At 33.9% G+C, this 72,089-nt stretch overlaps 1 protein-coding gene across 1 annotated transcript; it reads left to right on the forward strand.

The window, feature by feature from the left end:
• The first annotated feature begins 6,898 nt into the window (after positions 1–6,898).
• LOC132723733 (monocarboxylate transporter 2-like) lies at positions 6,899–21,227 on the forward strand. Its single transcript, XM_060708498.1, has 5 exons — positions 6,899–6,963; positions 7,703–7,872; positions 11,127–11,270; positions 19,169–19,981; positions 20,813–21,227. The coding sequence occupies exons 1-5, from the start codon at positions 6,944–6,946 to the stop codon at positions 21,013–21,015; spliced, it is 1,350 nt and encodes a 449-aa protein (XP_060564481.1). The 5' UTR covers positions 6,899–6,943; the 3' UTR covers positions 21,016–21,227.
• Positions 21,228–72,089: the final 50,862 nt, after the last annotated feature.

The raw sequence follows: 72,089 nt of genomic DNA on the forward strand, positions 1-72,089 counted from the left end.
ATAACTCTTGCACAATCCTCTAATAATTCAATTATTCAAAAATATATTTTGGTTTCAATTACATTGCATAAAAGAAAATAAATGACTGACAAGTCTGGCTCGTAATTACACAATTATTTTGTGATGGAAGTTCATCTAACAGCTTCAGTACTATAATATACTCTATGTATCTGAATGAAAGTTTTTGTGCTTGCAGATTCCCTTAAAATGTCCATGTGGTGTATATGATTTTTAAGTTAATGTGACAATATTAGGCAAAATACATAAAAGAAGATAAATATCAGTATCTAATTTGGTAGTTACAAAATAAAGTCAGATTGAAAAAAAAGCCTCACTATATTATACCCATCAAATATTACCATAATACAAAAAAAGAACTAGACATGGAGATATCATACTTAGTTGATCTGATTTACGGTAAGCACATGTCTTTTGTAAAAATCAGTTTCTGCCTGGTTCGAACCCCAATACGTCTATCTCGACATTTTGTTTTCTCGAAATGGACGGTCTCGGTGACTTCGAGATAGCGAGAGTCGACTTAACATGAGAAAGCGTGTGTTTGCATATCATGAATAAAGCATATATGCGCATGCACATCGTGTTTAAAATAACGGCATGATTATTAATTTCGTGTGTCGAATGATACAGTTAACACGTGCATGTTTCATCCTACCGTGACCTAAATTTGGGCGTTCTACTAAAATTCGGCAATGTTTTGGTTTTCCTTAAAGTAAAGTTACATGCATTAAGCTCACTTTAAGTACTGATAAATGCGCATTTGCATGCTACACTTTAATCATAAAATATCTCATAATGTACATGTATCATTGCAGTAGAGGAATCCACTGATTCGTTATCATTGCTAGCATTTTCAAGTGTTGACAATCGAGTACTGCTCGAACAGGTGCTATGAGGGATGTTGCACTTTTTAATTTTCCCACATGTACAACTTAATACAACCAACTCTGCAACTTTCATGTAATTTTGTTGTGATTTATGCTTGCCAGGAATCTTTTTTTCCAGATCTTTTTACATATATTTACTGTATTGGTATTACTGTTATAATTTCTAAGATATAAATGGTATTGTACCCTGATAGGTTCTTAAGTTCTCAATCTCCTTTCTTCTATTTGCAATCGTCAATTGATAAAATCTATCAAGCTACGAGAAATCTAATGTACTTGAACAGATGAATGAATTTTTTAACTACCTCACAGAATAGTACCGACGTTTTGTTTATTTTGTACAATGTGTGTATTTATTTCTTTTTATCATTTCTTTTTATCCATTTTTTCACATTAAATAAAAAAATGAAGCTTTAAGGCACTGTTTAAATGCAAAATAGTTTTTTTTTGACATACTTGACACTTGATTTGCAAAATCATTACTTTTTGTTGCACACTGATATGTAAATTGGTTTGTTTTACTTAACAAACCAATTTACATATCAGTGTGCAACAAAAAGTAATGCGAAGAATAATCGTTTTGTGTGATAGTTGATCACGAAAAACACGGTGCAGCATTCGCAGTGAATATTTGCCAAAGATTATTGTAAATACAAACATGTATTCGTCTGCACTGCATAAAAATACCACACACACATATAACAGACAATAAGATAAAATAGATAAATACAGAATCCCTAAAGAAAGCCAAACACGGCAAAATTGAAAATGTTGCAGGCTCGGTTTGATTGAGCCTGTTCATGGACGGTACTGGAAAGTGCAAGTTACCGTCCACGCCCCCTAGCACCGGCTTAAGCAGAATTCAACATTTAAGACATTTAAGACCTTTGTCATATCTATCAGTTTTTTTCTTCAATTTTAATTTTGTTCCTGTTTTTACCATGTTATTTACTGAATACTGAAATAAATCTATCTATCTATCTTAAGTGATTTTGATTGATCTCTACCCTGACATTTTGTTTGAATAACAACAGATTTGACCACAAACATTGACATGTGTTCTTCTGTAAACACATACTGTGTTCAAAATTCTTATTTTGATTCCGAACAAGACATATTATGGTCATATATGGATTTATGTATTGACTAAAAATATACCATAAATATTTCTTTATTTCGTTACAACAGTTCGGGAAAATCTAATTTCATTTGAGAAATAATAAATATTTATACCATCATGTAATCGTGTTGTAAAATTACGGTACTCTGTTCCAAATCTTATAGTTAATAATACACCTGAGATGCATGAAAGTTGAATATTATTTTAATTAATCATATCATCTTTATTAATTGTAAAAATATGTAGCGGAAAAATGCAAAACATACTAAAAATTGCTATAGTAACTTGTGTTCGCCAATAGGTTTTACACTGTCTGTCATTACTTTTGATCTATATAGTTTATTGAAATTTACATCGGTTGAAATTTACTCTATATAATGTTTTTGTATCCGGTTACAGTATTTAAAGTTAAATTGATTTTATGATGCATGAAGATAACAAAATGTAATATGCATGGGAGGTAACTGTAACCATTTGAATTCAGTTACTCTGTTCACAGTTACAGTTTCTAGTTATCATTGATTTATTGTAAAATATTTTGTTGGTTTTTGTTGTTTATTCAATCAAATATGCATGTATATAAAATGTTTGCAAAATATTTGCAGACAGATCTACAATCGAATATATAAATAAGTATAAAATGAAGTGCATCATGTTTACTAATATGTTAAAATAGACTATGTTAACATAGTGTTGCTTTGTTTTAAATCGTCTTAGGCATAGTAGTTTTTTGACGAAATTTCAATTTTGTAGACTGCATTTCATTTTTCTTAAATCTATGCAAAAATATTTCAAATATATTGTGTAAATGTATGATTTAAAATAAATTAACATTTTCATATTATATTCCATTATGTGTACTTGAAAGAGTGATTGGCTTTCATGTGGATGTACGCGCGTGCATATTTTAAATGAAAGCCCATCTGCATAAAAAATGGCAATTACCGGTAACTTATACAGGAAAACCGATTTGGTGGGTTGTCCGCAAAGATATAACCAAAACAAGTGATATTAAACATTATGCATGCAGTAATTGTATCTTAAATATTAAAACGTTTGGATTTTGAATAAGTTGTATGTGTGATTTTTGAAAAGGTATAGTTAGAAAACAAGAAGATGTAAGATAACTCTTGCGCAATCCTCTGAAAATTCAATTATTCAAAAATATATTTTGGTTTCAGTTACATTGCATAAAAGAAAATAAATGACTGGCAAGTCTGGCTCGTAATTACACAATTATTTTGTGATGGAAGTTCATCTAACAGCTTTAGTACTATAATATACTCTATGTACCTGAATGAAAGATTTTGTGCTTGCACATTCCCTTAAAATGTCCATGTGGTGTATATGATTTTTAAGTTAATGTGACAATATAAGGGAAAATACATAAAAGAAGATACATATCAGTATCTAATTTGGTAGTTACAAAATAAAGTCAGTTTGATAAAAAACCTCACTAAATCATTTCAATCAAATATTATCATAACACACAAAAAAGAACTAGACATGGGGATAGCATACTTGATTTACGGTAAGCATAATGTCTTTTGTAAAAATCATTTTCTGCCTGGTTCGATTCCTATTACGTCTATCTCGACATTTTGTTTTCTCGAAATGGACGCTCTCGGTGACTTCGAGATAGCGAGAATCGACTTAACATGAGAAAGCGTGTGTTTGCATATCATGAATAAAGCATATATGCGCATGCATATCGTGTTTAAAATAACAGCATGATTATCAATTTCGTGTGTCGAATGATACAGTTAACACTTGTATATTTTATCAAACCATGTTTTGGGTTTCCTTATTCTGCTGAAGGTGTACGGAAGCGTAAAAGGGACACCATATTAAAAAAATCTCATTTGATAAACGTGATCCAAAAAAGGCTCATATCAAACCGGCTATGACCAGACATACATTGAAAATGCATTTAATGAAGTAAAACTGACACACAGTGTCTATTCAAAGAGAGTCAAGCCTTCCGGTGTTCCTAAATTAGCTCTGAAGGACAGAGTGTATGGTATTGTTTATGGCTATAATGCAAAGCCAGGTCGAACCCAGCTGTTTTTAAAATAGCAAGAATCTGTATTTGCAAGTCAACCAAATACAATGGCTGAAATTAGGTATTTCCGAACAGAGACTATAAATCTGACATCTGACTATACTGTAAATTTGAGACTCAGATACAGGGAACACCCACTAAATTTGCGTTTGCTTTACAAGTTCATAAATAGGTTTCTGAACTGTAAGTTAAAACAAACAAAACGTCTTGAAGCAGCTAGAGCTAGAAGTGCTACGAGACAAGACATCAGCATTAACTTCAATGAACTAAATAAAAGTTTAGTAGAAAATAACATTTCTTTAGGGATTCTTACTTTCTCTTTCTTAAAAGATGTAAGGCCATATATAATATGAATAAAAATTTATTTTCACCTCCTAAAATTGTGACTGCTGTAGTATACAAAGCTCATGTTGTAACTTCTTGTTAATCCCAAACTGCAACTGTGATAGGCGGTGGTATAAATTCTATGAATAATCAGGTGCCACCATTTGTCATATTTCCAGGCAAGAGAATGCTACCTTAATATCTTTAAGGTGCCTCTGCAGGGGTATTTTGAGTTGTACGAGAAGCAGGACGCTGCTACACTAATTTACTATTCTTCCAGTACATGAAATATACACTGCACAGCCCCAGTTCTTGTACTGTATGATGTACATAAAAGTCATACCTCATTTACTCTTTTTGATTAGACAAAAGAAAATCATATCATCCTTTTTGTTTTACAACCACACTGTACTCATTTGCTACAGTCTTGAGACATCAGTTGTTAAGGACCCTTTGATGTTTCATGGAACTCTACATGTTACAGCTTCATGTGGGAATCTGAGGAGCGATAAGAACATTATGATGTTTGTATACTTGCATTCAAAGTATACACAAGCACGCTGACACCAGCAAATATCCAGGCAGCTGTCGAGAAGAGAGATGCACCCTTTAAATCAAGATGAGTTGGATGATTCTGATTTTGAGCCTTCTTTGAGTTTCCCTCCCAGAACAAATGAAAAGCAAAATATATCTTCTCCACCAGTAAAGAATTCTTGCACTTCTGTGAAACACCTGAATGCAGAGGTGGTGTGATTTTGAAAAAATGTTAAAGTTGTTGGTGGCAAAACTAGTACAAATGAAGATATTATTGAAAAATAATAAAAAAACAACATCACATTGAAATATAGTAAAACAGAATCCGTAAAGAAAGCCCAACAAGACAAAATTGAAAATGTTGTAGGCTCGGTTTGATTGAGCCTGTTCATGGACGGTAATGAAAAATGCAAGTTACCGTCCACGCCCCCTAGCACCGGCTTAAGCAGAAGTCAACATTTAACACGAAAACGGTGAAATTTTGAATTTAGAAACATCCACAGATGTGTTCATACGGCGGTTATCATGGAACCTTCTATGTGACACAGTAGTGCCATTCCATGAAAAAGCGGCGTATGGTCCCGATGTTAAAGAAATCAATGCTTTTGCCCTAAACGAGAAAACAATGGGCGGAACTTAATAAAATGGAATTATGAAAGGGGATCTGAGGTTATGAAGCCTGCATATCACAGATAAGACGTCAAAAGACAAATACATCCTCAAAAAAATGTGAACGCGAATTCCAAACTGGCAAGAAAGTATTGAACTTTGTCATTTTAAACTGTTAACATATTTTACAGATTTCTGAAATTGCTTTTTTAAACTTATGAGAGGCTACAGGTTGGACAGACAAAATGTATCCATGCCGCAAAATTATGATGTTATTTGTTAGGTAGCATTTTTCGTAATCTTTCATGTGATTTTCAACTAATTGACATGTAATTTTGTATAATCATATCGCATGGTACAAATTATATGCTTTGTGTACTAACCTTTCTTTTTACTCTGTCAAAGCAGTCAAACCCTATAATCAAAACAAAAAACTGTATTACTTTTCAAAAATAGGTCACTGTGCATTAGAGATTTACATGGTTGCATTCCAGGGTGAAGTGGGATCAATAAGTGTATTTGTTTTGTTTGGACTTAAACCATACCGAGGCCGTGAAGGTGGAGCAAGACCCTAGGTGCTCGTGTATTATAGTACGGCAATATCTAATAACATTTTCCTTTTGGTGTGAAGTTGGAAATAATTTTAAAAGCACAAATTATACAAACTATTCGACAATATTTAGTTAAAAGGTGTTTCTTCATCGTGTATGTTCGGTAACGCAGAACTATGGAAATAATGCAGAAAGTGTGCAAACGTAACGCCAAATCTGTGAAATGTATGGTGAGTAAACCAGGTCGATATATTTTATTGTAAGAAGTTATATTTAAACCTGCTAGGAAAGTTTTACATTTCAAGATCATTCGTCAGAATGGCAACATAGTTCTCAGAGAGTGACTGCTTTAAAGGCTGTCCCTTGTTGTCTGATGAGATGCATATTATGTTTAACCATGGCAGTAAACTAGGGCTTCTTATATTCTTTATCGTAATTGTCAATGTAGATAAAAAAAGACATTATTCTCTTTTTCTTAGTAATATAATATTATGTAAAATGATTTACGACAAATGGTTTGGATAAGAGGTAAAAAAACTGCCTAAAATGTAAAAAGACTTCCCCACTCTTCTTATTAAGTAAACTTTAACGATAGCGTACGAAGGATATTTATAGATATTTAACTTATGAATAGAAAGCGATCATGACAAAATTAAGATACGAGTTTATACAAGCACTGTTTAACATGGATAGGAATAATGTCACAAAAAATAACAAGAACTCCGACCAGGCATGACACATAATATTCAAAGTATGCGTAGACAGGACTAACCTGTTCGTCATCAAGCAACATTCAAGTTTGTTTGATGTGGAATGCATTTGGCTGTTTGGAAATCCAATGGATGAAAGGAATATGAAGTTAGTATGTATGTTTTGGTTTGTTGACATATCTAATGATGTGTTATACAAACAAATCATAAAGTATCATGGGGAATATTTATCTAAATACATTTAATTTATGCGTTATATTCACACAAATCGTCAGGGCTAGGGCCTGAATACAGTCAAAAGGCCTCTGCAGATGTTAATGCACGAAAAAAGGTGAATCAGCAATATTCTTGTATAAAAGTACATGCCTGACTGAGTCATTGCTCGTTTCGTTGTTTGTGTTTCGTATTAGTCGTACTGTCCGAGTGCTGGTTATTTCAACATCGCGTGCTTGCATGGTTCCGAGCCTGCAACATTTTCAATTTTGTTGTGTTGGACTTTCTTTGGGGATTCTGTTTGTCTCTATTTTATTCGTTAATGCAGGTTTTTTCTTTATAAGTATATACTTGTGTGTGTTCAGTTTTCGTTGAACGCCGCCTTTCCTTGTTGATCTTTTTTATCATATTTTATGCAAGAATTATCGTTGATTATTCTGAAAGATTTCAATTTCATTTCATTAATTATGTCCAGACGTAATATTTCGTTCTTGATTATTATATTTTTGTAATATGTTAGCATGTTATTATCCATATGTATGTCTTTAAGTTTTTCTTTTCTTCTAAATAAAGAATCATTGCAGATAGAAATAGTTCACACACTGCTCAATAATCATTGACCTATGTATGGATAATTATTTCACTTATAGTCAATTGTAAATATGTTATTGAAGTTCCAGCAAGTGGATATGCCTAGTATTGGCATGCATGGTATCAGGACTACAGTTCAGCTCTATATTTTCTTTTGGTGCAGTATTTGTTGAAATGATGAATACCTATCAGGCAGACAGATCAACAGCCGCTACTGTACAATCATTGCTAATAGGAGTTAGCTTAAGTTTCGGTAAGAAGAATTTATGTCATGTATGTTGATAAAGATTTAGCCTCAGAAATGTTTTTGACCAACAACATTGGAGAGTTATTAGACAAAAAGAAACTTGGAAATGTCATTTAAAATGTCTGATGGATACAACTTTGATTGCATAGTCTTCCATAAAAAGTGTACATGCAGGTATACATTAGCGGTAAGGAAAGCATGCATTGACTGATAAAATCATGCGGACATGCGCCATTGTTGTGTTCCTGCGTGCAATAATAGGTGGTTGCAATGAATGGAAATTTCATTGCCAAAACAAAGCTGCCAAATGACATAGCGCGAGGAATTTCACTTTATGCAGGAAAAGCGCAAATACCTTTTCTTTATGCATTTTCATCTGTATAAGCTTTTGAAGTGCATTGCGGAATCGGGCTTTATATACGTCCTCCTACTTCTGCACATATGTTAATGCATGTAACTGATGTATTCATCCTCTATCATAGGTCCACGAATCTGACAGCATTTGAAGTGCATTCATATTGTTCTTACATTTGGTTACCCGAAATTAAGGGAAAGTAAGGGTTGAATTGTTTTTCTCTGAAATTCAAGTACATGTATGTATATATGAGATTGATGAAATGTAAGTGCAGTCCGTTTTTGTACGTGCATATACATATGTAAATTGAGAACATGCATAAATATGTGTTTGGGATAAGTAAGAGTGCAAGCCATGTTTATACATATTTATCAATCTTGCGTATAATTATATGCGTACTGATAATATCTGTCAATCTGGGTTACATAAAAATCTACCTTCAAAAATGGTTCGCACTTTTAATGCATTCTTCATTTAATAAACTTAATAATCTTTCCGGTGTGGTGTGTATTTTAGTATTAACTGAAATTGTTGGCTTTAATAGCGGGGTGAAATTGACATAGGCACTGATGCAGTTCAAGCAAGAGAAGTCATTGTACACGACAAAAACGCTCGACTTATTTATTTTTTCTAAAATAGAGAAAGCAAGAATCCCTAAAGAAAACCCAACACGGCATAATTGAAAATGTTGCAGGCTCAGTTTGATTGAGCCTGTTCATGGACGGTACTGTTAAGTGCAAACTACCGTCCACGCCCCCTAGCATCGGCTTAAGCAGAATTCAACATTTAACTGGTACAATTTTTTAATTTTGAAACATCCTCAGATGTGTTCATATGGCGGTTATCATGGAACTTTCAATGTGACAAGTAAGTGCCATTCCATGAAAGGCATATGGTCCCCAAGTAAAAAAGATGCGTGTGCCCTAAACGAGAAAACAATGGGCGAACACATAAATTGTTAAAACCTTGCCGGTCATTTGAAGTTCAAGGCCAAGGCCAGTTCAACCTGAAAGTCTTGCTTAAAAAATGTTGTTTTGTCCAAATATGAACATAATCCATTGATTGATTACCAATTTACAGTCAATTATAGCAAAAAATAATTTAACGTTCCAGGTCAATGTAATAAATGAACCAAAGAAATCAATATCCTAAAAAGGTGTTACCTTAAAATAGTTTTTCGTCATATGAAGTCAATCCTTTCATTAATAACTAAGTAATAGTCAGTTACTACAACAACAACATATATTTTTTTCTTCAAAACTTTGACCTTTAAGGTCAAGCTCATTTACGAGAGAAGGTCAATCTCTTTCTGGTTTACTTAAAGATCAATTCTAGAAAATTGTTGAGACAATTCATTGAATAACAAAGGTTTAGTCTCTAATAGAAAAAACAAGCAAAATTGAGACATTTGACCCTTAAAGTCAATGTCAATTATGAATGAAGGTCATGTTTAGTCTGGTCTTCTGAAAGGTCTTGTCGGAAGAGTTTTTCCTTAGGCCAAGTATGAAGACAATACACTAAGAACTTAAAAAAGGCGCCGACATGACTGTTACAATATTTGCGCCTCTATTTTTCTTTTTTAATTGATAACAGCAAAATCAGAAGTTTGAACGAATTCAATATCTATTGTAAAAATAATTTCGAGAAATAAATTGCCCATTAAAATGTCATAAAATAAAACGAAGATCATATATATTTTCATAAAAAATAAAGATGTCGTTCAATTTGAACTATTGCAATATTCTAAATTCAACAAAATAAGTGTCCCAGTAATAAGCTTGTTTGCGTACAAACTGTCGTAATATTATAAAAAGAAGCTTGTAAGACAAAATATTCCATTCCATATGAATGGACTTTAAGGTCATCTAAATTTGCCATTTTACTCGTAATCTTGATGAGTGTGATCAATATTATATTATTTATAACTTGACATCCATCTTGGAAGCCGTCTTAAATCTTTAATTTTCCCAGCGGTGCAGGATAGTACCCCAAGAGTTCTTTTCAATGCAAATATTTTCGAATAGGGAACATCCAGATTTATTTTATATGTCGTCAGCAGATCCTATGGTATAAAGATCTAGATATGAGATTGAAATATGTGTGTCACGAAACCGCGAACATTATCGGCGCACAAAGTTTTTTCTTGGGAAAAGCTAAGATAATATGTTATCTGATGTATTATTACACTTAATACACATCAAACATATGTGTAATCCAATTTAAGGCCTTTATTCTATGAGACACATTGAATTAGTTACAAGAAATATTCTGTTACAAATTGCAAGTCTTAGATATAACAAATTGAAATAAACTATCCTCTAATATTGATCCGACATAATACAATTCGCCTACTTCGTTCCTTATTTAAGTTTACCATTGACATTAATTTAAAAATAGAACTTTAAAATATCAATAATTAATTTTAATTTGTTTAATTTGTTTGACCCTAAATTAAGGTTGTTTGTCTGATGTTAAGGCACTTTTGAAGTAAAAATTTGACTCACAATGGGGCTAGACCAAAAAAATGCGTTTGACCCAAAATACAGTGTTACAGGGCACCCAACAATATGTTTTTGATGAAAAGAATGTTTTGTAACACCATATAGAGGAGACAGCACGATATGGACATGATTTTGACATAACTATGGTTTTGCTATATGAAGATCGTCAGCCAAAGGAATCACTTACTATAGGCATTGTCAGTATGAATCCGAATATTATGTCTTGCGCTATATTTTAGCTGGTTTGCCACTAAAACCATCGTAGAATAAAATATCAAAATGTTTTATTGGATTACAACCAATTAATTTTTTATAAAAGGATAATTTAAACTCATTTGCTAAGTTGTTAGGAAAAATAGTATTTCTGCCATTTAGATATTTACATGTTTTTGTTTTGCTTTTAGGAATTGTAAGCGGTCTTTTAATCAATAAATTTGGTTTATCAAAGACGACATTTGTTTCAAGTTTGTTGGTTCCTCTTGGATTTACAGTGTCATTCTTTGTATCAGATATCTTCTACCTTTACATAACTATCGGCATTATAGCAGGTACAATTAATTAGTGTGACGCTTCTGTTTTAAAGCAAGATGCGATCAAATATTTGTTTACTCCAGTTTTTACGGCACCAGATTCAACACATAAAACACTGGCCACCCCTCAATCGTGACGAATGCCTATAATACAGAGCTTAAATATTAATGTAAAATAATTGTAAAATGGACATAGCCACAATGAAAGCCAATCTAATTCTTCAGAGAATACACAGCATATTATTCTCTTAAATAAATCCAAATTGATGCTTTTTGTGGAATATGCTATATCATAAAAAAGTTCTTTTGAAGAGTGAATCTTACAGACAATAAATCATTTACGGACTGTGAAATCATACAATCCTCAAGAAGACACAAATTGGGCTTACAGTTAATTTTCAATACATACAAACCTACCCACATGGAAAGGCACTGAGCATTAGTCAACTATTGTCGACCGGAAATTAAAGAGTAGCGGTCGTCCCCCCAACCCACATAAAATCAAAAAAAACCAAATTTATGTACAGTGTCCATCCAAACTATCCCGGCCCAACAACCCTACACGAAGAAGAACTGATATATGAATTCACGGCGGTCTTGACAAGAGAATAAGATGGTGACATTCGAATAGATGGGTTTAATATCGTAGTAAGTTTATAAAAACGGCTTGTCCCAATTTGCCTTTCCCATTCAGATGATTCTTACCGAAAGATTATATTATAAGCGGTCTAAAATCACAGCACGGACAATAAGTCAGAATTTTTGAAAATTTAAATGATTGTTTGCATATCAAAAGCATCCTACCTTTTTCATCTTCTCGCTAATTCCTACATGGCTTGAGCGAACATTCCAATATCAACGTTACACACCTATATTATGTAATTTTAGAATCATGAAATTCGAAAAAAGAAGTTATCTATCACCATTATATAATGGTCAGATTTTTATCATTTAATGATTATAAACCAACAGAACAGCGACGTCAAGAAATTCAACAAATTTCATCAGTGGCATATTGCTAGTGCAATATGATATGACATCTGCATATAATCATAGGGCTTTTGACAATCCTCAGCGCAAGTAAAATTGATGACAATATCTGGTTAACCTCAAAATACTAAGATGATAAAATTCCATCTTTTCAAACACAGCCGCATACTTTGCAACCTCCTGTCTTTAAAAAACACCCGTCCGTATAATATGGATAAAATACAATTCGCTCGTGTGTACCTTTAATTGCGTAAGAATCTCTTCGTCTTCTTTCGCAGTATTCAGCGTGAATTATGTTTGGCCCACACTCTCTCCTATAATTCTTATGACCAAAGGATTAATATTTATTTCGGGAAATTTATATCCAAAGGTGGAACATCCTCAATCGTCATTTCCGACCGCCGCGATAATTCTGAATAATTTTTAAGTTTTCTAAATCATCTAACCGTTTTGAAAACACCCAACCGACTTCAGTCTACATGGTCTCTAGCATTCCTTTTCGATTTGTTAACAAAAACTTCAGTATAACTTCGCTGTATGGACAATATAAAATATTTTAGCTGGAATTTTCCCATTACGATGAATTCTAGTGACATCATTGAGAGTTATTAGCTTTTTTTACGACGAAAATTAGCGCCAATGGTTCACCAGCTTGTCCGCATATAAACTTTCTACACGGTGAAAGTGCGAAAGCACCTAAACCTAAACGTACCCTGGTGATGTATGGTATCTAGCATTTTGAAAGATATGATTCTTCTGCAGACCACTATACTATAGAACCATACATTCTAATTTTAAGATCGGGATAAGACTTCTGTAATATTTCCAGTAAATGTGGAAGAATCTTAAATCCAATTTGTACTTTGATAAAAACACCTTAAATAAATTTAAAGCTTTATAGGCCATTTTTAGTTTTATTTCCCCCCCAAAAATGTTTTAATATGATGGTCATTAATAAACCCGGAAAGTATTATTTTTATTTAAAAATTTATTTTTTTTCCACACTATAATCAACCCTAGAAACCTAGCTTCATCAAACCTACACTCAAACTCTTTTTAGGAAGACGGAAACAGAATATAGATGAAAAAATCTCTCTTTTAGTTTCTGTGTCCAAAGCAATTTATGAATGAATTTTACGCATTTCTGGTCTAGATTCCAATGATTATTATAACAAATTGAAGATTTACTTCTTGTAAAATTTCAAAAACCATTTTTAAATCATTTTTGCTCTCACACAACTTCTATGAAATTGTTTATTCTAATAAAAATTAAGCTGATTGGGATATGAAAAGAAATTAGACGGGTGTTCAATTGGGTTGGTTACAGTACTATTTTCGTTAAATCTTAAAACTTTCAAACCAGATAGCACAGATAGAAAAATCAGTACTAACAATATAGAAGAAAGTCATATTTGATTCCGGGCTGAGATGGGTATAATGATTATCGCAATATATGCCCACATCACTTGTTTCTCTTATTTTATGAGTTTGCCAAATGAGAGGAGACCTTTATAAAATTCTTATAGAATAATTGTATAGCAAAAATATTCCTATGAGGAACAACATATGTATACTTGTTGGTACTGTCAAAATACAAAGGTCTTAGAGAATAAGAGGTTTGAAAGCCAGAGGGCGTCACCCTGTTAAACGTGAAAGTCTTCTACTAATCGCCTATTAGGATTTTCATATCAAGAAAATGAAAAACGCATGTGTAAGTTCTGCTTATTAGTCTTTAGACATCCTTCCAGCCCTCCTCTTCATAGAAATGTCTCACCACATTCAGCAGGAGTAGTAGTTCTCTCTCGCTTTCTATGAGGAAAGGTTTGTTAAGCCGGAGAAATTTTGGTGGTGAAGGAAATGTTGGTGGACTGTGTGGGTGAATTGTGTCCCCGAGAGAGGGAACGCCAAGAGCTTGGGGGGAGTGAAGGGTCGGTGGAGGGAGAGAGGGGGTGGGGCGGAGAGGAGGAGGGGAAGGAGAGGAAGCGCGGGTTGAGTGGTGTTGGTCCCTGGATTTGTTCCGCGGTTTAGAGAGAGAGACCTTGGGGAGAGAGAGGAGGGGAAATTCGAAAGGGGAAAGAGAGTGGGGACGGCGCGGGTTACCGGCGCGAGAAAGGTTGAGTGCGTTTCCCAAGTTTTTGCAGGTGAGGCAGAAAGAAGAAAAGGGTGTGTGTTTGTGCCCGTGTGTCGTGGTTGCCTCAGGAAGGAAAGAAAACAATTCGGAGGAGGAGGAGGAGATGGGAAAAAAGAATTATCCGGGTTGTGAAGTTGGTGATTTGCTAGGAAGGAAGATGAAGGAATGGGGGGGAGCAGTGAATTTTGTGACTGATATTTTTTGTGTGCGGGGTTGTTGTGTGTGTTTTGGTTGTCGTTTGTCAGGTTTTTGCGCGGTTAAGGAGGACCAGAGGCGGGAAGAGTTTGCTGGGTAGAAAACCAAGAGGGAAAGGCGAGTTCAGTGTGGTTTTTGTTTTGTTTTTATGTTCCTGTGTAAAGACGGAGCTTGGGAGAGACTTTATGTGTAAGAGGAGGGCTTTGGTAGGAAATAAGAAAAAAAGGCAAGAAAGAGAAAAAGGGAGCCGGTGATTTCCAGCTATTTTTTTTCCGTTGTTGAATCTGTTGAGGGGGAGGGGGCGTGTACGCGGGGGGACCCGAGGAAGAGGTAGGAAACCGTGGTGTTGGGGGGGTACAGGGAAGGCTTAGCCTGCCACTTCTAGAAGTCTGACGGAGATCCGATGTTCGTTGGTTCATGTGCGCAAGCCAGTCTGTAGGCGAACGCTAGGGGGACGCTACCTCTCGCCCGATGAGAGAAGAGTTGTAGGGGTATGTTTCCAAGAAGGAGAAGATTTTTGGAAGAGGGTGGCGTTGGGGGAGAAAGAGCTGTAGAGAGTGGGGGCGGGAAAAGACTGTGGGCCCGGTGTGTTCTCTTCTCTTAGATTTCAAAGATATATATTCAATCCTACGGTGTTGTTTATTTACAAAGATCTTCTTAATAAAAGTCCTCAAGTTCGTACAGATGATCGTTTTGAATTACTTCGCTGTTTACGAAAACCTGACTGAAAATTAGTGGATAATTTCCATTATTTTCTAGATACCAAACTAACCGATAATTTATCATATCTCTCTCGAATGTTTTTGCAGAAGGCAACTTGTAAGTGAAATTGGACGATAATTGGTAGGGTTCAGTTGAATCTTTTTCCAAGGTTTAGGGATAGGGAATAATCAACGCTTTCTTCCAAGTGTTGGAATTCACCAGATACCCCAAATTTTGTTAAAAATTTCAAGAAGCAAGTCTAAGGATTGGGGTGGTAAATGTTTAAGAAAACTGGTAGTAAATTTCGTCCGGCCTGCAGCACTATCTTTTGCAGTTTTGATTGAATAAATTAAGTCATCAATAGAGAAAAGGGAATTATAATCTTCGTCCTTTTGTTGAAGTAAAATTAATATTACTCTTTCTCAGCCTTTACATTTATGTTGTTGAATGTATTTGAATAATTGCTTGAAGAAGAGTTCTTTCAAAAAGTTTTAGCCAAAGTTTCTGCAATATCTGTTTTTGTTTTTGGCATATTGGCCATTACCAGTTTTTAAGTGAACAGTTGGACTCTTTTTATACTTACCACTTATTTTTCGTACTGCATCCCAGACTTTTCCTAATAGGAGTATTTTGACATTAATATTTGAAACATAAGATTGCCATGATTGGCGTTTAGATTGAGACGTTTACTGATCTTCTAGCTTTGGCTCTAAAATATTCTATAATTTTCAAGTTTTCTGTTGTAGGGGCTACTGTTCAAACTTTTTGAGTGAAGCTTTAACGTATTCGAACGGCTTTTTTTACATTCATTCGTTAAACCATGGTTTTTTTGATTTTGTACTTGTATTATTTTTCTTTAATGGAATAACTTTGCAAGCAATCGTATGTAATGCTGAAGAGAAAGTTTCAGCTATATCATCAGAGTAAAATCAAATTCATTTTTTGTTTAGATCAATAAAACAGAGCCTAGTAAATGTTTCCCAATCTGCTTTTTTTAAATTTAAAAATTTGACGTCCATTTCATCTGGTATAGAGTCATTTGATGTAAGTAACAATGAGATAATGATCACGCCGTTACTGCAGTCATCTAAAACTTTCCAATCGAAGTCCAAGTATATAGCAGAGTGGACAATTCGAGAGGTCGATATGCAAGAAAACGTACCTGTAGCTGGATGTAAATATTGTAGGTGACCGATTGTTTAATAAGCAAAGCTGAAAGTTATCTATCAATTTTTCAGTTATGTTTACCCTTATTATTGTAGATGTACTGCCCCACATAGGATTGTGAGCATTAAAGTCGCCTAACAAAAGGAAAGGTGATGGTAATTGCCGAACAATACTTTCAAGTTCATCACTTGTTACCGTTAAATTTGGAGGAAGGTAATAAAGAACAAATTGTTAGTGGTCGATGTAAGGTCACCTGCACAGCTAAAGCTTGTAATCTGTGTTTAGTTTCAATTTCTTTTTGAGGAAAACGCAATTTGCGATAGGCAATGCTTGTACCACCTGATGTTCTGGCGTTTTACAAGTGGCATATTTAATTATAAAGTGTATAATCTTTTATAGAGATATTATCTTTAGGAGATAACATAGTCTCCTGAAGACATAATACATTTGGAGAGAATTTTGATAATAGTAAAAGTAGATCATTATAAATTTTGACTTAAGACTCGGCAATTTCCATTGTAAGATAGAGTGACTTCTATTATCCATTTTAAAGAATATTTATATCATTTAGGAACTTTATTGGACTTCTGCTATTCGGAGTTGGAGGAGGGGAGAGGTAAAGATCCTCATTCCTCCATCAATTGGGTGTCGTGAAGTGGATCGAACCGATTTTCTGTGATTTGATCGGGTTCCGCATTGCTTTTTTCAAACCGATCTATGATGACAATTCGCTCTTTAGGCGATTGTTTTTTGAATAACTTTCTCAGAAGATGCTATATTTGAATGTTTGCGGTTTGCTTCTTTGGGAGAAGAACTTTAATGGTGACTGAGTCTGCACAGAGGTAGACTGCTTATTTGTGAAGCTGTATGCTTTGTAGGTAATGGTAACTTAATTGGGGGGGCATTGACATAAGTTGACCTGTACTGCAGAGTCAACCATCTTAACAGACTTTGTAACTGCAGCTGAATACGACAGTTGTTTTGGTCCTTGTGACTTTCACAACAGCTTTCGTGCATCTTGAAAGGAAAATATTTTGCGTATACTTTCTGACGAAGAATTTCTTTTTCCTTTAACCACAAGGGGCATGACCGGAGGTGGCGTAATGCTCTCCTCCACAATTTGCACATTTAACAGGAACGTTACAAGTCTCATTTTTGTCATGGTTTGAGCTACATCTGCGGCAAATAGTCTGCCCTCACGCAATTTGATTCATGGTGACCAAATTTGAAGCATTTGTAACATTGCATTGGGTTTGGAATGTAAACCGCAACGCGAACGTTAAGGTAACCTACTCGTATCGATGATGGGAGAATGGGGTGTGGAGAATGTTAGAATAAGGCTATTCGTTGGCAGTCGTTTACCATCTCTTGTAGACTGAATGCGCTTTGACATTTGACACCTGCTGTGATTTTAACTCTTCAGCAATATCTGCTTCTAGCATTCCAGCAAGGTCAGAACATCTGATGACGCCCTTGCTGGAGTTTAGAGACTGGTGTGGTGTGGCAGTTGTTTCAATGTTAAAAAAGCTGGTACATTTTCAAAATAATGTCTGATTGTTGTTTCCGCTCTACCTCTATCAAGAGTCCTCCATTGCGGAGTTTCTTTGACAGATTTAGGTGTTCCAATTAAAGCCGAAAGTTGTTTTTTCTATAATGAAGGGCTAAGTTCAGTAAGTGATTTTGAGCCGTTTGATTTGCAATTATCAGAAAACGGGGAAAACTTCCATCAAATGAAATGTTACACTTGAATCATCTTCTTGCGATTTTCGTTTTTTTGTTTGTATATCCATGATTAAAGATATTAAAATTCGTCTCCCGGGTTCCCCAGCCAACCTCGGACTCCAACATGGGGATGTGCGATGGAAACGGATATCCAGTCTCCGCACATCAAGGATACCAGAGAGATATACTTCGCATAAATTGCAAATATTTACAACCTACACAATTAGCCCATTAGCCACCGCCTTCTTGGATATGTTATACTGTATTTATAATGCATATATGAAATATTGTTTTAACATAACGGCACCCATCATAGCAGTTTCAGTAGGAATTAAAGGTATACTAGAAACACAAGTAGGAATAAAAATTTTAAACACAGATTTTTTTTTATTTTAAATAATTTGTGTGCATTGAATTGTATTCATTTCGGGACCGTGTAAGTTCAATGAAATTTTTCAAGTATTTAAGAAATATATATCCAAGGGCAAGGCAATGACCAGCCGATTGACCAAAGCCGGGCTCACTTGGTCACCCGTCTACCTAAAGCAGAGGCCAAAGCAGTGTGTTAGGAGTACTTGAGATTCCTGGGTATCCTTCAACTACCAGGACCCCCTTTTCTAGGTTACGGGACGCTGCCCACGGCAAACAGGCAGTCTGGGTGTTGGCCATATGTCCGTCATACAGGCGCACAGCAGCGCACCTCCACAACGGACATATGTTACTCCTCCTCACCACGTAGAGGTACCCAAAAGAGGAGGCAGATCAAATGATTTTTAGTGGTTTTCAACATGATATTATAAAGCAGATGGTGATGCTTTTATGATCAAACTGAACTATTTTGTTTCCTTATTCTACAGATCTTTACTTAAGTTATCATTGATAAATGTTCTAATTTGACTTTTGAAATAGAAATAATATTCTATTGCATATTCAAACATTGATTTGGTCAAACAATAACTTATCAGATATCATAATAAAACTTACTTATGTATTAACCTTTATATTCAAGGTGTTGGTATATCATTATCTCACGTCTGTGCCGTAACTTCTGTAAACAGAATATTTGCCGATGATGAGAAACAACTTGTGTTATGTGTTGCCATTCATACCGCATCGACAACATCCGCTGGGATCATTTACCCTTACATTCTGAACTGGTTAGTTAACTCTTACGGACTAAGTGGAACTTTTCTCATATTGGGTGGCCTTTATTGCAACTCATTTGTCCTTTTTGTTTTCATATGGCAGCAGGAAATGTCAGGAAATTTAAGTGTTATCTACAGATCCGAAAAAGAAGGAGATTCTGAAAATTTAACTCTTATAGAAAGGCCTTGTATGGTATATCATTACGTATTAAAAACATTTCAGCAGATCTCTTCAATTCCATTTGTATCCCTGCTTGTTGGAAATGGATTAGCTATTGCCAGTATGAACGGATATTTTGAACTTGCGTTCGATATTGCAGATTGGAAAGGGTTTAACGAATCGCAAACAAAGGAACTGTTTGTTATATTAAATTGTTTTAATGTGCTAGCAACATTAGCACCGGGTCTTGTTAAATGGAAGTTTAAAACGCATTCATTTATTTTTGTAACACTGTCATCTCTTGCTGGGTTTGTTGGATACATGTTGATGTATGCTTCGACAAACTATTTGACATATGCAGTGGCATCTGCCTGTGTTGGCCTCGTTTCTGGTGGAATAATATCGGGGTCCATTAGTTTCGTTATGGAAACAATGCACAAGGAACAAATCAGTGTTGCTATTGGATTAATGTTAACTGTTAACGGCATTTTATCTGCAGTTTCAGGACCATTATTTGGTATGTATTTAGTCGTGTTCTATTGCGTTCATTACACAAAATTATTTTAGACAAATGTCTAAGCTTGTAAGAGAGCAGTTATAATCAATAGAAGCAGGATTCTGGATGTATAACTATTCAGGTTATTTATATTGCCCAATACCAATGAATATCAAAAGGCCATTCCTTTCTTGTGGTTGAAGTCTTGCCTTTAAGGATTGATGAGGCATCTACCGTTTATCCCTGCGTGATCATAGGAGATTAAATTTGTTAAAATTATTGGAGTCTATGCATCTCTTCCCTCCAGCGAGTTGAGGTGGATGTTGACCGCTGGTGTTGCTTTAAGTTTGTAACACATGAGGTTTTCCAAAATCGTCTTTCCTGTGACAAATTGTGTAAGTGCGCCGTAAAACCAAACAAAATGCAACATATCCATCCACTAAAATAGCGTCCATCTTTACTCAAATAGCGTCCATCAATACTCAAATAGCGTCCATCTATACTCAAATAGCAAAGTATTGATGCAATGTAATGTTATGTACTGTGAATTTGTTTTATTTAGTCTCTTTATATTGAAAAACGCAATACAAATAATTTGCAGCTTATAGTCAAATGTCAATGCAAAATGTACAATTTATAGCAAATTAAAAAATTCAAAATGAATTTTTAGTCATATTTTAGCACTTTTAACATTTTTACAAAACGTTTATTATTTCTACAATAGGTTTAATAAACTGGTTCGTGCGTTAATAGATATATATAAGTATTGCCAATTCAATAATGCAAACATATAAGTGAATACCTGCTTACAAGCTAACATGTGTCTCAATGTCAATTGCATTTATTTTTCAGGCAGCATCCGAGATGCTACTAGTTCCTATGACATTGTTTTAATAATGATATCTACGATTCTAGCTGTTTCTTCGATACTCTATCCTTCATCTTTATGTTGCCAGCGTTATTATAAGAAAAGTTATAAAACAGATATACTGGCGGAGGAATGCCTCGGGTGCCCTTCCTTGCGTTATTTCAGGCACGAACGGGCACCTCAGTAGAACCACCGACGTTTCGAAAGCTTGCTGGATATTGTTCTCACATGAAATAATCCAAAGTCCCTCATGTATTTTTAAATTAATAGATCATACACCTTGGCATCGTCTTTTGTTAAAAAAGATATGATTAAATAAATATGTTTTTATTAATTTGGTAGTAATATTTCATGTAATTTTAGAAGTATATCAATATTAAAAAGTTTTCAAAACATGCACCTGTTGTTCTTGCTTTTTAATTTTCCAAAATCCTTATATCTCCTGGTTGAACTTATTTATCTATTTTAACACGTTTTATCAAATACGATTCTACAGGCAACTAAATTATCAAAAGTTTTCTAAGTTTTCGCCCAAGCTCACCATAAATTGCAGAATTACATGCGCTCTGTTGTACTCCTAGTATAATTTTACAAAACTTAATATGAATTCTCTCAAGGTCTTTAGATTTAGAGAAACCCCATATTGGACATGCGTAATTCAAAATAGATCCAACAAAAGAATCAAATAGTTGAAGCGAAATAATTGGATTAACATCATATTTATAAATATTATTTACTAAAACTTGCATAGCTTTTAACGATTTGCCTGCAATACATTGATTATTTAAAACAAATGAACCTGTATAATTAAAAACAACTCCTAAATAATTAAAATCATTTACAACCTCTAAGGGCTCATTGCCATAATTCCATTTCTCCCACATTTTTATCGGTCCCCTTTTCCGAAAAACAACAATTTTTGTTTTAATGGTATTTACCTCGAGACCCCAATAACAACAATATTCGTGTAAAGAATTAAGACTATTTTGGAGATCTTCTCGGGTTTTACCAATTAAAACCATGTCATCGGCAAATAAAAGGATAATTATACTTAAATCGTACAAAGTTATTCCACTATCTATCTCACCTTGTAAGAATAATTCAAGGTCTTCTAAAAATAAAGCAAAAAATGCCGGAGAATTATTTTGTCCCTGCCTTAGACCAATCGAAATTTCAAAAAAGTCAGACAGATTATTACAATGTTTGACACATGATTTAACAACAGAGTACATAGATTTAAACGATTTGAGAATTTTGCCATCTAGACCCATGTGAAAAAGTTTATACCATAATGCGTTTCTATACACCGAATCAAAGGCTTTCTTAAGACCTACAAAGGTACAGTATAATCTTAAATTACGAGACAATTTATCCAAAGACTGAGCCGCAGAAATAAAGTCCGCAGAAATAAAAACATGCCAACATTTAGAAAATCCGCAGAAATTGGAGCCCACAGAAAAAAAAATACGGTAAAGTCATTTTGCTATCTGACTGTGAATTCTATATTTAGGGCATTTAAGGAATAAATTATGGATTCTTCTTTCATTTATTATATCAAAATTACCAGCGATAATAAGGCCAAAACCCAAAGTACATAATTGTGAACTTTTGCAACGAAAAGTGCTGAAGTACTTGGTCATCGTTGGAATGTCACTAAAGACACACTAAAAAACATATAAGAAAAAAAAAGTCAAACGAACCGACAAAACACGTTCTCGTTTAGGGCACACGCTTTTTATTACTTGGGGACCATACGCCGATTTTCATGGAATGGCACGGAAGTGTCACATTGAAGGTTCCATGATAACCGCCGTATGAACACATCTGCGGATGTTTCTAAATTCAAAATTTTACTATTTCACGTTTGAATGTTGAATTCTGCTTATGCCGGTGCTAGGGGGCGTGGACGGTAACTTGCACTTTCCAGTACCGTCCATGAACAGGCTCAATCAAACCGAGCCTGCAACATTTTCAATTTTGCCGCGTTGGGCTTTCTTTAGGGATTCTGTATTTATCTCTTTTGAAAACAATTTCGTCCGTTTTTAACAGTTTTGCTTACTATTACCAGCACTTTTACGAGGAAAATGTTTATTCAGTCATTATGGCAGAAAAAACATCGACTTGGATGAATGACGATTTAATGATGTAAGATAAAGAAATGGTCGTCTGTATTGATAGATTTTCGCTTCAAATTCAAAGTCCACATGAAATTCTACTGAGCATATATTGTTATGTTTCTGTAATGCTTTGGAAAATCAAACACGGCAGTGATAAATTTGCATGTTTCAGATGCAAACCAAACGATGTAAATGTAGAAATTGCAAAAGCAAGACTATTAAAAAAAAAACTTTTCCCAGTTTACAGCTTTTGGCAGTTATAATCTGCCTTCGGTGCTAAACATTTGTTAGGGAACAATTAAAAGTGACTGTTGAAAAACAATATTTATTGACAGGTGCGAAATTTGTGGAACAGTGGGTTATGTTGGAAAAGAAGTTGCCTTTATTTGTAAAATCGATGAAATCAAAAGGCACTTTGGTGTTAGCATGACATACGTACAAGATAAAGAAAATCCAGCAGATGTTGCATCACGAGGGATCACACCTGAAGCATTAGCATCCGATTCTAATTGGTTGTCTTCCTAAGTGGTTTTTGAAACCAACTTCTGATTGGCCAACTGATTAACAGAACAACGCTGATAGTTCACAAATGTTTAAGAGTAAGAACAAACAAAACAAAATGGGGACATATAAATGCAAGCTAAAAAACTGAGGAAGAACATAGAAACAATTATTAATTTGACAATGACAGCAACAGATTTTCTTTTCTTACAAAAATTGATAAGAGTAACAGATTTGGAGTTCCGTTTCTTTCAGACACTGGAAAAAGTTGAAAGTAAGCGTGGTCCTTTAGAAAGTAGATACTTATAAGAAGCTAAAACATGTAGATTCAGCATGTTTGAAAACATCCTTCATTTTCAAAGTGACATCAAATCTTTTTTTTTCGTGCTACAAACGATTGAAATATATATTTAAGGAGAATGAAAACGCACGGTCGGAATAATTGCATTTTAACAAGTAAAATATATTTCTCTTAAGTATTTTTTCACAGTTTCATAAAACCGAATGCATTCCGGTCATTTAGATACCAAAGTAATAAAAAATGATTGCATTTTAATGAAGTTATTGAATGATAAAGACAGTACCCGAAAAATCAAAAGTAACACTTTTGGCTAATTGTGATAAGTTCACAACAGAAAACAGATTTAATCAATTCGTGGTTACTTTATGAAATGAAATTATTTATGTTTTTAAACTGTTAATTATAACCTTGTTTTTCACACCTTTCTAGAAATGTTAGACACAAATGAGCAATTAGATTTTTTATGAAAATAAATATTAAACTATGCCAATAGTCAGTTTTAGAAATCGTAAAAGCTCACATTGAAATTGCATATACACACTTTTCTTCTATAAAAGGTGCTTTATTTCAAACACTACTGAAGACTTGCTAGCAAATTGTATGCAATGATTCTACAAAGAATTAACCGCTGGGTAGATTTAGGACTGATTCAGTCTGGTCTATCTTACAATCAAATTTTGTATTATCAAAGCGCCAAGCGTTTTGGTGTCCATCGGTCAACAATTTCTTGGCTTCACCAGCGTTTTCGCACTTCACTACGGGCTGAATGGCATCAGATTCCACAGGCGACTATCCGCACCATAAGGTCTATGAGGCGACGATGTCAACTGTAAGAGACGCTGATGGAGGATATTGTCGTTTCTAAAGATCCCGACGGTGACATTACGAATAGACATTTATTATGAGTGACTTTGTTTTGGGATTTTCATTTTGGTTTTTGCCTTTGTTAAGTTTGCATTACTGTGACGAAAATGTGTGATTTAGGGATTTTCACCTAAGGTTCTTCGGTTTACTGTTGTACATTTGATTTTAAACATTTTGAATTATTTTTAGTTGTTAAGTTTGCGTTTTTGTATTAAAGTTATGATATATATCTAATGGAGTTAGAGTTTTGTTTTCATGTAATAAAATGCATATAGTGCGGGCGTGCGTTTTCATTGTCCTTAAGTATACAACAGCAATAACGCCTTTTTTGAACAAGGGTTACTGCAGTGCACAGGAAGGCTTAAAATGCAAGTTTAAGTGAAGGCGTAAGGCAACCAATACTTCTACAATGGAACGATCTTTTTATGCATAGAGAACTGACAAAGTGTTACATAGACACTTGTAAAAACGAGGCAATGATTCTGACTTTTACATGGTCGTGCAACAGTGAAATATATGTTAAATAAGCCGTCGTTTGTGACTTAACCACAATGGAATTTCTTTTAGCTTACCATCGGTTTAAAGCTCAAAGAGGTACTCCATTACATGTAATTAGTGATACTGCACTACAGTGTTAAGCCGCTAGTTTAATTACAGATAGGATTTTGGCATATTATTTTACGTAGTAACGAAGTAAAAGCTACTTTGCAAATGCAAACTTCAAATGGAAGTTTATTATAGAGCTTGCCCCCTGGATGGGCGGATTTTATGAGAGGTTATTCGGTCTTGTGAAAAGATCCTTCAGAAAAACTGTTGGACGAAAACTCTTACCTATCATGACTCAAATGCTTATCAAAGAAATTGAAGATTAGATTTACTGTGATATAACGACGTACAAAATGACTGAGTCAACTATGTATCTTTCCCTTTGCCCCTAGTTGTTGATTCTTTTATTTACCCCCTCTTCCCCTTCCCCGGGTCTCCTGTCCCCTGTGCCATTGACTTTATGGGCCTATAAATCAATAATTTATTTGCTTTCTTTGAGTTCCTTATCAGTTACTAATTATTTCCTCTTATGTATGATTTTAGAAATTGGCCTGCCCATGTTCTTCCTTGTGCCCTGTCCTGTTTTTGTTTGTGGTCCTCCTGGGCTCCTTGTCACTTAATCTTGTTGCTGGATCGTGTGGGGCTGCGTCCATTGAACGCTGCCTTTCCTTGTTGATCTTGTTTATCATGTTTTAGACAGTATCGATTTGAATATGTTGATCAATTGAACGACAAGAACTGCAACAATAATGTAAGTTGCGTGTATTACGTCATTAGAAATAACGTAAGTGATGTAGAAGTAAATGATTGTTAGGTGGTTCGTGCGAATGTTGAGGCTTCAGTGGAAACACACAATGGTGATGGTGAATGTCTGAATGATATTCATGATCCCACCAAAAAACTCACATGATTCAAAAAATAATCAAGGAAATAAAAGTAGTAAAACTGAAAAAGTTTGAGAGTAAAAGGAGTTAAAAATTTTCCTGTCCAAAGATATCGGGATAATGAAATGTCCCACAAGCACATACATGTATTATTTATATATTTATATAGTTGTGGAAACCGAACATACAAAATATAAACCTGTTGACATTAAGTCAATCATATATCATATTGTCAATCATAATGGCACTAAAACATACTTTATTTTCCTTGGGAAGCCAAGTATATACATGTACATTACATTAGTTTGCATTAACGAATATTACACTATATGTTTCTGTTTACATCTGAAACCACGTGGTAGAACTACTTTCAATCCGTATTAACTCTGAGGTTATTAAAGAAAATAGCCGATGACGTTCCGATTGACACAACCTTTGCAAAAACATTGTTGATTGATTGTGGGATTTTTACGGCACGTCATCACCTAACTGGACATATGGTGCCTAATGTCATTATAGGCTTAAAATGTTATGTCAAACTTTGTAAATGACAATAAAAATGAGCCAATTAGATCCTAGAATACAAGTTTATCTCTTTCAAATAATCAATGATGTTTTGTGATTGAATTGTATTAAAGAGTTCTTCGAGTGAATTTACACAATAAAATCTATTACGGGCCTGTGAAAAATCATGAAATTCAAGAAGAAAATGCTTGAGAGTAGAGTTATCATTACAAGCTACACAAAAAGGGGCATTGTCATTCGTGAGGAGATAAGAGTGGGTAATTTTAGTGTAGACAAGGTTAAATTTACCCAAGTTCACTTTTTATAATAAATACGGTAGTAATTTCCCTTAAAGTCCAAACCAAATCTATTGTGGCGTTATTTGTTCATGTTTGTCTTTGTTCCATTTGTTATGGGTGATTAAACTGGCTTTGCAAGTTGCGTGCTGATGATCGTTTTTGTCTGAAAGTTATTTTTAGTTGATTTGGTTCTGGAATGTAATATTTTCTTGGTAACTGACCCATCCTTGTCTCGCTTTCGAAGTGAAAACAACTTTAAAATTAGTTCACAATCAGTTATTTCTTTATAGAATACTTGTTTTTTTATTTATATTAATTATTAAATTAGAATCTCTTCTACCAAGCCTGGTTTTATTCTTTATAGAATAAATCATATAAACATATCAAAGTGTTTATTGTAAACCAAACCCCACCACTACATAAGTGTGTCCAATTCGGCATCGAAGAAGAACTGTTTGATCATGGCGGTTTGACAGAGATAGAGATGATGACACATTAAGAGATGGGTTTATATCATGAAGTTTTATCAAAAAAGGCATTGTCCCAATTTGCTTTCCATCAGATGATACTAGTTTATCTATAACCGGTCTAAAATCACAAGCAGGTAACAGTAAGTCAATTTTTTGAAAATTTAATGATTTTTTAGCTAAAGCATCTACTTTTTATTTCCTCGTATACCTACATGACTTGAAATCCAATATAATTTAACAGATTTTGTTTTAAGTATATCATGAAATCGTAAAAGTAGTTTCCTTATTATGATATTGTCAGATTTTTTTAATGGATATTAAAACAGAAAGCGAGTCAGCATGATTGATCCAGCTATTCTCCCTGTAAGTTATCGGGCTTTTCATCATTTTATTTCATTTAAAGTCATAATTTGTTAAATACAATATTTTTTATAAATAATGAAAAATTGATGATGTTTGCGCATGCTCGAAGAAGGCGGACATATTTTTTTCAAAATGTTGTACGAAAAACTGAGTGATAAGTATTAATAGGGGTATATAAAATGTTTTTAAAATAGATTATAACTATACTGGCATATTAATTCATCTGTTTTACATAATTATAATGCGGGCTTATATTGGTTTCTAATGACAAGAATACGTAAAATGGACAATATTTCTCCATTGAACGATAAAAAAGATTCAAAGAGAAATATAGTGGCAATCACTCAACAAAACGTTTAATCTCTGAATCTTCAACAAGCAGCTTCTCCAGCGCAGGTTGGTCAACATGGTATCGGTCAGTCTTTTATGCGGCCGCCTCTGTGTCATCCATCATCCCCTTTTGTGGCAAATCAAACATCACCTATATTATCTCAGCAAAATGTTAACAATTTAGATACCGACATTTTACAGAAAATATTACAACGTTTGGACAGTATGTACGCTAAACTAGGCCATTTGAATAAAATTCAATCCACTAGAACGCTTAAAAAGCCTAAATCAAAAGTTCAACGAGAATGAACGTAGTCACGCTTTTATAAGCGAACAATGTGCTAGTATAACGACATGTTCTATCAAAATAAAGGCGATATTTTCCAAGAGTGCCTTAAACATGTCAGCATACGATTATGATCAGGTCCAAGATATCCCTTCAATCGAGTGATTATATTTCAAACGAACGATAGTTTCTCCTTTTACATAAAAAATATCGTTCAATGTGAGCCTTTTTTCCGCATCATGTCCTCAAGAATCAGATTCACCACAGGTAGTTTTAATACCATCACCACAAATGGGGGGGGGGGGGGTCAGTCAGTCGGTCTGTCCGTCTCCATTATCGTGTCTGCTCTATAAATCGTCTACCAATTGAAGGGTTCTTTTCAAACTTGGCTCAATTGTTCCACTCAACAATGGGGATGTGCAGAACCCATGTTGCCCATGTGTCAGCTCAATGTTAAGGTCTCAATTGAAGGTCAAGTATCAAACAATCAAATATTAGACAGTTTGTCGTGTCCGCTCTGTGAGTCCTACACTAAGTGAAAGATTTTTTTCAATCTTGGCTCAAATCTTCACCTCGACAAGGTAATATGCAGAACCCATGTTACCTTTAGGGCTACACTGCACAAAATTATGGTCGTCTGCGTGTATAATAGCCCACCTACCAGTCTGAAAACATTCTTACGCCATTTTGACAAAGTACTTTCATCTCTCCATGTTTACAATGGTCCAACAATATTGGCTGGTGACTTCAATGTGAACAACAGGCAACAAAATGCCAACTTCAGACAATTACAAAGATTGACAATGTACTATGGGTCCCAGTATGTAACATCATCAACACACAGAAATGGAAATACACTTGACTACATTTATGTTAATCGCAATGTGGAAGATGCAGTTGTGTGCGTCACTCCTGTGCATTACTCAGATCGTTTCCACGTCCAGATTACAATCCCCTTGCAACAGTTATTCTAGCAACTTTAATAATAAATAGGTACAAACATTTTATTTTTCTTCTCTAGCCTTGAGATATTATAAAGTTTTTCCATCTCAGTACAAAATTTATGTTATTATCAATAATTACTATATATTGTTTAATATATGGTCATCTTATTCATGATAATGTATTCAGATCATAATTTATCACAATATCTATACTGTTATAGAACTAACCTAAAGTCTTTATAATGGACGCCATTTTGCAACAGTTTTATCTACCCCAAAGAAGCTGAAACAACAAGTATTTTTTAAGAAAGAGGCAAATGTACCCAAAAAAGTATGGTGTAGCAAAAGGAACAACATACTGATAAAAATGAAATAAATATATTCGTTTGTTTTATAAATAGATTTTAAATATTTTTATTTAAAAAACTACATACTTATATCATCAGTGTGTTTTCATGTTATTATTGTTGTAAAAATACCAAATAACTAAATGTATATAAATATTTGAAGATACTTATAATATTTCAAACTTTACAGCTATGCAGTCTTCACGTAACCGCAGTCTTGATAACCGCCGTATGAACACATCTGAGGATGTTTCTAAATTCTAAATTTTACTATTTCACGTTTAAATGCTGAATTCTGCTTAAGCCGGTGCTAGGGTGCGTGGACGGTAACTTGCACTTTCCAATACCGTCCATGAACAGGCTCAATCAAATCGAGCCTGCAACATTTTCAATTTTGCCGTGTTGGGCTTTCTTTAGGGATTCTGTATTTATCTATTTTATTCACAGACATGTACTGGGGTAAAAAGGAAGATGTGCAAATGTACGTTGCATGATACACTTGTGGAGGAGCACGAAAATCCTCAAATATTTAATTTGGAAACTGGGAAAACAGTTAAAATGTCCACTAAACAATTGCTAATCCGTGAAAAAGCAATTGGCCCCAAATGCAAATATGTTTGCCAAAAATGTGTAAACCATTTTGAAAATCATTTCTCTGAGAACACAGGGGGTCCACACAGTGTTTGGATGGTATATACTGCTTGATAGTGACCTTAAAATGAGATTTTAGTCATAACCTTATAATATGTACATAAATATAGACAAGGGGCATTACTCGCTGAATAGAGAATTTTCGATCACCCTCAAATTCATGCGAGATTTTCCACTAATTAAATAAAAAAATTCCAAAAACTATACTGCGTTGCATAGCTTATATAATCCACAATTGATAAACACTAACTCTATTCTGATTCCCTTAGCCCATTTTAAGAAATTTATTCAAAACCGTTCACTTCTGTCACAAAATTGCTTAGTCGTACGAGATGTCGCAACACCAAATTCCACGGGTAAAATATCAATTTTAAAAGGGGTAGGTACAAATAAACGCATGCAAACAATAACACAACATAGTTTCTATTACCTACCTGCGCAAATAGTCGTGAAGCGCTCTATATTCGTCTGTTTCGAACGAAATCTTCAAATCAGTGCAGAAATCTGCTTCGGCGAATACATGTTGGAAATTCTGGTCATGGTGTATGGAAACCTTTCATTGGTTGTCGTTATAAACAAAGTTCCTACCGAACCAATGAAAGGTCTCGATACACCGGCTGGTCACGTGACCGGGGTTTCCCCAAGATGTCTACGTCGAAGCAGATTTCTGCTCTGATTTGAAGATTTCGTTCGAAACAGACGAATATCAACGTTCTGCTTAAATACAATATATATTTTGCACTTAACTTTGCTTTTACCTTTTAAATATTAAAAATAATAAAAAAGCTAAATGTGCAATTTGTCAATAATAAAGTGAACTGTAATGGAAGGTATGTTATAGAATGAATAGTTATGTTGATAGTATTAGACAATGCATATTCTAGGACATTTGCCCCCGGACAGTTGCCCCCAACGGACGATTGTCCCTTTTTTGTTGTTGTCACTTGTCATCTCGTGTATATATTTTGTGTTTGCCAATGGAAACGTTATAGTTCATTTATATATAGATGCTTTTTTGAATTTCACAAATTTGCGAGAAAGTTTTTTGTGTTTTAAGCACAATGAAATTTCAACAATAGGCTATGAATTTTGGTACATGTAGCAAACAATTAAACAATAAAATATTTTAACATTTTTAAAACAAGGAGGTGGGGGGCAGATGTCTGTCCCTTCCAAAGACATGAGTAGGCAAATGACCGCCACTGCAATAAGCGGGCAAACTTCCTAGGGGGCAACTGTCCGAAGGGCAATGTCCGGATACCGAGCAGACCACGAAAGACTTGCATATATATTTTGTTGGCAGTTGTGAGATACATGAACCGAAACTACATGTATATTTTATATAGCAGATTATATAGTGGTCTAGAATAAAATATGATCGTTCATCATAAAATACTAAAACACTTATAACTTTATTAACATTTTAAAATCGTAATAAATATGATGTGATTACTGCTATATAGTTTCATAGATATGAACTTGAAGCGTCCATTTTGTTATATTTGTGAACTTAATGACAGAAGAACATGCACTTAGATTACTATTTCTTTGAAAAAATGAGGCGATTAAATAAATGTTAGATATGTCCTAACTTTGATATGCTATCCATTATTTTTAGTCAAAGATTTGATATAGGGATGCTGGAATAATTGCTTAGTGCATCCACCGATTTTGTAAGACAGGAATATTATGACAATCATTTACAATTTATTTAATTTGATAATGTTTTATTGCATTTCAAGTTTTCTTTATCTGCGCAATTGCAGGTCTATTTTTTCACGTGTATTTCATGACCGGGTCTGTCTGACTAGAACAGACCTGTGCACGTGCAAAAGATAGACCTCATAACGGACTTTCTTTTGTTTAAACAGGTCTATCAGAAAAATATAGACCTGTCACAAACAATAGAGGAGGTGTGTAAGTCAAAATACCAATGATTATAAATTTCTGATACTCTTGAAAATTTATATTCATTTACTGACAATAACTTTATTGGCCCATTATTATTTTCTAAAAACCTCATAAGTTAATATAATACTGGAAGCAGAACAGTAGTCGACCTAAATAATAAACTTTCTCCATCAGGTTCTTATCATACAATATCGTGTTTTCTACAGGAAACCTGCAATGACAAAATAAATATTCCAAACGTAGATGGCGTTTTATTTTTTGATAACAATCAAATATTAACTAAAAGATGGAATATTGTTTATGACTTTAAAGCTTCTGTGAGTGCAGCTTCTACCCTTTTATTTATTGTACCACCTGCAGACAGCAATATTCAGCAAAATCCATTGTTTTGTCCATAACTGAATTTGAACTGGTTAACTATGAAGGTGATGAAAAAATTATGGATGATGCTTTTAAAAGTGAAAGAAATTGTTTCATAGCAGCAGTCATGGAAGAAGTGTTACAAGAACAATTGATAGAAAATGGTAATGCAACAGATCAAGTGGACACTATTAAAGCCGGAGAATTTATTACTGAAAACAAAAGTAAATATAAGGTAGCAACCTGTACACTTGAAGGTGGAGTTTCTTTTTAAACCTTTATATGATAATCCTTATTCAGACGTTGATTCAAAAATTGAAGGAAAGTCAGAGAGTTATTTAATGGACCCTAATTTTCTAAATCCATGTTCTTTCCAAGCAGTGTCAGAGGTTTTTGATGAAATTATTGAAAGGTAAAAGGGAATGGATAGCTATGGGGTGCGGTGGAATACCGTATATACTTGGGTCAAAGTTAGTTGAAAACAAATATATATGTTCATCTTGTAACATGGAATTTAAATCTAAGAAAGAGTTTAAAAAATCATATACCAATCCATGATATTGACATAAATATAAATGATTGTAAAAAGTACGGAACAATTTTACTCATTCCAGGCATGGGACAATACGAAATAAACTACACAAAAGATATCTTTAAGTAAATGTGGACTGCATGTTTATTAACACTAGCAAAGTTAATGGGCTTCAGATCTCCAAAAGCGTTACAAAGTTGTGAAAAAGCTCTAAATCATCATAAATCTTGGCAGCTTTTGAATATTCTTTTGCATGGAAATGCAAAAGAGCCAGTTCTCCCCTATGTCAGACATTGTATCAGGAAAAAAGAATCTCCAAATGTTAAATCTTTTTATGAATATATCCAACCATGTGGTGCAAATTATAAATTTTTGTTTAAAAAAACTTGAACAAAATAATTAATTATTGCAATACATAAATTAATTTATTAATTTTTAAAAATATTTAACGGCAGGGATAAGTTAAATGATATTTCTTCAAAAACAAAGAAGGAAATTGCTGAAAGAATTGAACAATGGTTACTTAATGTCAAAGATTTCGAGTATTCAGATGTAGCTGATAATTTAACTCAAAGTTGGAAGGATATCAAAAAGGGAAAAAAGTGAATACATTGAATTCTACAAGGACATAAGCCAAATTCTCGATGAAGTCAAAGACATTGATGAAGAAACTGAGTATGGTATTTAAAACTTAACAAAGATATGATTTTATAATAAAATGGTTCTATGTTTCCTTAATAAATGCATATTCACTATTGCTTAACCTTTTCTGCAAAATAAATAGGTTTATGGAAAGGGCAATACCAGTCGACGCTTTCAAATGTTTTTCAAGTAGATCTTATAAATCCGATGCACGTTACATGGCACCAGTAGTTACATTCTCCACTACTGCAACCAAGCCACATAGTTACCCTTCTCTCCTTCTCCACATAATCGGCACAAGTGTTCATCAACACTGATGCTATTGTTGCTGTTATCTTGGATGTTTTCGTTATCATTTCTATCTAAAGAGTGAAGACGTATACAATTTAATTAATTTCTAGTACTTTAAATAGATAAAAAATAATACACTAGTACACTTGATCTTTCTGGTAAACTTAAAAGACGGTCAATGATAAAATAAATAGAATTATATACAGTCTATACTCTGTTATATTTTCTGGTCAATGTGTTGTCCTTTATTTGTGATTTTCTTACTAATTTTCCCTTTTTTTGATATGAAGCTGAAATGTTGGTGACAGAGGAGCCAATGGTTCTTGAGGAGGAATGTCTTCAGCAGGAGGATTTGATTTTGTGAGATCATCATAAGGCTGATTTAAAGAATTACATGTAGATTGATTGGTTGAGGTAACAGTATATAAATAACACATGGGTTTGTGGGTAACAGTAAAAATATCATCCCGAAGAAAATACTGTTACCCGAGGCGTAGCGGAGGGGAACAATATTTTTACGAGGGATGATATTTTTACTGTTACTCACAAACCAATGTGTTATTTATTTTTATTACCCCGAACAAAAACACTGTGATGATCTGAAATTGTCAACTAAATCTAATTTTTACAAAAATAAACTAAGAGTAACAATAACTAAACTGTCCTTACCTTGTAGTTCCGCCCATTGTTTTCTCGTTTAGGGCACACGCTCTTTATTACTTGGGGACCATACGCCGCTTTTCATGGAATGGCACGGAAGTGTCACATTGAAGGTTCCATGATAACCGCCGTATGAACACATCTGCGGATGTTTCTAAATTCAAAATGTTACTATTTCACGTTTAAATGTTGAATTCTGCTTAAGCCGGTGCTAGGGGGCGTGGACGGTAACTTGCACTTTCCAGTACCGTCCATGAACAGGCTCAATCAAACCGAGCCTGCAACATTTTCAATTTTGCCGTGTTGGGCTTTCTTTAGGGATTCTGTATTTATCTATCTTAAGTGTACTTTAGGCCTACTTGAGAAGTTTTCTTTTTCTTTTATTCTTTAAGCAAGTGATGATATCTACAAATCATAAACATACAATAAGCTAGGTTTTATTTAGAAAACAAAACACTTACCCATTTTCACGGTGATGATCTGTGAAATTTGATCCTTCTGTTTCCAGAATATTCTGAGCATGGTTTTTGACCAAATAACGATGATATCATATGTCTGTCCACCATATATGTAACGTTTCACTGATTAAAATTGAAAATAATCCTTTGTTGCATGCTTAAATCGTCTGCATGTTCCAGTTTGACACATAATTATTTACATTGCAATTACTTCCGTTGAAAACGGATGTTCACTTTTTGACTATTCAACAAAAAGATATTTTATACGCGAAAAGCACACCAGGTTGCAAACAACTAAATTTTATTAGTGTCATAGTTACTCCAGAGAAGAAATTGATGTCCTATCGGGGTTTAACGTTGAAAATAAGAATGAATCGAGAAAAAAATGGCGGCCATTTTATTTAGAATATAGACCACGTGACCAGATTTAATACTGTTAAAAAATACTTTTACCTATGTAGCAGTACAAAATTCTAAAATATGATAAACAAAGATCAACAAGGAAAGGCGGCGTTCAATCAAGTCACGTGGTACACTTGCATTAACAGTAAAAATAACTCCCGGAGGCCTATGGGAAATTTGTATTACGAAAAAAGTCAGGGGTAATATTAGATGCGCTTTTTTCTTAGATTTCGTTGCTGCTTCTTTTTTTCTGTTTAAAATTAAAATATCTTAATGTTAAATAACTGTAAAATATAAATATATAAAATTTAAATTACAATGACAATTATATCTGTACCCAGTTTTATCATTTTCATATATCACTTGTTTAAATATGCAGTATATATCAGTATTGAAGTTAATGTAAATACATGTAGTTATGTTAGAATTAAGGTTAAAATTCATATGTGAAATACACTTTGATTAATTATACAAAGATTATTTCGAAATTACAAATATATGGCATAAACATTGAACAATTCGAACTCTTTAAATAGTAAAAGTAACATGTTTAACTTCATTGTTAAGGTATTAACATACATTAAATTATATTCTTTGTGATATTTAATTATGCATAATAATTACAAAGTTATAAGATTGCAGTGTATTTTGTTATTTTATTTTATTGTCAACCTTTGAACTCCAGCTGAAAATGGTGCCTTTCCACTCTATTCTGATGTCAATCTCTGCCCCACAGACAGCTGCTTGTGCCATTGACTGAACAAATAATTACAAATTAAATTAATCACATTAAACATTATAAAATAAATAAAAAAGGTTTTAGCATTTAATTATCTTTATTTATTACCTTAAAATTTTTTTTATAAAATGATAATAATATGAAAAAAGTAATATGTAATTAATATATTACTTATTTATCAATATTCATAAGCATTTATTCATAATTATAATGCATGTTAAAAAAATATTAAATTCTGGATACAAAGTGATCCTCGGAAGCATCAATCACAACAAAATAACATAAGAATTGCAGACTCGGTTTGATTGAGTCTGTACATGAGGGATAATGAATAAGTGCAACATCCCTCACGCCCCCTAGCACCGGCTTGAGCGGTACTAAACCAATAGAAGTTTTAATTTGAATACTTTTTTAAAAACTGTGTTTTTCTCGATTTGAAAATACTTGTGTCCTTTTCTTTGCATCCTCTTCGTAACTTTGAGTGTTGATAGGCCTTACATGATGATTTAGTAGGGCCTTTTCTTGTTTTACTTGTTTATGGCATGTTTTCTTTTTTTTTCAATTTAATAAAATCAACCACCTGAAATGTTAAATAAAACAAAAAACACATGCTGCAATATATGATATAACCATTAAAAATCAAAGAACCCATTAAATACATTTACTTTATTGCAGCATTTTCCCCTTTAAAAACATACACATTCCTATAATAAATCTAAATATCAAATTAAAATTATGGCTATTATTGAACACGATAATTTATTAAAGATTCTGATACTTTATGCTGTAGTCGTGTGTTTAACAATTTTCCCGGCATGCAACTTGGAAAAAATGGACGCCTAAAGTAGGAAGCAACATGTCGTGGTGAATCAAATGCTGAAAAAATGCTTATTTCATGGGTCAATCAAACCGAGCCTGCAACATTTACCATTTTGTCGTGTTGGGCTTTCTTTAGGGATTCTGTATTTCTCTATTTAAGCAATATTTCCCTTCTTTCAGGAAGAAAAATATGCATTACTTTGTTATACTGTAATATTTTGGTAAAAAATATTTTTAATAAACATTTACCTGTGGTGTGTTTGTCTCTTCGGATGACATGATGCGGAAATGCACGATGTCAACAAAAATTGACGGGGTTACATGTAATGAACCCGATATATTCCGATCGAAAGATATAAAGGAGAGATTATCTTTCGTTTAAAAGATAATCTCTCGATTGAAGGGATATCTTGGACCTGCTTAAAATTCTGGAAACAAAGTGATCCCTCGGAAGCATTAATCACAACAAAATAACAGAAGAATTGCAGACTCGGTTTGATTGAGTCTGTGCATGAGGGATAATGAATAAGTGCAACATCCCTCACGCCCACTAGCACCGGCTTGAGCGGTACGCAATTCTCAAAATAGATAATTACAGAATCCCTAAAGAAAGCCCAACACGGCAAAAATGAAAATGTTGCAGGCTCGGTTTGATTGAGCCTGTTCATGGACGGTACTGGAAAGTGCAAGTTACCGTCCAGGCCCCCTAGCACCGGCTTAAGCAGAATTCAACATTTAAACATGAAATAGTAAAATTTTGAATTTAGAAACATCCGCAGATGTGTTCATACGGCGGTTATCATGGAACCTTCAATGTGACACTTCCGTGCCGTTCCATGAAAAGCGGCGTATGGTCCCCAAGTAATAAAAAGCGTGTGCCCTAAACGAGAAAACAATGGGCGGAACTAAATAAAATGGAATTTTAAAAGGGGATCAGAGGTTATGAAGCCTGCGTATCACAGATAAGACGTCAAAAGACAAATTTAAAAAGCAGGCAACATATCCTAAGGGTGATTCAACATTATTCAAGTAGGAATATTGGAACCACCCAACTAGAAAATGCCGAAAAGTTGAAACTAAAAATACCACAAGCACATTTATTATTGTCGTGCTGAACGATCTTCAAGGATCGAAAATATAACATCATTGATTAAATGTACGGGGAGACTTTTTACAGCCGCCACACGGCACAAATAACACGATTTGATCATAAAATAGATAAATACAGAATCCCTAAAGAAAGCCCATCACGGCAAAAATGAAAATGTTGCAGGCTCGGTTTGATTGCAGGCTCGGTTTGATTGAGCCTGTTCATGGACGGTACTGGAAAGTGCAAGTTACCGTCCACTTTATAGTGTTGGCATCAATGATCCCGAAGGACCAGAAAATATAACAACACTGAAGTGAAGTACGGGGCAACTTTTTACGGCTGCCACACGGCACTTGACACCTGCTGTTGTGAAGTACAAAATTCTGGAAACAAAGTGATCCCTCGGAAGCATTAATCACAACAAAATAACATAAGAATTGCAGACTCGGTTTTCATTAAACGTTTTATTAAAAGAGGTTATGACCCTACTATTTTAAGACATACTGCATGTTTAGTGTTCAACCCTTTTACAGTTGGACACTACGCTTTCCTCTTTTGATTGCATCTGACGTTCCAAGTGGGAGACTCTATGATGGATAGTTCGTAAAGCCCTTTGGGACTGAATTGTCTTAATGTTCGTCTTCTTTATCATTTAATGATTAACGTGTCGTTGCCCTGTCCTTTTTCTGTTTGGGGTCCGCCTGGGCTCCTTGCCGTTGGTTCTTGTTGCTGGGTCATATGGGGGTTGCGTTCATTGAACGCCGCCTTTCCTTGTTGATCTTGTTTTTCATATTTTCTGCCTTGCTTCGTCGGGCCTTTGTAGGTGATTTTCTTGTTGCTCTGTTTTCCTTTATGACATCGAGTACTTTTGTTATGGTCATTGGGTTTACTTTTGTATGTTTCTACATGATCATTTTAGTGTTTTACTAATGTTATTTTGTTGTGATTAATGCTTCCGAGGGATCACTTTGTTTCCAGAATTACTTATTTAACCTTTTGTAACCACGACAACTGTTAGAATTTCACTTGGCGGGGATTCATTTTATTTACACTGTCTCGTTTATAGGAACATAGTGGGGCTAAGAGCGAGGTTTGGTGCACCATTAACCGGTTTAAACTCCCCAGCAGTCATTATTATGCTGCTGACCATTCCAAGGCGGTGCCCCTCTGTGTTCCTCAGATGTATGTCTATGTCGTTTCTTACTGTTTTGGTGACACTTTTGCTTGTGTCCCTTGTTGTTTTCTCGTCCCGGGTAAGTATTTTCCCCATTGCCTCTAGTTTTTTTTTTCTTTGATTAACGCGCCCCCCTTTCCCCGGTCTCCTGTCCCCATCCCCTTTGTGGGCATATTATTCTTATCTTTTAATTCCTAATCAGTTACAAATTATTTATCATTCAATGATTAACCCGTCCGTGCTCTGTATTTGCCCTGTCCTGTTTTTGTTGCCACTGGTTTTTGTTGCTGGGTCATATGGGGGATGCGTTCATTGAACGCCGCCTTTCCTTGTTGATCTTCTTTATCAAAAGAAGGTATCTGGAATAAAATATGATAAACAAGATCAACATAGGAATTCCTATGATCTGTTTAAATAGGGTATTACCAAACCTGACATAAATGTTGTCTAAAAGAAAAGAGAGTGGTCTACAAACTTCGTCACAGGTCCACATAGTATAATGTTTAACTATACCGTTAGTAAAAAAAGCTTTTTTAGAATTACATGCTAGAAAGGTAACTTTTTCCCGTGCAAAAGTTTTCTGAATTAGGGAAATTAGTTTATCATTGATTAATTTATGTGGCAAAGTTGTATAAAATGTAGAAAAATCGTTTGTACTGAACCCAATGACCATAACAAAAGTACTCAATGTCCTAAAGGAAGACAGAGCAACAAGAAAATCACCTACAAGGGCCCGACGAAGCAAGGCAGAAAATATGAAAAACAAGATCAACAAGGAAAGGCGGCGTTCAAAGAACGCAACCCCCATATGACCCAGCAACAAGAACCAATGGCAAGGAGCCCAGGCGGACCCCAAACATAAAAAGGACAGGGCAACGACACGTTAATCAATAAATGATAAATAATTTGTAACTGATTAGGAATTCAAAGAAAATAATAATAGGCCCACAAAGGGGAAGGGGACAGGAGACCGGGGAAGGGGGGGGGGGTTAATCAAAGAAATAAAAACTAGAGGCAATGGGGAAGATACTTACCGTAGACGAGAAAACAACAAGGGACACAAGCAAAAGTGTCACCAAAACAGTATGAAACAACATAGACATACATCTGAGGAACAAAGTGGGGCGCCGCCTTGGAACGGTGAGCAGCATAATGACTGCTTGGGAGTTTAAACCGGTTAATGGTGCACCAAACCTCGCTCTTACCCCCACCATGTTCCTATAAACGAGACAGTGTAAATAAAATGAATCCCCGCCAAGTGAACTTCTAACATTTGTCATGGTTACAAAAGGTTGAATAAGTAAAACACTAAAATGATCATGTAGAAACATATAAAAGTAAACCCAATGACCATAACAAAAGTACTCAATGTCCTAAAGGAAGACAGAGCAACAAGAAAATCACCTACAAGGGCCCGACGAAGCAAGGCAGAAGACGGACATTAAGACAATTCAGTCCCAAAGGGCTATACGAACTATCCATCATAGAGTCTCCCACTTGGTCCGTCAGATGCAATCAAAAGAGGAAAGCGTAGTGTCCAACTGTAAAAGGGTTGAACACTAAACATGCAGTATGTCTTAAGATAGTAGGGTCATAACCTCTTTTAATAAAACGTTTAATAATTTTAGTAAAAACAGCAGAAAAATTACCATGACCCAAAATCTTACGAAGTTTGTAAACCACATCGCCATAAAATCCAGGCTGGCTAATCCCTTGTCGCAGAAGAGTTTTTAAATCACTATTGAATTTAGAAATTAAATCAAAGTTGCGATTGTAAAATTAAGTAAAATATTTCCGTAATTTATGATAGCGGTAGCCCTGTTTTAGAAGCTTGCTGATAATAAAAATATTCCGCTCGTTGAAATCCTTTACGTTGTTACAAGCTCTAGCGAATCTAATTAACTGAGAAACATAAACCCCGTAGGATGTTGCATGGGGTACGTCTCCATCCAAATGTGGATAATTAACTATACAAAAGTCAAAGTCATCTCTTTCATCATAAATTTTCGTGTGAATAGAATTATTGTTGATAGTAATATGAAGATCCAAAAATGATGTACTAAAATTTCAAGAGTTCGTTTTATTAAGTTGTAGTTCATGCGGATAAATGTCAGACACCATTTGACACCAGAAGACGAACATTAAGACAATTCAGTCCCAAAGGGCTTCATGAACTATCCGAGTCTGTAATTTTTATGTTATTTGTTGAGATTTATGCTTCCAAAGGAACAATTTGTTTGCAGATTTTTATAAATTACATCTAAGTGTAAAATTCTGGAAACAAAGTGATCCCTCGGAAGCATTAATCACAACAAAATAACGTAAGAATTGCAGACTCGGTTTGATTGAGTCTGTTCATGAGGGATAATGAGTAAGTGCAACATCCCTCACGCCCCCTAGCACCGGCTTGAGCGGTACTCAATTCTCATCGATGATAAACTAATTTCCCTAATTCAGAAAATAGATAAATACAGAATCCCTAAAGAAAGCCCAACACGGCAAAATTGAAAATGTTGCAGGCTCGGATTGATTGTGCCTGTTCATGGACGGTAATGGAAAGTCCAAGTAACCGTCCAGGCCCCTAGGACCGGCTTAAGCATTATTCAACATTTAACATGAACTGGATAATTTAGATTTTTTAAACATCCGCAGATGTGTTCATATGGCGGTCATCATGGGACCTTCAATGTGACACGTCAGTGCCATTCCAAGAAAAGCGGCATATGGTCCCCAAGAAAAAATGCGTGTGCCCTAAACGAGAAAACAATGGGCGGAACTAAATAAAATGGAATTTTGAAAGAGGATTAGAGTTATGAAGCCTGCATATCACAGATAATACGTCGAAAGACAAATTTAAAAAGCAGACCACATATCCTAAGGGTGATTCAACAACATTATTCAAGTAGGAATATTGGAACCACCCAACTAGAAAATGCCGAAAAGTTGAAACTAAAAATACCACAAGCACAACAATAATGTCGTGCTGAACGATCTTCAAGGATCGAAAATATAACATCATTGATTAAATGTACGGGGAGACTTTTTACAGCCGCCACACGGCACAAATAACACGGATGTGATCATAAAATAGATAAATACAGAATCCCTAAAGAAAGCCCAACACGGCAAAATTGAAAATGTTGCAGGCTCGGTTTAATTGAGCCTGTTCATGGACGGTACTGGAAAGTGCAAGTTACCGTCCACGCCCCCTAGCACCGGCTTAAGCAGCTTTTGCACGGGAAAAAGTTACCTTTCTAGCATGTAATTCTAACAAAGCTTTTTTTTACTAACGGTATTGTTAAACATTATACTATGTGGACCTGTGACGAAGTTTGTAGACCACTCTCTTTTCTTTTAGACAACATTTATGTCAGGTTTGGTAATACCCTATTTAAACAGATCATAGGAATTCCTATGGGTACTAATTGTGTACCCCTGGTCGCCGATTTGTTTTTGTACTGCTATGAAAGAGACTTTATTCAAACCGAGTCTGCAATTCTTATGTTATTTTGTTGTGATTAATGCTTCCGAGGGATCACTTTGTTTCCAGAATTTTATGTTGAGTCTCTCTGAAGATAAACAACAAGATGTTATAGTCGCATTTAATAATACTGGGTCATATGGGGGTTGCGTTCATTGAACGCCGCCTTTCCTTGTTGATCTTGTTTATCATATTTTATTCCAGATACCTTTTTTGCCCTGTCCTGTTTTTGTTTGGGGTCCGCCTGGGCTCCTTGCCATTGGTTCTTGTTGCTGGGTCATATGGGGGTTGCGTTCATTGAACGCCGCCTTTCCTTGTTGATCTTGTTTATCATATTTGATGATATTTTTAATTTAGATAATCCTTATTTTGATCAAATGGTGTCCGAAATTTATCCGCATGAACTACAACTTAATAAAACGAACTCTTGAAATTTAAGTACATCATTTTTGGATCTTCATATTACTATCAACAACTATTCTATTCACACGAAAATCTATGATAAAAGAGATGACTTTGACTTTTGTGTAGTTAATTATCCACATTTAGATGGAGACGTACCCCATGCAACATCTTACTTTTCATGGAATGGCACGGAAGTGTCACCTTGAAGGTTCCATGATAACCGCCGTATGAACACATCTGCGGATGTTTCTAAATTCAAAATTTTACCATTTCATGTTTAAATGTTGAATTCTGCTTAAGCCGGTGCTAGGGGGCGTGGACGGTAACTTGCACTTTCCAGTACCGTTCATGAACAGGCTCAATCATACCGAGCCTGCAACATTATCAATTTAACCGTGTTGGGCTCTCTTTAGGGATTTTGTATTTATCTATTTTATGTTTCTCAGTTAATTAGATTCGCTAACGTAAAGGATTTCAACGAGCGGAATAATTTTATTACCACCAAGCTTCTAAAACAGGGCTACCGCTATCATAAAGTACGGAAATATTTCACTAAATTTTACAATCGTAACTTTGATTTAATTTCTAAATTCAATAGTGATTTAAAAACTCTTCTGCGACAAGGGATTAGCCAGCATGGTTAGTAGGGTCATAACCTCTTTTAATGAATCGTTTAATGATTTTAGTTAAAAAAGCAGAAAAATTACCATGACCCAAAATCTTACGAAGTTTGTAAATCACATCGCCATAAAAACCAGGCTGGCTAATCCCTTGTCGCAGAAGAGTTTTTAAATCACTATTGAATTTAGAAATTAAATCAAAGTTACGATTGTAAAATTTAGTAAAATATTTTCGTAATTTATGATAGCGGTAGTTTTAGAAGCTTGCTGGTAATAAAAATATTCCGCTCGTTGAAATCCTTTACGTTGCTACAAGCTCTAGCGAATCTAATTAACTGATAAACATAAACCCCGTAAGATGTTGCATGGGGTACGTCTCCATCTAAATGTGGATAATTAACTATGTGAAAGTCAAAGTCATCTCTTTTATCATAGATTTTCGTGTGAATAGAATTGTTGTTGATAGTAATATAAAGATCCAAAAGTGATGTATTAAAATTTCAAGAGTTCGTTTTATTAAGTTGTAGTTCATGCGGATAAATGTCAGACACCATTTGATCAAAATATGGATTATCTAAATTAAAAATATCATCAAGGTATCTGGAAGTATTATTAAATGCGACTATAACATCTATGTCGTTTCTTACTGTTTTGGTGACACTTTTGCTTGTGTCCCTTGTTGTTTTCTCGTCCCGGGTAAGTATTTTCCCCATTGCCTCTAGTTTTTATTTCTTTGATTAACGCGCCCCCCTTCCCCCGGTCTCCTGTCCCTATCCCCTTTGTGGGCATATTATTCTTTTCTTTTAATTCCTAATCAGTTACAAATTATTTATCATTTAATGATTAACCCGTCCGTGCTCTGTCTTTGCCCTGTCCTGTTTTTGTTTGGGGTCCGCCTGGGCTCCTTGCCACTGGTTCTTGTTGCTGGGTCATATGGGGGTTGCGTTCATTGAACGCCGCCTTTCCTTGTTGATCTTCTTTATCATATTTGATTGAGTCTGTACATGAGGGATAATGAATAAGTGCAACATCCCTCACGCCCCGTAGCACCGGTTCATATAGGGGTGCCAGAGGGGATGTGCTCCCTTCTGTTTTAGGGTATGAAGGGGGCATAGCCCCCCTCATTGTCAAGACAATTTAGAGAAATGGCATCAGGTCGATCTTAAGGTAACATGTAACCAACGCTGAAAAGCCTATTACTCTACCTCAAAATATGATAAACAAGATCGACAAGGAAAGGCGGCATTCAATGAACGCAGCCCCCATCCATTGAGAAGTTGCGCCTCCGTGGTCGAGGGGTTAGAGTCGATGACTTCTAATCCAGTTACCTCTCTGGCGAGGGTTCGACCCCCTGGAGATGCTTTGGTAGTTAAGCGCGGAAGAAGGTAGCTTAGTACTGGTGTATTTCTCCATGAACGATGGTTAGGAAACTACCCGCCTATATGACTGAAATACTGTTGGAAAAAGGCGTAAAATGATACAAGCAAACAAACAAAAGAAGTTACAGCACTTTGAAATCACGTTAAGTTTGCAATTCTTATAAAATTTTGTTGTGATTAATGCTTCCGAGGGATCACTTTTTTTCCAGATTAATGGAAAAAAACAAAACAATTCAAGAAAGTGATTTTTGGCATTTTGAGACGTTCCCCTGTAGCCATAGTAACAGGTTCCAGGAGTGTTCTGTATGAAGAGAAGTCCCCGATGTGACCACACCAGTAGACCAGCAGAGACGCTGATAAATTTTGGACATATAATTATTCAGGCGAAACAAAATTAAATACACACACGCTTCTTTATACTCCAATTTATTGCACAAACACCTGTCAGCATACTTTCATTTAGTTTTCAGAGAAAACATCAGAGTATAATGTTCAGTGTCAAAGAATTTTCAAAATATATGTGCTAGAAACAGAATATTAAATCCAAATATATAGCAAAAAGATACTGGCACAACAATGTTAAGCAAAATGAAGTTGTTGGACATATTTTTGTTAAGAATTTTACATTGCAACATATTATTATAGGACTTCAAAAATTATGTGTTATATTATAAACAAGAAAAAGGGGAAATATTGTCTCAAAACGTGAAAAGGGTGAAGTTATTCTCATAAAAGTGACAGTAATCAAACATTTTTATTTCTGTTGATGTCATACATGTATATGTTGCTCAATAAACAAACAAAGGTTAAAAAGAAATATCTTAATTATGTTTTTAGAAATATGATTTTCTATGTTATAAGCAAGATCGGGCATTTTTACTAGCCTGTTAATATGCCTTCATTTCAAGAAAGAAAACCTGAAACAAAGCCAATATGTTTTAGAAAATGACACATATAAACACACACTCATAAAAGTCTCTGTACGTGTGTACTGTATAGTTTACAGTACACACGCATAACTGTTTAACTGAAAATAATGAATAAATCAGTAGTTACTAAAAATATGCCAAACATACATAAATACTTTCAATTAAATATTATCACAGTTATATTTCAATTATTTCAACACAGACAGGAATTACAGCATAAATATTCAAACGTGAATTAGCATTTGCTTCTGAAACACTGACCTAGCCATTGCAATGATTGATCAATGGTTCCGGTTGCTCTGATATATTTCACGGAATAAGTTAATTTGATAAATATGTCACATTGCAATTAATATTAAGGGATGAATTTGACCTTAGTATATGTTTCGACCCAAGTAAGGTTGACTCAGTCTTGCCTAAATGTAGTGATAACTTAACATCCACCAGCCATTGGCTTACAAGATGCAAATCTTGTTCCAGGGCATATTTAACATCATCCTTACATTAACCTGACACCAAAATAACTGAGTTATCTGCATATAATAACAACTTAGTTTTGACTACAGATGACATGTCATTTACATATAGTATAAACAAAAGAGGACCAATGATTGACCCTTGTGGAACACCATATGTTATCCGAGCAGCAGATGAATGTACCTGAAACATGAACAAGCTTCTTTCTATCTATTACAATCTAAAGTGAATTTCTTATAACTCTAAAATTATATAAAATATATTTATGATACATTTTCATAGAGTGAAATTATAAATATTTGTATCATAGTTTGGGGACCTTTCTATTGAAAATGTGTCAATGTTAAATCGTAAATGAGTTAAATCGTATACATATACTTGCACAGTGCTTTAACTGGAGTGCAGGTATTAGTTACCTGCACTCTACAGCATGCCCATTGATTGGTTCATTTTTGCTGGGGTGTACTTATTGTGACGGCAGGGAAAGGGAAAGCGACAGAAATATCATATTCAGATGCTCGTTCATTGGTTTCTTATTTCTAGGGTTTCATATTGTGACAACAGGGAACCTGCTTTTATGTTTGACTATGATACAAAAGAGAAAGAAATTCAAAACACTCTAATTTATACATGGGGCTACGCCATCTCGTACAAATCAGATAGCCTCGTGTTTCGATGCTCTTTCTATTACATGTAGACTAATACATAATGATAAAATTAACTACCCGAACCCTTCACATTCTGAAATGTCATTGAAAAAATCTAACCCTAAACTTTTTTAATTCGTCTGAAAAAGAATGATATATTATTGAAACAGGAAATATAATTGTTACATTAGAAATAAGACTATAATTAACGCATACACTTTTGCATTTTATTTTTGATATTGTTGAGTTTTTGGTTAACACATATGATGTTAGTGTTATTATATTGTTGAAATTGTTATTAATATTTCATCAAAGATTTTTCAATTCTTTTGTATTTAATATGCTATTTGATAATAATATCAATTTGATACGAATCATTTGTTTATAATTATTGTCCGAAACATTTTCCAATTATGGCAGGTTTCTTTATGTCCTTGGCCATCTATTGCTTGTTGCTGGTCCAGGTGGCATAGACATTTTAACCTATTTCTGTTAAAGGTTTCTAAAATGAACTTTGCCATTAATACCAGATCTTGACATTCAACTAAGTTTTTCATATAATGATTTTAAAATGACAGGGCATTTGCTTTCTATGACTTTTTTTCTTACATCAATCTCCATGTATGTTGTCATGTTTAATCCATAAAAAAGAGTTGAAAGCTTAAGCATGGCACACTGAATAGCTTCATGGCCACATTTTCTTATACTTTATTTAAATAGGTTTAATGCCAGCAAAAAAGTCAAGGTAGACTTATACATTAAAACAAAGTTTGGACCACATGGTTGTATGAATTTAAAGAATGATTCTACATTTGGATTGTTATTTTTTGCGAAACAATGTCTAACATATGGTAAAACTAGTTCTTTGACATTACCTTTTAAACGGAGTCCAACAATTGCCAAGACTTATGGTGATTGAAGGCTTTCCGGCAGATTTGTAATGCCTTTGGTGACTTAAAAACCCGCAAATTTTGCAAGAGAACACAATAGTACATCCCAAAGTAATTTTAATATTGCTTTGGTATAGTTTATTTCATAATGTCCAAGTCCAGAAACTTTTAATATTTTTCAACATTTTTCCCAAAATACTTTATAATTTTTTTAACATCTGATTTTTAAATGGGGTTTCTGAAAATGTTTTTAAGTTTTAAAGGGAAAAATTTTACATTGGGCCCAAAATAAGTTGTTCTAGTTTTAATTTTTTGTTTTTTTCCCAAAAGTTTTTTACGGGGAAAATTAAAATCAAAAGCCAATTTCCCAAACCCATTCTCTTTCCCCTAAATGTGATCTAAAATTCATCTAAAACTTCAAAAACTGCACAAAATTGAGCGGGGGATTTTTGAACTTTGAATGTAAAAAAACCCCAATTTCATTTTTTCCCTTAAAACATTAAAAAGACATTTAGGGAAAGGGGTTCTTTAGGGAATTTTTTTGAAAAAAAGCCACAATAAGATGTTTAAAATGCTACTTTATGATGAACATTACTGGAAGATGTATTTTCACCAGCCGTTCTTTTGTCTACTTTGTAACAACACCATTTTCTAAAAAGTGTTCTTCATAAACATCTTTAAGAACATACCCAATGAAACCATTTCTATATTGTCCAAAGATTAATCATTTTGTAAATTAAAGTCTTTATACTCACAAAGCCAAAGATATGGTAAAAATGATGGATTATGCTCAATGGTACTTTCAACTGGTGGCACCATGAACAATAATGTTGCCACTACACTCTGTGATGCCTTGCAGTCATATACTACTCTTTGATACAATTTGGTTGTTGTCAAAGAAAAAAAACACAGTCAACATTAGGAATTTTGATTACATTTTCATTACAGCTTCTTTCAAGAAAAGAACAAATTGTTTGGTATGACCCTGATGGTGAAAGAATGTAAATCATTCAAATCAACAATGATTCTGCTACCTGTAATGTAGTACATTAATTTAGTAAGTTTGTTATGAATGGTTGATGTCCAACCCCTGTCAAACACAAACAAGTAGACCACACCTGTACAAGTGAAATAGAAAGGTAAACATTAATTTTGTACCCGTCTCATATTTTTCTGTACAGGTAATTTCTGTTCAGTGTTTAAGTTTGAACAGAACAAAGAACATATTATCTGTGACTTCTTCTTTGAGACATCTGAGAATTGTTTCCTTTTTCTATAAAATGAATATTGGCATCGATGTGAATATGCATTTTTACTCTTCAGCTTGACTATTGAAGAATAGGGACAGAAATTGTTCTCGCCCAGGTGTCAGTGACACACTTTGGTAATGTTTTTGTGTGCAAATTTATATCTCCCAAACTACTAAAGCAAATGGTTTGAAACTGCATACATTTAATTGAGAACATATTTCACAGTCTATTGCCCGCAAGTCAAACATGGTTTTATAAAGAATAACGGCTTTTTAAATATTAAATAAATCCACTTTATAAAGGCTGTTGTTTTACTATTAAGCACTGAGAATAGTTAATTGTTTCAATGCTTATCTTTATCCCTTTTAGTGACACTTATTTTTTTCACTTTTATTGGGCTTCTTTCATATGCTGTTTGAACCCTTATTTTAAAGCTGTTTTTATATCAACTGGGTATGATAACGCTGTGTGTGCCCTTGCTGCATTTGCTTTGTTCGAAATAGTAGTTTGACCTAAAACTATACTGTTAATATATTTGACAGCATTTCGGTTTGAATTGGCTCCATGATATGTTGATCTTTGTTGGTTGAAAATATTTTCAATGACGTCAGAATTGATAAGTCTAGGTGTAATTAATGAAGAAGTTTGCATTTTTAATACGTCCCACATAATTCATATAACTGTTTACAGTAAATATCTTCGTGGCACTGATGTGACATGAGATTTCGGTACTTTTCATTTTGAGGAGTATTTTCCTCCCAGTCACAAAACCAAGAAATGACTAATTTCAGTTGATTTAAACGTGGATCTGACATTTCTTTTATTGGTCTTCCATCTCGAAAAATTGCTACAAGTTGTGTGATGTATGCTCCAAAAACGCAACCCCATACAAAATATTTCCCGTTTCCCCTAAATTTTCTTTATATATTTTAAATGAATTTAACATTGTACTATTTAGAACATCCTCTGAAAGGTAATTTCTCATCTTCAATTGACTATACGGATACATATGCTCATTTGTAAGTTGTCGGTGAAGTTGAAGAGAATTTAGTTGATCTCATTAAAAAAATCTATAAACATTTTCCAGTGAATTTCAAATTTATTTGGTAATTTCAACAATCGTGTGCAATGTTTATCCAAACCACTTTGTATCATATTTTCTTATTTTTTTTTTAAACATGGGAAATATCCACCATGAAAATAATTGAATTTGCTGTACAAACAGAAGGTGTTTAAATACCTTTGGATTATTTTCCAAACAACAATGCACTAAACTCCTGTTACAGTGTGCTCCATCCATGCAAGTATAAAGTACTTTGAAACCATATGAAGACGGAAGATATATTGCTCCCCAAAATAAACCATCTAGTTGAGAAGCTAATATGTTGTCGGTAACAAAATGGGCAATTCGAAACCTAAATCCATTTATTCCTACAAATAATAGTTGAGGAGATTGTGCGAACAACTTTGTTATACCTGCCTCGATGTAATTTTTGACATAGGTTTCCGACCTTTCCAAGTTCTGTAAAACCTGTTAATTCATAAATGTTACCGTTTTGTTTTCAATTTGAATATCTTCTTGACATTTCATCAAACAAGAGTCCACCATTTTTTTGTCTTTGTCTTTTATACCAAGTTTTTTGGCCACCTCAAACATCGATTCAAATATTTCTGGATCAAAACAAGGTTCTTGTTTAATTGCATTTTATATAGAATAGAAATAGATTTTGATGGAAGCATTAGCATTTCACTATCTACTAGTATCTGATATGACTTGGGACTTTCTGTTGTATAGTTGTAGACATGTAGCAATGAAGCCCTTTGACCAACGTCTGCCATTAGGATGCCTGTCTACATTCTTTGCCTGTTCTTTGAGCATATTTAACATAGCTGGTGGTGCATTTGAGAAGAGTATTTTAATGGCATTTTCATTTAAAATAGTTTCGGATGTTTCTGAAGTTATGGAAGTACTTGGTTGAAAGTTTTCTTTTTCTTTTTTACAAAACTGTTGCTGACATACTCTGCATGTATATGATTTAGAATTCACTGGTAATACTTTAAGACATGACAATGAACGTAAAGATCTGAGTGATTCTCCATTATTTGTCCAGGTATCTAAAGTGTGAAATCTGGTAACAAAAACAGACTTATCATACTTCAACCCTTTACACAATTTTAAAGATTGGAATATCAAAAAGTGGTTGATACACTATTTTTGTTGAGTTTAGAACATGACATAACATTTAGCTTGTGTGAATCTACAGTTTTCCCAGAAATTGAAATTTCAAATGAACCATTATTATGAAGAGGAAATAACCCTTTGATATTATTTCCATTACATAAGTCATTGCTTTCTCCGAGAATTATGACAGGGTCTGTCCTTTTTCACCAATTTTTAAGTTAAATTTTCTGTGACAAGGTCCTATTTTTTAAGATTTGATCAAAGGACCAGAAACTGTCATAATTCTTCAAAGGGAAACTAATGTTTGGTCTTGTTCAGATACTTTTTCAAGAGGGGGATTAATTTTATTTGTTTTAAATGATTTTATCTCTGGATTGTGTGGGTTCCAGTATTATTCAAAGGAATAAAATTTGATTTTGGTTACATGGATAATTGATTTTTATTGTCATGTGATTTTTTTGGTTGAGTCTCTGTTTTTTTGTGAGAAAGAGATGTTGTACATGTTTTTTGGGAGCAAGTTCTCCTTTATTTTTAAGGTGGGTATTGTAATTTATCCTGAATGTTGCTAAATGTGATTAGCATTATTGTGATTATGTTCTATTTTAGTCCAGTCAATTAATTGAGAAATTTGTAAATAAGAACGAGTTTCAGAGAGTACCTTACCTTTATCTTACCTTCCTTCTTTTATTCACTATTAATGTTTAACCTTGCAGTTAACAGTCACTGGTGTGCTAGAAAGAAAGATGTTATAATTGATTAATGTACTTCAATCATTCCTCAGAATATAATGTATTGTATATAATGTAAAATGAGTTCTATGTTTATATATGAGGACTGTTGCCAAGCTTAAATTGCTGATTGTCCGGTAAACTTAAATGACTGATTGACCACTAGACATGTTAATGGTAATGTGAACATAATACACTGATAGCATTGTTCCTTTTTTGTGCCACCACTTTAGTGGCGGGCATTTAGATTTACCCTTGTCCGTCTGTCCGTCATTTCTCTTTTGTGTCGCACGTAACTCAAAAAGTATTTGACCTAGAGTCATGAAACTTAACAGGAATGTTGATTCGCATGTGTAGTTGTGCACCTGGGTATTTTCGTGTGGATTTATTTAGTATTTTTAGAATTATTGCCCTTGACTTAGAAAATTTTTGCAATTTTCAACTTGTGTCGCATGTAACTCAAAAAGGATTTGACATAGACACATTAAACCTTTCGGGAGGGTTGCTCAGCATATGGAGTTGTGCACCTGGGGTTTCGCTTGTGAATTTATCCAGTATTTGAAGAGTTATTTCCCTTGACTTAGTAAAAACCTTTTCATTATGTTGTTATTTGTTCATTGAGTGCTGTGAAGCTATGCACATGGGACTTTGCATGTGGATCTTTTTCAGTTTTGTTAGAGTTATTGCCCTTGACTTACAGTAGTATAAATTTGCAATTTTCAACTTGTTCATGCATAGCTCAAAAAGAATTTCACTTGTAGGCTTGAAAGTGCCTTTGACTTACAGTAGTATGAATCTGCAATTTTCAACTTGTTCATGCATAGCTAAAAAAGTATTTCACTTGTAGGCTTGAAAGTTTTACAAGAATGTTGGTCAGCATGTGAAATCTTCTCATACAGTAATAATATTGAATTGCGCTGAAACCACCCTTATTGCATTTCATTCCAGTATGTAATTGTACTGAATACATTTTGTCTTTATGAAATATACTTTTATCTTAAAATAATTATTTCTAAATATCAAGTATGATACATGATAATGAATTCTTTACATAAAATGTATTTCTATGCTTTTACAATGTTTCCACTTTACTCACTCCATGTTTCCTGGATTATTTTTAATCCGTGTATCTGAGCTGATTATGAAATACACAGCACAGCCATAAAGACATTGAGTGTAGTTAATCATCAGCAACACCAAAAAACCTTTGATAACACTTCGTCATGTTGGGTTGAATTTCGCGTCGCACGTGCTTGCATATAAACTCTTGTTAGTCAGTTAAGATGTAGTAATATATTTCATATTAATATGTTGGTTAAATAATTGATGGTAGCCGACCGCAGTACTTTGTACCTATAATGCATTTGAGAAGGTATATTAAATGTTTTGCAGTCAGTAATGTTTTTCAATATACTATCATTTTTGTCTTTAATTTAAATACAGTTACCGTACCAATGACTAAAGCGGATTTACTTTTGAACTACACTTCCCTTTTTCTAACTAGCTCACAAAAGACTAATTACTCGTGTGTACCATGAGGCCATAACATAAATGACAATTAAATTACTTTAAAACGATTTGGAACACCATCGATTGATCAGAATATCAAATTAGTCTAAATATCCAGTATATGAAATTACTGTCGATTGCCAGGATGTTTTTTCTTTTCTCTTGATTGCGTAAAAGGATGCATATTAATACAAAGTCTAAGTCTTAAAATGATATCGCAAAGTTTATATTTGTATCTGAAAAAGTGCACGTGTAAAACATTTCTGGTTAATATTGCTAAGGGAAAACCATAGTTACTAAAGACGTCCCTATTTGCTATACAAAATCAATGGTTTCCTACATAATCGCTGATTACTATGAAATATACTGGTAGATTCACTCGTTGATATGGAAAGATTATGTTTGCTATGGAAGTCACTGGTTGCTATGGAAATTTACAGTTTGATACCGAAAGTCAATGGCTGCAACGAAGCCACTGGTTGCTATGGAAGTCAATGGTTGTTATGAAAAGCAAATCTTTGCTATGGAAATTCGATGGTTGTTAAAGATATTATGGAAAGGCAAAGGTTGCTTTGGAAAGTAAATGGATGCTATTAGAGTCACTAATTGCTATTTTGAATCACTGTTTGATTTGATAGAAAATGGTTGCTGCAGAAAGTCATCGATTGCTATAGAATTCTATAGTTTTTATGGCAATCAAGGGTTGCTATGGAAGTCAATGGTTGCAATAAATCACCGATCGATTGCTATGGAAAGTAAATTGTTGCTATAACAAGTCACTTGATGATAAGGAAAGTCTTCGGTTTTAAAGGAGTCGTGTGGAAAAATGTCAAGTAACCCCAAATAGTAAAACAAAGCATATGCTTCCAACTTTTAAAGTCACTTTTCTTTCTTTAAGAAAGAAACCTTTTGCAAGCGTGTATATACATGAGATGAAAGAAAACGATAAGCTCTCTACAAGATTAAAAAGGAAAGAACTGTATACTCCGATTGCTGGAAATATATAGAAGCCGTACCAATGTATAACATGTTAGGAAAAGCACTAATGATAGTCAGAAATAAAGTATCTGATGTGATACACAATGGTGTAAACTTTGCCAAAATACGAAGCTGTAGTACTGCTGCAAAATTAAAGTCTAGTATAACACAACAAAAGTTGATAAGGACGGAACGACTGCGGAACGATACAAAACATCAAAATCTAAAGAATAGATGCATTACTTTCAAAACTGTGCTGTGTAGTTCTCAGCAACTACTAATCACAGCTTCTTGATATTTGGAATACAGCATTGTCTGCTTCCATACTGTGGGACTCGATTTCAGGTCTGTCGCTTATCCACTTCCTGTTTACTGACTTAGTTAAATTTTCGACATTAATGGTCAATGGTAGGACAATTTGCAACAGTTTTCTGAGCAACAGCCTCTTGATATTTGGCATACAGCATTGACAAGTGGCCCTATACTATGGAATATGATTTCAGATCTGTCGCTCATCTTTTTCCTGTTTATCGACTTAGTTAAAATTTCGACATTAATGGTCATTGGTAGGACATTTTCGTAACAGTTTTCTCCTTATCACAGCCTTTTCATATTTTGCATACAGCCTTGACACATGGTCCCATAATGTGGGATTCGATTTCAGGTCTGTTGCTCATCCAATTTCCTGTTTACTGACTTAGTTAAATTTTCGACATTATTGTTTTGGTAACTGTTTTCTGAGCAACTACTTATCGCAGCCTCTTGATATTTGACATACAGCATTGACACGTAGTTCCTTACCTTGGGATTCTATTTCAGGTTTGTTGCTAATCCACTTCCTGTTTACTGACTTAGTTAAATTTTCGACGTTAATGGCCTGTGGTGAATTTTTTTCTTAACATCACAGCATCATGATATTTGGTATACAAATGCAACCCGGCCTTTTCTGTCTTTGACCCATTTTTAAATTTTTGTTTAAAATATATGAGTTGATGCAAAACATAAATACCTTAATACACCGATAAACACTTTCAGAACTAGCAGACGACAGGCTATTCATATCAGTAGAATTTCGAGTAAAGATACGGATTGCGTATCTCACTGTATAAATTGTATGTAAAATGGTCTGACATATGGTAGATTTAACAGTTAATTAAAATACTTTGAAGTCCAAAGATGTGTTGAATTTTATACTGTGACGAAGCTAAGATCCAAAGCTTTCTATTGGTGTAATACATTTTAAAATCGGACATTTAATCACAACAAACTAGCGGTTTAAAAACAGCTTATTTTGTATTGTTTTAGCATAAGCGATATCGATTTTACTCGAAGGTAAGGGAAGCAACTCGTATTTTTTACTCGCTATACCTCGGATATTTACGTAGATCATATTGAAAGTGTTTATGGGTGTATTATGTTTGTCAAAGTGTATTTCTTTTTTCCTTGAAATTGGAGGTTCTGATTCTGGGCGACATTTCGAAAGAAGTCATGAGAGGTGTCACCTTGATCAGTTTATCCAAGATCAAAGTGCTGCAAGCTCTATGTTATTTTCTGATCTTTGTAATCTAAATCGTACTGTATATCATAGGGCGTTTACCACAACTTTTCCACGCAACGTCAAAATATCATCCTTCTAACCGTGACACCGTATATTTCTGTACAAAATATTAATGGCGGGATAACCAAATTGCAGATAATGGCTTACAAAATATCTTACTGCTGGACATTGCAAAATTATTCCAATTGTTTAAGTATATTACCGAATTTTTAAAACAATTAATCCTTAATCTAGCACAACAAAATTCACAAAAAATTACATACTTCGAAGAAATAGTGTTTACAAAAGATCGTGCCAACATCAACATGAGTGGGGCCACCGTGGCCGAGTGGTTAAGGTCGTTGACTCAAACCACTTGCCCCTCACCGCTGTGGGTTCGAATCCCGACAGGGGCTTTGGATTCTTTCATGTAAGGAAGCTATCCAGCTAGCTTTCGGAACGTCGGTGGCTCTACTCAGGTGCCCGGTCGTGCCTGAAATAATTAACGGAATGGCACCTGAGGTCTTCCTCCACCAGAAAAGCTGGAACGTCGCGATATGACCTATACTGTGTCGATGTGACGTAAAATCCAAAAAAAACAAAAACAAAAAAAACAAACAAACATCAACATGACTCGTACTTGTCACTAAAACGTGTGTTATAACGACGATGTATTTGTTCTATGACCTAATGAGCTCGTATATATTTTATGGTTAAGCATAAATTCAAGTTTCATACAAAATTGTGTGTTTCTATTGTAACTTTTAGGGAATATATGTTGAAAAAGGGACTATTGACACGAATATTGATACAACACCGTACAATTCTGAATTCAAACACCGCATTCTTTTTCCGTTAGACCGATAAATACTGGCACCGTTTTCTTTTGCACCATACGTTATTAGTAAATGTAGATCTTCTTAAAAATATGTTTTATTTGATGGAAGACTGTTTACTTGCTGTTAGTGCTGTTAATTTAATAAAGTTGCAAACGTCATAACATGAATTTTCATTGTGTAATTTTTGCAAGAACCTGGGCAATAATTTGCTCAGTCATGGTCTCCAAGGTGCTTTTTTTAACAACCTTTTACGAAAGACTGTCTGCAAACTCTTTTTCTTTGGCAAAAATTAAAAATATGTTTGTTTCCCCTTCCCGACCCATTAAAATTAGGGTTGGGTAGATTGGTAGGAAATTTTTTTTATATGTGCATAATAATAAATAATGTGCATATATGTATAATGCAATTTATTAAGTGCAATGGTATACATGCATAAACATAATCAAATACTGACATATGCAACAATTCATTAACTATACTAGCTGTCTAAAATATCAGATAAGATTGTACTCTATATACTTTCATCCCCTAAAAACCTGAAAAAATATTTTGGGTAGGGAACGGGAAACAAATGAAATTTTATTTTAGGCCCTTTGTGGTGCGTTTAGCATATCGTCCTGAAATGCAGGGACGATCTGATCAATTGGCGTACTGCTGATACAAGATGACTAAGTTGGGCGCTCTTGTTTCAGTATCTCCTTAAAGTATATGTAGTTTTGCTAAGTTCGCACTTTGCTTTGGTTTGTTCAGACATAGGTTTGAACGTCTCTTTTTCTGTAAGCAAACATTTAACATTTTTTCAAATGTCAAAAATAAACGGTGCTAAAACAGAAAAATGCGATGATTTTAAGGACGAATAATGCGGTGTCCTAATCTCATGATTGACAAAGTTGTGCGTTGCCTTAAAATACGTGGAAACATAAACATCATACCAAATATACAATAAAGGGTTATTTATGTGGTGTAACTTTTTAAAACGACAAAAGTGTACTTATTTATATTGTATCTTGACAAGTGCAGTGCACATTTTATGAATGAATGAATTGGGTTTTAAAGTTACATGAATAACTTAAATTTATGCGTTACTCTAAGAAAAGTATGATTTGAACATGTAAAAATCAGTAAATTCCTTTCAAAAATTGTTAATATGTAATATGCAAAAAACACCTGCTGTTGTCTTAGACAGGGGTAACTGTTTAGCGATAACTCGGCGAAGCCTTGTTGTGAACAGTTACATTTGAGCTGCATATCCCGATCTGTACCAGCAGTCAGTGTAAGATCCTTTCACTACAATGTATATTCATTCATTAACTGACCGTCTTACAACAGACTAGTTTTTGGATTTGTCTATAAAACTTTTTTTCTGTACATCTGCTATATTTATATCATGATTTCTGATTTAGCCAATTAGTGAACATGTGGATTTGGTATGGACTAACTGATGTGGAAATGATTAACAATTTAACCAAAATGAAGAATAATTATTAAAATGACTCGTCCATTTATATATTACAGCATATTTAAATATTTCTTTAAACTTTACATTCCTGTAAATCACAGCGTAAAGGCGCAGATAGGTAAACTGTACCAGGTACACTTCAGCTCATCATTAACATAGACAAAATCATTGCCTTAAATGATTGCCTTCGTAGTTGTTATTCAAAGTGAAATTGAGGAAAATATATTAACTTTAATATATCTCTGTGAATATCTTAAATCCATCGTATTTCGGTGAAAATATAACTAAATACATTCCTCTAAGCTGGATATATAAAGGTATAACAGTTAGTCAGTGATTTTTTCATTATTAAAAGAAAGAACGAAACTGGTCATAACACCCCTAACTGTGCTAACATGAAATAATAACAAACGATCATGTCAATAATTGTACATTGTATGTGAAAAGATACTCGATTATCTATTGATCATACACTCGAACCTGTCATTATCGAAAATAATCAAAATGTGGCTATATTACTTTACTATGCTCTTAACATTCAACAGGATCCGTAACACTATCGCTCGGAAACACGTATCAGGCAATTAATCTATCGGCTCTTATCGTATAAATTTTTATTAATTTTTATAAATTACAATCTATAATAATATGAGAGCATTTTTCAAGAGTGTGTGAACATTTTAGATTCTTTAGAGAAATGTCAATTGCAGCCTTGGTTTGACTGTGGCTGTTGTTCCAGAAAGATAATATAAATCATACTTAAGGCCTGATCATAATGATCTTAAAACTGATGACACCGCTAGACAGGTCATCAAAACAAACAAAAACTAGTCGAGATATCAAGAGACGAGTATACTGTAGTACAGAAACATTGATGACACTCATGCTGATTTTATTGCACAAAAAATGAAATCATTTTTTGTCATATGAAATTGGCCATAAGAATTAAATGCATTTGTAGGAGCATATGCATCTATTTGATAGGTGATAAGCTCTATTCAATTAATGCCAAATATAAATTACTGTTTACTACAGCGATTTCAAGAAAATGTAGAAGTGGTGAAAACCAAGTTTGTTTAGTCAGTCACCATGATTTCATTTAAAATAAGAAGTTTCCAATGTCTTAAATCGTCATTATAAATGATCGTTTACTTTGATATAACGCCATTTGTTTTAACAAATATCTGTGCTAGTTTGTTTATGTCTTGAATGCTACTATTCTATTGTTGCGTGCACGTTTTTGACAATATCAAAATCTGGAAAAAAAAACAGTGATCCCTTGGATGCATAAAAACAACAGAATTACATGAAAATTGCAGGCGCGTTAGATTGAATCTGTACATAAAGCATAATAAAAAAGTGCAACATCCTTCGCGCCCAAGACGTATACAATTAATTTCAGTTAGAAGTTACTCTTAAACATATTCATGTTTGCCTACAACAGCTTCATCGAAATTTAACATCGTACATTACAATAACTCTGATCTGATTCACATTCCTATGTGTTATAACTTGCGCTTAGTCCCACGCTTAAAGCATATCGAAGGTTACTACTTAAGGTATTACCATCCTAATGCATTATCTCTGAAGAGTATTCAAATAGGCTAGAACTACTGTTACTCTCTCTCCCTTTGATCGAGAGTAAATTAATTATTCTCTTATCTAATATAACAAAACAAAGACAAACATAGGAATAACACTCTGTATTTGACAGTAATTATCGAGTAAAACAAAGAGGGTAAAACACTTAAAATAAAAATTAAAGAATAAATGTTTCGATCAAAACAGACAAAATTAAGTCAAGCATGTAATCAATGTTCTGATATATTGGAAAAACTTTGCTGTAAAATAAATCAATTAAAACAATATTATTTTTAACTACAAATACGCTGAATAATCATTGATAATAAGATACATATTTACCAAACATTGCTTAGTGTAGTCAATCATGAACCATGTTGCGAACGTTGTCAAAATTGCAATTTATCTCTCAAATGTCTTCTTGTACCACATGAAGATTTTCCTGAAATTTTACTACAGTTTCCAGCAAAAAACTAAGATTAACAATGCAAAAATACAAAGATTTAGGGAAAAGCATTATTATATAGAATTTAAATCTTGATTTTTAAAAAGTTTGAGCTGAAAACTGTGAAATATAACGTAATGTTATAAAGATTCACCCAACTAGGGCATAAATCACCGCACATCTCGGGCATTATCACTTGACATATATGCCCAACTAGGGCTGTCACTTCCGCCAAACTAGGGCTATCACTTCCGCCCAACTAGGGCTATCACTTCCGCCCAACTAGGGCAACCACTTCCATCTAAATATAGCAACAACTTACACCCAGCAAAGGTAAACACTACTGCTGTCTAAAAATCTTTATTCTGTATAAAATAAAACAATTTTCAATTCAAACTTTTTACTCTTGCATCGTTCATAATAACACATATGTTAATATATGTATTGTTATCTAAATATGAAAATATACATTATATATCCAAATTTAAGGAAACTGACAAAAGATCTTTAAGAGAATCTTTAACATAACTATCCTTGGCAGTAACAATTTTCCAGCGCCCATGTCTTTTCCAAAGTCTATCACAAGTTTTCCTATTAGCACTAATTGTTGCTGCTCCAGAACGAAAAGAATGTAAACCATATTTAGCATGATCTAACCCTAATTTAGTTAACATTTTCTTGAAAATTTCCCTCGTTCTAGTGTAAGACAGCGTTTTATTTAATGGTTTCCTTAAATCACAAACGTTCGAATGTTTACACAACGTCACAGGCCTAAATATATGTTCGTCAGAAGTGCTTAGAATCATTGCAGTTTGTAAATATCTGTCTAGAAGAGCAACTGGACAAGAAAATGTTCCTGTTTTAGCTATTATAACATGTTGTCCATCTCTGTATACATCAGTTTTTGACTTTTCAACATAAATCGAACAATATGCATCAAAAAATTCTATATCAGATCGTTTTATATTCAAAGCTTCGCTTATTCTTAAAAAACCTGCATAACAAAGCACACATAATGTAGCTATTCTTAAATTTCCCATAGAACATTTCTCAGAAGAAAATTCGCGTATCAGTTGCTTTGATATGACAGGCGATATTGTCTCTTTCCTTTCGACTGGACGAGAGACCTTCCTTAAACAACCTTCGAAACAGAGTTTTAACCAGCTGTCCTTGCATGGGTTATCATAGAAGCAAGCACATGCATACAACTGATAGAATATAATACTAAATTTAATTTTGACTTGCCACAAGATTCGTTTTCAAGTTGAATTAATGACAGCAAATATATAGCTACAGTAGCTGGAACTGCCGGTAAACAAGAAAACCCCCATCGCGAACATCATTAAGAAAACTTTTCAAATGAATATTTATAGTTACGTAATGTTGATTCTTCTTTACTACATAACACAGTGTCCTTCACTTCTGAGAAAAGTCTTGGGTTACTTGGTAACAAATTACACATGTCTTTGACTTCTAACCAACACGCACTTGTAACTAAACCTATAAACAATAGCAAATTTGAAAGGTAATCATACAAATCAATCACTATAAATCCAAAAGAAATTACATTGTTTCACTCAAAAATTAATTCAAACAAGTAAAATTTTCGAACACAATCATATTAAATAACTCATTTAAATATATATAATTTTAAGGACTTTAAATCTCAAGTTAACTACAATCTATCTTCACTACAATGACTTTACTCGTGAATTTTTGAGTTCCAAAAATAGATTCCTTAATTCTCCCTTGCTCATACATGCCACTTGCATCATTGAAAAGAAGAACATATTTGATAAATGGTTAAAAATTCGAATTACAACCAAATATTATAGGGGAAAAAAGGCTTGATGGCCAAAAAGGGGCTACTAAAGTTCCCTTTGCCTTGCAAGCTACAATATGGTTTAAGGTCCTAGGTATGAAAACCACAGGCGGGACTAACCAATTGTTTTCTCCACTCCAGTCAACAGAAAAAGCATCAACTGTTTCAGACGTAGCGGTTTTATATAAAGAATTGTATCTTGGAAGTTTACTGTTGTAATCATTTGCAAATCGGTCAACTGTATGAGGCCCAAATAAATTGTCTATAAAATGAAAAAAATCTCTTGTAACACCATAATCATCAAAATCTATCATTTTACTATACAAATCAGCCTCTCTATTTTCTTCACTCCTTATCCATTGTACATGTAGCGAAATACTATAACGTGCACAAATATTAAAAAAATGTAAATTTCCCATTTCTTGTTAAAGTCCCCTTTTCAATAATTTGACAAATTTTTTTAAAAAAAGAAAAGTTTTCCTTCAATCTAGAAAAAAAACTACTTAACCCAAAAATAAGTTTATTAACTCCTATGGGGAATTTATTTTTTTGTTCACGAAGGAAGCTCATGAGCAATTTTTTACATTCACTAAAAAGCCCCAAAAAACTGTAATAAGAGAAAAATAAAAAAAAAGGGGAAAAATCTTAAAAACAAAAACATTTGGCTTTCCCAAAATAAAATTATGTTGATAACTTCTGAAATGTTAATCAAAGAATCCCATGATATTCTTTTTTTTTCAATAATTTGGTGAAAACATTTAGTTTGTAATAAACATACATTTCCGAGTACTGGCATAATTGAAATCATTTTGCCCGACAGTTGCGCTAATTATCTGGCAGTTACATATGGAAAAGCTTTTTTGATCGAAATAATGCATGACAGTGTATTATCTATACGACGGTCTGAAATAGATAAAATATGATAAACAAGATCAACAAGGAAAGCGGCGTTCAAAGAAGGCAGCGTTCAATGAAAACCTCATTTAACAAATTTTGAGTATAACGCTGCAAGTTCAAACGATTTATTGACCCCCAAACCATCATCTAAAAATAACACTATTCTCAAAATTTCAGAACGCCAATATTTGACTAGTGCCTGTGACAATTTTGTGAAAATAAAAGGAGCAGACGTCGAACCATAAGGTAATAATGAAAAAAAAATAACGCCGTTTTCCGTTCATAATCCAAGAAAATCCCAAATATGAATGATGAATACGTTTAACTGACAAATGATGATAACCACTTGAAAGATCAAACTTATACATCTATCCCTGTGGAATTAACAATTCTTTATTCATGTAAAATGTCGGAGGCTGAACACTGAAAGGAATAACATAACCTTGTTTAATACAAGATAAAATATCAACATTACGTTGCAGTACGTTTTCCCAAAAAGTCAAAGCCTTTTTTAATCTGCCTTTAACTGAAAGGTTGGATACAAGTACTGAACTTTCAATGTATTCGTGATAGTCAAATGTTTGTGTAAAATTTAAGTCCGTACAATAAACAAGAGCTGTCCGTAAGACAGCGCGCTCGACTTTTTTATTGCTTGCCAATAAAAAAAGTTTTTGCAGTAAAAGGCAATACAAGAATCTCTGTATTTTTAAAGTGAACAATGGCCATGAGCATTAAGATATTTAGTGAAGAATTATTTTACTGAATTGTGTGATACCCTTGAACACTGCAGCAAAGTTTGAAATGTTTAAGTCAAAAGAGGGCTGGTAAGAAAGAAAAAAAAACTAGTTGTTTGATACCCTTGAATATTACAGCAATGTTTATATGACATAATTTATGGTAAAGTGAACAAGTGGATAGGAATGAATTTTTTTAGATTTTTTAAGTTTTTTAGTGCTTGCCTATAATACAAAACATTGACAGTTAGGGCCATAATTCAAATAAAATCTTTGACAGAATTACCTTCTCCTGGACATGTTTGGGAATCATGATTGTAAACAAGTATTCCAACTTTCAAATTAATATCTCAAACAGTTCAGTCAAAAAGTGGACTGGTACTAAAAACTTAACCAAGATTCTAAGTCGATAAAAGGCCTTAATTTTTAAAACAAATCCTTGACAGAGTTACCTTCTCTTGCGTACAGATGGGGGTAATGATGTGAAATAGCATTAAAAGTTTCAAAGCAATATCTCAAAGGGTTAAGGCAATAAGTGGATTTTACCCATATTCAATGTATTTTCTAAGTCAAAAAGGGGCATAATTCTGTCAAAAACCTTGACAGAGTTATGTCCTCTTGTCTGTTGATGAAGGTCGTGATGGTAAACAAGTATGGTCAGTTTCAAAGCAATACCTCCAATGGTTTTGAAATAAAGTGAGGTGGTACAAAAAACTTAACCAAGCTCAATACACTTTCTAAGTCAAAAAAGGGCCATAATTCTGTCAAAAACCTTGACAGAGTTATGTACTCTTGTCTGTAGATGGAGGTTATGATGGTGAACAAGTATGGTAAGTTTCAAAGCCATACTTGTAATACTTCTGAAATAAAGTGGGGTGGTACGAAAAACTTAACCAAGGTGTGACGCCGACGCCGACGCCGGGGCGAGTAGGATAGCTCCCCTTTTCATAGAAAAGTCGAGCTAAAAAAACCAATACTTATCAGTCTCGGCTGTTCTTGATTTCACATGCTTTTTCGCCTGTTGTATCACTGGATGCTGTGGAAGATCCCAGCTGTCTTGAGAAGCCGGTGTTGGGTTGAATACATCCCGAGGCAATGTGTCCCATTTGCCCACAACGGAAACAGATTGGCCCCCCTGATAAAGAGTATCATGAGCCCACTCCTCGCCTGAAGCTGCGAAAATTAGACTGGAAACCAGAATTAGTAAAAGTAGCAGAAGAGGACTTTGCTTTATCAATACGAGCTTTGGCTTTATCTTCGGCCCTACGAATACGTTTGTTATCTTCCGAATCACTGGCAACGTCCAGTAATTCGTATTCGTGAATGGTAGACCAACCTGACGGAGAACTGTCTGCTATGCGAATAAGTTTGTTTCTACGCTTTATCAAATCTTAAGCTTCTGTTATAAAATTTTGTGCCTTAGATGTATCTCTCAAAGAAATGGCTTTATCTATACTATCAAGTAAATCGTCAATGTTCCAATTGAACTGAAATTGCTTCTTGCTGGATAAGCCTTTCAAAGAAATAGAAGAATTCTGTCTAACCTTTTTTCTCTGCTATCCACTCCGAATCGGATTTAACAGTCCGCTTCAAGTCGCTGAATTTTCCGTCGAAATAATCTTTTAATTCCGCAACAATTTCAGCTTTGGAGTTATGCTCATTTCTAGATTCTTCGTCGTTCATTATGTACATGAATATCTACATGTAAATACGCCAAAATACTTGTGTCGAGTGAAAAAGAGCGGACAAACAGGTCTATGAATACCAGATAGTCACGAAAATAACGTGAAATTCATGAGCAAAACTAAAACATCTTAAGGTAGTACACACCTAAGCAGTTATTATATCCGAAACGAGAAGAATTTCATTTAACTACATTGAAAATGAGGGCCGAGGGTACAATCCCAAGAAGGGTCAACTTTTTTTTCTTTCTTTTTTCTTTTAACATTATGTATGTATCTCTCTCTCATGTCCAATTTGGAACGAAAAAAAGTATTTAATTTTGATTTTTTAATTTATATAGGTATTTATTGGCTTAATTATGCTAAATGTAGTAATAAATAAGGTACATGATATTTTCAAAGTGTCAAAACTAGACTGTTAAAGTATTTCATATTTTACAAGATCAACCAATATACTTCTTTAAAAATTTAGGGAAACTTTGAAAGCAGGCACTCATTTGGGTACTTTTTAAGGATTTTTAAAATTAATGCCCTTAGTAAGAAAATGGTCAGACACGTGGTAAAAAATGGGTGGGGTAGGGGTAACATTTTTATACAGATTTCTTAAATTTTAAGTAGAAACCTGATTTTGCTTATGTGGATTGTTAGCTGAATGGTACTTTTTGTTTTTTACAAAAAATTAATGGGAAAGCATTTTTCATTAGAATGTTATTGTAGATTACTAAAAGGTTCCTCATTTCTAAAAAAGGCCCTCATAACATCCTAGCTTGAGTTCAGAGAAGTGGCCATAACTTGATTTCCGTACGATTAACTTTGTTTAAATTTTGCATACAGGTGTACTTTAAGATATATATCTGACCTATGGTGTCAATTTTTTAGTTCCTTATAGTTCCTACATTGGTATACATTGATACCGTATTCTTTTTCATTCATTTATATTTTTTTCAAAATTTTCCTACAAGAAGAACGTTTACCTGCAAATGAGAATTAAGTTTGGTAATGGAACTGTTGTAAACGATTATCCTATTGATTTTATCCATATTGCGTTTATCTTTCGCACAGAATGATTGTTTTTACAAAGTGTACCAGTATCCGGATGTTGAAAGCTATCCGATTTTCTGCAATTACTGCTGTCACATGGCCATCTAACTTTTTATGAATATTTTACCATTACTTTGCATGGCTTAAAAAACTGAGCCTGCAACATTACATAATTTTGCTGTTTAGGGTATTCTTTTTAGTTTCAGGTTTTCTCTATTTTAAGGAGAAGTAACTCATGTTTACTAAATTATTTGCTCTTTTCTGTCTATCTTAGGTATTACTTACTATTTTTGTTGATTAACATTTGCCAGTTATAAGGTCTCTCAAAGGCATAGAGGCCCTGAGGAGTGAATATTAAAAAAATTTTTTTACTGGCTTTATATACCGTATAGACTGGAGTTTGTTCAGTTTGTACATACCTACAAGTATTCTGCTACAGGAATCTTCTAATCACTATGTGAAACTAATTATTATTTTCTATGTGTTTGTATATAAATTGTTAATAAAAGAACCTTTGGTTAAAATCAAAGTTTGAAAATTAAAGCTATGAATATAGGTGCCCATATCCATAACAGAGAAAGGATAACATCCTGTAGTTATCAATTTTAAACACTTAATATACAATGTATATGCAGTTAGTTATTTAGTTAAGTCTTATGGAACAGTATTTGTTACTGCAAGAGATATGCATTTAATGTTTAGACACTCACACAACCCAATCTTTATTATATGATATAGACTATTTGAGATTTTTTTATACTATACATGAGACTTTCAATTAAATTTATATAAAATGATTATACAGGTTTTGATTGGTCTACAGGTTATAGGTGTTAATACCCAGTGTAAGCAGGCTAATAATAGTACATGTATTTATGATACAGTTTAAACATTATAGTTTTCTTTCTAGTAGATTTTGAATTCCATCCATTAGTGCAAATGTTTATGTTAATGTTAAGATTTCATATTTATTTAATAGGAACTGGGAATTGTTAATGTTATATGCATACATGTATATCGTAGTATTTGAATATGATGACACTTTTAATATTTCTATATATAAAGAGTAACAGTTATGACATTATAATTAAAGTGATGGAGGACTTTCATTTAAAGTTACCTGGCTAATAATAATATCTATAATACAGTTAAAGGAATCTTAGCCTGGATGTTGTGGTTTATCTTCTGAACATGTGAGATTTGGCAGGTTACATTATAACCTATCCAGAATTGAGGTTAATAAGTGTCCATAACTAGTTATAGCAGGGTCCATGGTGCACTTCCACCGGACAGTTGCATGGCAATATAGATATATATTCAACATTCTATGTGCTAGTAGGTCAGTACTGGTCCTTTAAGGGAAGAACATGTCCTTAAATTTGGATCAAGCAATATAATTTATAAAGTCTCAAAAAATCATATTCTGAATTATTTAAATTTTTTTTTCCAACATGTGAATAGTTTGAAAAGGACAGCTTCTGTCTTATCTATTTGTCATGGAGGGACACCGGTCTCAACCTCCAGGTCTCCAGAGTCAACCCAACTACAGACTTTTCATAGAGTAGATTGTTACTTGCACCTGAATAAATTTGTGCACTAAATTTTATAGTGGGTGATTTGTGTCACATGAAAACCGACAAAGTACAAAAAGTAACCGGGCACCAGATGAAAACATGAAAATACAATCTACCACAAAGTGGTTCGTTTGTTGTATTTTCATGTTTTGGCCTGGTGCCCCCTGATGCAAAATACAAATCAGCCTCCATAAAATTACTTATCAAGGAAAAAAGGTTAGTTTTTTATCTACAGATATTGTACATGTATTAGTAGAGCTATGTTCACTTTCAAATTGATCTGTTATAAATAATGACACAACCAATAAATGTATGAGCCGTTTTTTAGTAAAAATAATACAATATATAAATTGTTATTTTGATTAAGACTATGAGTATGTAAGTTTTTTCTTATTTGTTTAATTAAGAATTAATCTACCTGTTAATTAAAAATCTAAAAGTATCTGTCATTGTTAAGAACTGTTCACTATTTAGCCGAGAAAATGTGTAAGCGGCCAGATAGGTCAATCGCTACAGCCGCGGTAAATTATTCTGTGGGTCACAGAATCGAGTTCAGGTCAAGCTGAAAGTTTTTCTCATCCTGTGACTGCATATATCCCTGAGTTTAATTCACTATGCTCTGTAAACATCAAAAATTCAAGGACACAAATCAATATAGTTGGGAAATATGTTGTGGTTTACAGTTGATCACACTATATACTGCACATGCAGAAGTTCTTCTTCTTCTTCTTCATGAAACTTCTAGCATCTGCCATTGGTAATGACATTCTTACATGGTTCAAGTCTAATATTTGATGGACAACAGCTGGTGGATGCGGCTGGTACTCATTCTACTACTGTTCCGAGTACCTATGGTGTTCCCCTGAGGTTCATTTTAGGTCTTCTTTTATGTCTTATATTATCAATGACATGTCTGCAACCCTAAGCAATAAGCTTTTATTATATGCTGATGACTCAGGTATCCTTGTATCTTGTAAAATAAATCTGAAGAAATTCTCTCTTATGGCATGACTCTTATTAGTGATTTGTTTATTGACTAAAAATTGTCTTTGCATCTTGGCAAGACAGGGTCTATCCATTTTGGTTCAAGTTTCAACTTAAACTGGGCCTAGCCTCCAGGTCACATGTAATGGTATTGTTATGTCATCTTTTGTTATGTATTTAGGAGTAAAACTTGATCTTTTTTTTTGCGTCGCCTTTGATGCTTTGCATCAATGCTTTTCTTGTATATAAGTAATAACGCTTTCAAGAGCTAACGCAATATCTAAAAAGAACCATAACCATACTTACCATTACAGTAAATATTACATTACATTTGTCGTTTATCTATTTATTTTATATTGATCTGCATGTATATTAAAGTTAAGTTTACCAACACTTGATGGTTCTACGTAGGTATTTTACCAGCGAATTGATTAATATGTGTATTTTGAAGCTTATAGTAAATTTTAACAGAAAAAGTAAATCATTAATAACAAGAAATAATCTAGTTAAATATTTAGAAACAAACGGTATGGGAGAATTAACAAGAAACAAGAAATATCTTTAGAAAATGATACTCGGCCGAAGTAAAACTGACTAACATGCAAAATTATGTTATTTCTAAGTTTTCAGTACAAAGAGAAATGTTAACATTGCTTGCATAACAATGACATACTAATTATTTCTTATAGATAAGGAAATAACCATTTTGTAAACATTGAAATTAAATTATAACATACATATGTTGAAATTGATGATTTTTCAAAGAAGGACAACTGAATTGAAGTTGAGATGTTTGAAAATAAAAGATAGAAACGCATACTCGAAAAGTCTTTATCCGAAATGCATTACATGCATAATGCATTATCTTGTGGACCTCTACAGAGATTGTTCAAGTTATCGCCCTGGGGTCAAAATTAGCCCTGCCCTATAGTTAATGTGTTTTCCTTATATGTATATAGTAAAGATTTTATTCTTTTTCTACAAAACTACAGGAGCTACAGCTAGATATTTAGCATGTTACATTGTCTAGTGAACCTCTATTTACAATTTGCAGATTACAGCTTTTGGGTCAAAATTGGTCCTGCAACAGCCGTCAATTCCTTATAATATACTTTAGAGGCTACAGATTATATATTGGGTATGAAACATTTTCTGGTGGACCTGTACAATATTTATTCATATCATAGCCCTTACGTCAACTTTGGCTCCGTCCTGGAGGAACAAAGATATTTCATATATGTATATAAATTAAACTTAAAAAAATCTTCTCTTAAACTATAGGAGCAAAATGCTTAGATTATTTTTACATGAAACATTATCTAGAAGAAATTTTTAAGATTGTTTAAATTGAAGCTCTTGGTTCCCAAATGCTGCCCATTGGGGTCATGGACTTTTCTCATATAATAAATATCCTTCTTGAAACTGCAAGAGCTATATCTTGCGATATTGAACATGAAACATAGTCTTGTGGACCTTAAGATGTTTTCGAATTATAGCCCTGGTGTAAAAATACGCACCTCCCCGGAGGAACATTGATTTTCCTTAAATGTGACTTCTAATATCAACCAATGACTTTCCATAAAAACCATTATCTCCAAAAGCAACCATTGACCCCCCATAGCAACCATACATTTCCAACCAGACACTTTCAACAAGAATCAATGACCTCCATAGCAACCAGTGTCTTTCCATAGCAAGAACGGACTTTTATAGCAACAAGTGACTTACATAGCAACTATAGACATTCCATAGCATCCAAAGACCTTTTTAGCAACCAGTGACAACCATAGCAACCAGTGACTTCCCATAGCAACCAGTGACTTACATTATAGCAACCATTGACTTTCAAAGCAAGCAGTTTCTTTCCATGGCAACCATTGACTTTCGTTAGCAACCAGTGGCTAAAATTGCAACCATTGACTTTCAATAGCAAACAATGACTTCAAAGCAATCATTTTCTTTCCATAGCAACTAGTGAATTCAAAGCAGCCATTGACTTTTTATAGCAAACTATAATTTTCATAGCAACTAGTGACTTCTAAAGGAAACATTGACGAAAATAGTAACAGTGACTTCCATAACAAACATTAAATTTTCATAGCAAGGAGTAAATCTACCACTGAATTTCAAAGAATTTTCTGTCTGATTTTGTATAGCAACCAGTGACTTCTTTTGTAATTTTTTCCCTTAGCAATTAAAAACAACACAATTGTCTACTTGCACTATTTCTGATATAAATATAATCTTTGTGATATCACACCCTGCATACCCAATTACGCAGGAAGGAAACTGCAATTATTTAACGCCGAATCTGTATAACGCTATCGCCAAAACGAATATTAACACAAAGAACAATTTTATTTTCCAAATCAAACTTAAAGAAATGAATTAGCGCATACGGCTGTTACGACATTATACTTTATTCAACATTACAATTTTTTCGGGGATATTTTATCTTTAGATCATTCGTAAGAAAGACAGCATGTTAGCCGTTTTGAAGGTGACTTTTGTAAATGAATATATACATTTTACACATATAAAACATTTTTTTTTTCATATTCTTATACCTTAGACATTTTGTCAAACTTAAAAGTGTCGTATAACTGGTAAAATTGGATTAAGACTTTTAATGAGATAACCGCCGTTGCCTCAATGCTTCATTCATGAATTCGGCGTTACCTGGTAAAAATGGTCTCAATTACGATT

The sequence above is a fragment of the Ruditapes philippinarum genome, unplaced genomic scaffold (genome assembly GCF_026571515.1).
Source record: "Ruditapes philippinarum isolate M1 unplaced genomic scaffold, ASM2657151v2 ctg2832_1_1_1_1, whole genome shotgun sequence".
Classification (NCBI taxonomy): domain Eukaryota; kingdom Metazoa; phylum Mollusca; class Bivalvia; order Venerida; family Veneridae; genus Ruditapes; species Ruditapes philippinarum.

Coding starts and splice junctions, on each gene's coding strand:
- LOC132723733 (XM_060708498.1), top strand. CDS start 6,944: ATGGATGAAAGGAATATGAA. Junction 7,873..11,126: donor AGGAGTTAGCTTAAGTTTCG/GTAAGAAGAATT, acceptor TTTTGCTTTTAG/GAATTGTAAGCGGTCTTTTA. Junction 19,982..20,812: donor AGTTTCAGGACCATTATTTG/GTATGTATTTAG, acceptor TTTATTTTTCAG/GCAGCATCCGAGATGCTACT.